Source organism: Myripristis murdjan, chromosome 23 (genome assembly GCF_902150065.1).
Source record: "Myripristis murdjan chromosome 23, fMyrMur1.1, whole genome shotgun sequence".
Taxonomy (NCBI): Eukaryota; Metazoa; Chordata; class Actinopteri; order Holocentriformes; family Holocentridae; genus Myripristis; species Myripristis murdjan.
Genome location: NC_044002.1, coordinates 641310 through 713398, shown reverse-complemented (window position 1 = coordinate 713398; position 72089 = coordinate 641310). Strand labels below are relative to the sequence as shown.

The 72089-nt window shown below is 40.0% G+C and overlaps 4 protein-coding genes across 4 annotated transcripts in view; 2 read left to right on the top strand and 2 right to left on the bottom strand.

Annotated features, from left to right (window-relative positions):
• Positions 1 to 10649, bottom strand: part of lemd3 (LEM domain containing 3) — a 36518-nt gene extending 25869 nt beyond the window's left edge. The window contains exons 1-4 of the mRNA XM_030045774.1: positions 9228 to 10649; positions 2236 to 2276; positions 1595 to 1664; positions 223 to 296 (exon numbers count right to left, since the gene is read on the bottom strand). Coding sequence (XP_029901634.1) covers positions 223 to 296; positions 1595 to 1664; positions 2236 to 2276; positions 9228 to 10563 — 1521 coding nt within the window. The 5' untranslated portion in view covers positions 10564 to 10649. The remainder of the gene's footprint in view (positions 1 to 222; positions 297 to 1594; positions 1665 to 2235; positions 2277 to 9227) is intronic.
• A 7673-nt stretch (positions 10650 to 18322) lies between these two features.
• LOC115355544 (THAP domain-containing protein 11-like) lies at positions 18323 to 19026 on the top strand. Its single transcript, XM_030046401.1, has 2 exons — positions 18323 to 18574; positions 18707 to 19026. The coding sequence occupies exons 1-2, from the start codon at positions 18358 to 18360 to the stop codon at positions 19024 to 19026; spliced, it is 537 nt and encodes a 178-aa protein (XP_029902261.1). The 5' UTR covers positions 18323 to 18357.
• A 16864-nt stretch (positions 19027 to 35890) lies between these two features.
• wif1 (wnt inhibitory factor 1) lies at positions 35891 to 60204 on the top strand. The gene is made up of 10 exons (XM_030045391.1): positions 35891 to 36143; positions 36250 to 36389; positions 41761 to 41869; positions 41953 to 42093; positions 53294 to 53389; positions 54469 to 54564; positions 55307 to 55402; positions 57446 to 57541; positions 57927 to 58022; positions 58285 to 60204. The coding sequence occupies exons 1-10, from the start codon at positions 36002 to 36004 to the stop codon at positions 58413 to 58415; spliced, it is 1143 nt and encodes a 380-aa protein (XP_029901251.1). The 5' UTR covers positions 35891 to 36001; the 3' UTR covers positions 58416 to 60204.
• Positions 60205 to 65660: 5456 nt separating this feature from the next.
• tmbim4 (transmembrane BAX inhibitor motif containing 4) overlaps positions 65661 to 72089 on the bottom strand; it is a 10294-nt gene continuing 3865 nt past the window's right edge. Inside the window, exons 4-7 of the mRNA XM_030046275.1 lie at positions 70748 to 70781; positions 70533 to 70650; positions 69805 to 69850; positions 65661 to 66905 (exon numbers count right to left, since the gene is read on the bottom strand). Coding sequence (XP_029902135.1) covers positions 66699 to 66905; positions 69805 to 69850; positions 70533 to 70650; positions 70748 to 70781 — 405 coding nt within the window. The 3' untranslated portion in view covers positions 65661 to 66698. The remainder of the gene's footprint in view (positions 66906 to 69804; positions 69851 to 70532; positions 70651 to 70747; positions 70782 to 72089) is intronic.

Sequence of the window (72089 nt, the reverse complement as noted above, 5' to 3'; positions counted from 1 at the left end):
TTGATTGAAAAGGCTATTTTTGAGTTTTAATTTTAATAAAAATATTTTTTATGCCATTTTGGTCATTTTTTTATCCCGCGGTATCGAAAATGGTATCGAGTATCGAATATTTTCCTGGGTATCGATATTGAGTTTGAAATTTTAGTATCGTGACAACCCTACTCAGCAGTACTCAACCTTGACACTTTTTAATTATTTAAACAGGAAAATGTGTGTACATACCTCCAAATACTCTAAAGCCTCTTTCATGGACAGACTCCTGTTTGGATACTGCTGGTTCCCACAGTCATGCTGGCCTGAAATTACAGCATCAAACCATGTTTTGGCAAGTTGGGACGTTTCTGTAATATGGCCATAGATGTCAAGTGCACTCAACAGCTTTGGGAACATTTGAAACAGCTGGTACATCACAAAATACTGGGATGGTCCTTTCCAGCAAGGGTAGTTGATTAATTGAACTTCCAAATTGAACTGCCAAATCAGCCCATCAGAACACAAAAAACATCTTCCACTCTCAGAAACTCTCTGCTTTGAGTGGTTATAGTTTCAATAACAGCATCTATAACTTTATCATCTATTTTTCATGTTAGCCAGTGTTAGCTACCATGCTATGATCTCTCTTGCACAGCTAGATAACATCAATGTTTGTCCTGCACTACAACAGTGCTGACTGGCCCAGTCAGTTTTTTGTTGTAAATCTGGAACCAGGCTGGTGCTGGAATAATGCCAATTCTCAAATTCTGCAAAACCTTGTAGAATCAATGCCAGCGGGGACACTATGATTAAGAAATGGTAAATATACAAAGTACTGAGAAATTTTGGCTTGCAGCAAATAGTAAACTTTTTTAATTGATATTAGTGACCAAGTGTGTTATATAAAACCCAGGTGCCCCACTGGTCCTGCTTGTAGCCATAGGGGGATGTCCAGGAGGTCACCAAACATGACGGGTTTCATCCTCTAGCCAACATTAATGTTATCATCAAATGTTTATTTGATCCACCAAATAAATTTGAAGATATGCCACTCTGGACCTAACTGCTGACAGCGCCACCAACACAGTGAAATATAGTCCCCCTGCTTCCCAGCTGGACAAAAATTATTCAATAGTGTGTAAAAATATAATTTGGCTAAAAAAATGTGTGTATTAGGTTTTGAATAATGAAACAAAATTTTTTTGGTTGTGGACTTGTGAATCTCACTGAATACTGAGTCTTTAAATTGCATCTACGTGTGTTATTGCATAAAACACATGTTTTATGCAATAACACACGTGTTTTATGCAAATATTTCACACTCTAAATGTTCTGTAATCATTAGTTACTCATTACTTTACTGTATACGCCTTATTTCTGATACACACTTTCCCCATTCATTCTACTTAGAATGTGTCAATATAGCACATAATAATACATAATAAAGCTAATAACTTATTTATGTACTATTTAGGTTTCTTTTTTTGTTTCTTGCAATTTCTTTGCCATTATGCTATTCACTACTAAAACAATACAATATTACCACAGGGATCAAAATTGTTCCTAAAATTCATTACGATTCAAGAAGAAAACTACCAGAGCTAACAGAAGAGATACCCACCAGCAATGTGGGCAAGGTGGTCATGTAGGTTCAGCAAGAGCTTGAGAATGAGATCCTTGGTCGTCTTGTTCTGAAGGAATAGAGAAATATTAGACTGCAAGTCTCAAGTAAATAAAAGATGAAGGAGAGAGCAGTACAAGGTGGTTTTGACGTAAACATATTGGGAAATGAAAAATAATCTGTCAGAATACCAGAAATTAGGTCTTTTGATTTTGAGACCACTATTACTAAATTAAACTGCATTCAGGATCATTCAGTGTGTGATGCGCACAATGTGCCAGACCCTCATGGGTTTACAAAACACCAAAAATATAGTTCTATGATGAAAACGTATAATGAAATTTTAGATTATTATACAGCTCTGTCTTAAAAAAAAAACATTCTGCCTTCTTGTCTAAGCTTGGCAAATAAAATCTATAAGGATTCCAACCTGAATCACAACTCAAGTTTTTCATAATCATCCAGCCAAAAGAAAACATAAATGGGGGACATTTTACTAAAAAGTACATCACTTATGCCTTCATGAAAAGTACAATAACACAAAAAATGAACTCTACAAAAAACTCTACATATTGCACCAGTGCTGCACAACTTTGTTGTAGACAAGGCTAAAGAGAGGTCATAGGAAAATATCTACTTACATAAGAACTGTCAAACTCACTGCCAAAAGGGTGGTTCTTAACTGTAAGAGAAATAGATACAGAAGTTAACAGACAGAAACAGCATAATGTTCAGCAGAGATGCAGACAGCAGGCCACACAAAACATGGATTTAGAAAATGTTGGGGCAACAAAAGGGAAAAAAACACGGCTTTTCACAATATGATGTGGTATGTGAAGAGCAGAGGAGGTGTGGGATGTGACCATAGAGCAGACACCTAGCACATGACTCAGTGTCTGAACATGGAACTCAGTCAGCTCTGTTGATCATCACCAGCACCACCCAGCCACTTGGAGCTCTGCCACTGGACTATTTTGGCTGTAATTACAGTGGTCAAGAAAATCAACAGTGACAAAATCAATTTAGAATCAAATTAGGCTATGTCATATGGAGTATATTAACCCATCTGCCCATTACACCTCAACCTAACTATACACTGTAATTAAAGGAATTGTTGACCCAAGAAGGAATATTTAGTTTGCCAGTGCTGCTTAAAGGAAAACTCCACCCTCTTCCTCTCTTAAGACATCACTCTGTGATGTTCAGTGCATTCCACAAGTTATTTTGTGATGAGGTGTTGTATTTTCTTTTTGTTTGTTAGGTGCCTGGTTTGCAAAGCAAAGAAGGCATATATTATAATCCGCCATACTTATTACCAGTCCATTCCATTATTCCATTCTTCTGTACAAAATTTTAGTTTGCTACTCATCCTGCAGTTTTGGTGTCACCCTCACACACAAATACAACAAACATGTGGCCTCATTAACAAGAAGTGTGCTATGACTTTTCTAAGCAATCCGATGAACTGATTTTTCGCAATTCCGGTTAAACCAGTTTTTTTCCCATTAGAAATGAATGGGCAAATTTTTGCGATACTCTACACTGCACAGGTTTCGTGCTATGTCCATGCACAAATAACGAAAAACATGCATCTTGTCGAGGAGAAGAGGGTTATCAATATTCAAAGCAATCCAAGTTACCGATTTTTCACAACTGCAGTTTAAACGTGGCTTTTCGACACAATACACAGTTTACACAATAATGGCGGAATGTTTGGAGGGGGCCGCCAGAATCAACGTCCCCTCTCATTGACACAGAGATACACATGCAGCCCTGTATCTCTCCTTATCTGTCTCAATGGCCACGAGCACTGCTGCCAATACATGCCAGTCATAATCCCCACCAGTGGGGGTGCAAAAGATCAAAAAACTCACGGATCGGATTGTATCACGGTTTTACAGTCACGGATCGGATCATTTTTTTGGATCAGCAAAAAAAAAAAAAAAAAAAAAAAAAAAAAAAAAAAAGAAGACAAGACAAGACAAATATAACTTTGTCCATTTATTTTGTAAGACACTTTTGCCCATTAAATAAAAACATTCAACTAAAAATGTCCATCCAAATGTTTATTTAAAATTTTAAATTATATAAAAACAACTTAAAGTGCAATTTAAGGCATGATACCTTCTAATTTCGCGTTCCACAGTGCCTACACACCGTAACGGTTTTGTCCACCAGGGACGGTTTTTGCTATGGGCAATGTGGGCAACCGCCCAGGGCGCAGTCTACTACAAAAAAAAAAAAGAAAGGAAAAAAAAAATCGCCAGTTTTCTAGACTAGCATACTGACCTGCGTAAAAGACGACCCTGATTTTAAGACCCCCCTCTTTTTCAAGACCCTTTTTTGGAAAAATAGGCTACTTTTTATATGGACAAAATCTTGTTTGAATAAAAAAAGCCACCGGTCGGCATCAGGCAGGCCGGTGCCACGGCCGACTGGCGCCGCGGTAGGAGTAGTAACATGGAAGGGCGCACGCCCGTAATTTCGCCTAGAGCGGCAACATAGGCAGAACCACCACTGTTGTCCACCATTCTTTTTCCATCATCATTGTATGATACAGGGAAGCCAAAATGCTCCCATACATGCGACTTAAATGATGCAGGAGCTTTTTCAAGTTCCTCTGCTCCTCTGCTAGCCATGATTACTGCAGCACTTGACCAGTGTGGATTGCACATGCGCCCTTCACGTGAACGCGCACAACGTTTTTTTTTTTTCATCAACCAATTCGGACCACGCGCGTGCCGAACCGTGGAGGGGGATCCGTACGGATCACGGATCAACGATGATCTGTTGCACCACTACCCACCAGCCTAGCAAGTCCCTAGCAACCACCCCAAACACCGTAGCAACCTCCTAGCTACAACTTAGTAACCACACACAACACCATAGAAACTGCCTAGCAACAACCTAGCAACCACCCAGAACACAATAGCAATCATCTAACAACACCCTAGCAATTATCACAAACACCACAGCAACCACCTAAAAACTCCCTAGCAACCCCAAGGAACACCATAGTAACAATCCAGATTACCATAGAAACTGCATGTCAACAACTCCAGATATCTCAGCAACCGCTTAGGAACGTCTTAGCAACCACCCATAACACCTTAGTGTTATGACCCGTCTAAGGGTGTCCGAGACAGAACATGAAAAAGCCTGATCTTCCCCAGGTCCCAAGCAGCAACAAATACAAATACGCTCAAGTCAACAACAATGGGTTTATTTACATAAAATAAATAAATAGAGTTGGGCTGTAGCGTCAGGGTGGACCAAGGCCAGCATAATAAACAAAACACATCTAACTGGGAAGTAATCAGTATAACCTAACAAACCAAAGAAACCGAAGAACAACAGCTTACCTCCATAACTAATAAAGCATGAGAAAATATGGTCAAACAAAACTGGCAGTCTACCCGTACTAGGGCTGGGCGCTTATGGCAGAAATCAAAATCACGATTAATTGAACATTTTACCTCGATTGCGATTAATGAACGATTATTATCGATTATTATAGCTTGTATCTTTTGCAAACAAAACAGTAATGTCAAACTACAAAAAGCTGCATCTCTTCTAAACAAATTATTTCAAGTAATATTATTGCTATATTATTAGGAGTAGTATATATATGCACTAATAATAATAATATAGCGTGCCTGCATAGTAAGCAGGCTATATTAATTTCTCAGAATTTTGCTCCCTAATGATTAGTAGTAGTAGTAGTAGTAGTAGTAGTAGTAGTAGTAGTAGTAGTAGTAGTACAATAATTAATCATCAGTATCTAGGCTGTATATTATTATCATATCTATATTACTCTTATTCTTATTCACTACCCAGAATCACGGAGCGATGGACGTATGACATCATGACATTAGTTAGCTTCTGTTGTTCTTAGCAGCCAAGCTGTGTGCTGGCTGTGGGCTAAACGATGTGGTGAGGCTGTTTTGGCGGCTCTCTTTTTAATCCGCGCTGCTTAAACTGCTGGAAGTTTGCAGTGTACAGTGCCTGAGCGAGGAGGAATGGACCGTGTTTACCATGACAACAGGAGCATTTTGTGATGTGACATGTTGTGGTGTGGTAACCAGAATAACCGACATGGGCAGGATTATGTCGGTTAAGGGCCCTAAATGTCGGTTTCGATTACTTTTCGATTAATTGCCCAGCCCTAACCCCTACCAACTCCAAATCAAAAGAAAACAAAAATTCGCAATGAGTGGCCAGTTGGGAGAGAGGGAAGATCAGAATGCCCAATGTGATGACGTCATCCAGGCCATTTTTATAGCAGCCTAGCCTCCGGAGGCAGCCAATCACAATCGAGGAGTCGGAGCCGCTCTAATCATCTCCTCGTCCCCACACACACCTATTTACATAAGAAGTGAAAGACACACATACCAGGCATACAAAATACATAAGAAACAAACACAACACAAAAATTACGACCACAGTCGTAAAAATAGCAACCATCCCCAACACCCTGGCAACGCCCTAACAAACACCTACATCTCCACAACAGGAATGAAAGTCCATATCATATCACCATACCCACTGTTAACCAAAACACTGGCAACCACACAAAACAACATGCGCATAGAGCAGCAGGCACATTCAAAACTTCTTCCGAAATTTTCTAGCTTTATCTATTGTTCCTCATATATTTTATTTCAGTGCCTGATGACTGATATCCTGTGTTTCCCAAAGTGCCTTTCTACAACCAATGCCATAAATCAATGGCGGGTTTTAGGTGTATTAATAGAGGTAGATAGCCACATAGTGCTGGGATTTTCAAAACGTTTTCATGTTCTGGACTCCCAAGTTGATTTTCAGTAAGCAACGGACCCCCCTCTGAAATAATTTTGCCTTGGCACCCTGATAAGAAAAGATATTTTTGTTTGTATTAATTAAGTATTTATTTATGTAGATGCCAACCTTGAACACTGGCAAAGATTCAAAAAGGTGAGATTAAAATATTATGTGAAAATAATCACTCATTTTTTTCTGTGCCATGACTACTTCTAGCTATTTGATTTTATACTCAAATTAACCCTTCGAAACCTGAGCAAAATTAACTTGATTCCTCTCAAAACATGGGAAAAAGATGAATAGTAAAGTAAAAACAGTTAGTAAAAATAATAATTGTTGTTACTGTTATTATTAATAATATTATTAATACTGGCAGTAGTAGTAATAGTAGTAGTATAATTATTATTATTATTATCATTATCATCATCATCATTATCATTATCGTTTGTTGTACAATTTTTTGTTGTGTTTACACCCCTGTGCCTATTTTGAAAGGGAAGAGTTTGTGAAAATGAGGGTGTGTCTGATAGCTGCCACATCCCTTATTAAAACATGTCCTGTGGCTGCACTTGCTCTTTGTCCCTGAGGGGCCTCAGCCTGATAAAAGTCAAGTATTGTCTGACTTGTCTTCCTCCAAAATCACAATCATCTCTATCAACAGAGATTTTCCTCCGTCACTTCTATTGCTATTGTCACAGAAGCTGCTTCATAGCAGTTTTTTACATCACTGAGTCAGCGGTCCTAGTTGTCTTTGAACGCACCACTACTACAAGTGAGCTCAAATAACAAACAGAGCAGCATGACACAGAACAAAACTCCCCACAACAGTCCAATATAGAACAGGACACAGCCCAAACAGGATAAGATGATGAACTTAAAAAAGTGTCATTTGGATAGGAAATCAGTAATTCGCAAAGTACATTGCAGACAGGTTGCTGCATCAGACTCCAACATGACAAACATCTTCTACCACTTACAGAAGAACCATGAGAGGCCAGAGCAAGTTGGGAGCCAACAGGAGGCAAGTGTTGAAAACAAAAGCAAACCTCAGTTCTGTTCAATGTCACTTCCAAATAAAGGGAGAAAACAGAAAGTGCCTTTCATTTGTATTCAGTTCACAGAATTTTCAAAAAAGTAATCATGATGCATGTGATTATTTGGTAATTACAATTTTTTCATCAAATTTACAGAAAACATGCTACATCATGATATATATATCATTATCAAGATATGAAACTATCTATATCGCGATAGAAGATTTTGTCCACATCACACAGCCCTACTCTAGGGGGCAGCTTCCAGGGGGGTTAAAGACAAGGATTATGGAAAATGCCCTTGTGAATTGAAATAACTACTTCACTTTCTGGTTCGTGAACTGAAATAGTTCTAGATTTGTCTTTATCCAGATTTAAATTATCTGATTTCCCAGGCAAATATTAGTGTTAGTCCTAAAGAAAATGGATGGCTAAACTAAACGTCCAAGGCAGTGGGTTAAACTTCATATAACTGCTGTTTGTCACAGACAAAACAGCGTTCATCCTATGTTTCTCCTCCAGTCCAACCCAATTCTTAGTTTTTCTGGATTAAGTGGAGGATTTACCAGCATCACTGGGTTTTCAAAGTAACCCTTTGCAGAAATTTGCTTACTTTCATCTAAAACATGGGGGTGGACGCGCAAATTAGCAAAAAATGACAGGAAAATTAGTGAGAAATAAGTAAAGAATTACAAATAAAGAAAATTACAAAACGGTAAAAATCACCCAACAAAATATTCCAAAGGTGTCGCCCAAACACGTGGATGTGGTGGAATATCACTTTGAATTTAATCAAGGACTCCAGGAGGAGTGAAGAAATAACTAATCTGAAGTTAAGATGTGTTTTGGAAAGCTGCTTTTTATGCTATGATTAACTATTTTGGAATAAGACACAGTCTTGTTTTAATTAAATCTGTCTGTGTCTGCAACTATGTATCAGCTCAATGTAAAAGTGCAAAATTATGTATGTCGCATTCTATTTGTATTTAGAAGGTGGAATGCAAACAAATGGTGATCATTGACCCCATGCCATCTATCAGCAGACTACAACTGAATACTTGATAGGCATCAAGAAAGTGAAGCCACCCTGCAGTGTAGTCAAGGTTTAACAGACAGCGGGGGAAAACTGTATCTTTTAATTTAGTCTCCATTAAGACTTTGAGTGTGTGTGTGAGAGAGACAGACCATGGCATCCTATCCCCTTTCATGCATACCACTGAGTAGAACTCACATTTCCTTCTTCATTTCATCTCTAAACATTTTAGACTAGATCATAAACCCGTGGAGCTGGCAAACAGTAGTGGCGGGCTGGTGTGCATACAAGCATCACTTGGAGATATGACAGAAAAAAACAGATTACATTTATTCTTATACCAGGAGTTTTAAAACTTTTTCACGTTCTGGACACCTGAGTTGACTCATTAAGCCCTGGACCCTTGCTTGAAGCAACTTTCCTGCCTAGAGTCTGATTTGAAAATATGTTTTGGTTGGTGTCTATTTTGAAATTGTCTAGGTGTCAAATAAATTTGTACATATCTCTCTGTCATAGCCATATCTAGTGGGAGGGAAAAACAAAAGAAAATGGGGGAAACTTGTTAAACAAATACAAAAAAAAACTGAAAAAGTACCTGAAAATTAGAAGATGAAAACCAATGTGTTATATGCAGACTGTATCAGTGTTCAGATCTTTAAAGGAAGTCAACGGTAAGAATACCTTCAAGTTTGGGGTATTTTTAGATAGTTTACATTGAGTATGATTATAAAACTGACAAATGACCCATCTTCTGCCGTGTACTCACTGACAACATCCACCTCCGGGGATCCAGAGCCGCTCATTCTTAGGTACATGAGACCCAGCAGCAGGAAGAAGAGGCATGCGGCCGTCAGCAGGAACATGGACAAGTAGTGGGCGCTGAAGCCACCGGAGGAGGATACTTCTTCCCTTTTGAACTGCTGGAGCAGCTCTTCCTCCGGGACGGACAGCTTCTGTTTCAGCACTGCCTGGCTGTAAGAATGGTTAGGGCCAGTGTGGTTGGAGTGGTTGGCCCGGTAGGTTTGGGACAGGCTGCTGTAGTTAGAAAAGCGGGGTCTCAGGCCAATACTGAACCTACTAACGTTGCTGGAGGAGGTTCCCTCCTCGCCGTCGATGTGTTTCTTGTTGCTGGCTTCACCGCCGTGGTCCCCAGTGAGGGACACGTAGATGGACCTCCTGGGGAAACCGCGGCTCAGCAGGCCGCAAGACGAGGCCGATTCTCCCCTTTTCCTTTTGCCCTCCCCCTCCTCCCGGTCTCCCACCATGTCCAGACTCCCTGGCGGGTCATCTGTTCTGTTTGCTCCTCCCGTCTCAGAACCCCGGCCGACGCTGCAGGGAGGGGACGAGGTTTTCGAGTGGCTCCGTCTGGACGCCAGCCGATCCCGCTGTCTCTCTAAGGCACCCAGGCCTCCGTCCTCCTCCTCGTCAGAATCTGAGTAATCTCCGGCTAGCTTACTCGTATTCAAATAAGACGCCCTGTTTCCATTTACAGAGCGAGAATCTTGCTCTGCTTCCCCCACATCACCGTCTTCCTCTCCCGGCTCCTCGTAAGCCCACCTCCCCACACCGGGGCTGGATTTAGCCCGATCCTCCCAGCCCAGAGAGCCGCTTCTTTTTCCGTCCGGAGTCGGGGAGGACTTGTTACTGTTCGCGGTACTCCCAGCTCCTCCGTGACTCTTTCTAGCCGCGCTGGGTGTTCCTGTAGGCCTAGTCTGTGGTGTTTGTTGAAACCTGGAGCCTTGGTCTCTCGTGCCACTGTGGTTGAGGCCTCTTCTTTTCAGTGGAGTTTCAGCGTCAGATTCGTCAGAGCTGAAGCCGAGGACAGAGGACTTCCGGCCCGGTCTCCTGCTGGAGCTCAGGTGCGTGACGTCATGGCTGGCTGGCCTGGCTCCCGCCGTGTTACTGCCGCCTGCGGTACTGTTGATGCCGCCGCTACTGCGTGTTTTCCCCGACCTGGATCCCCGCTGCTGCTGCTCTTCGCGAAGTTTCTTCAGTTTCTTCAAATACACAGGACGAGTGTTTTCGGTGACCGGACCTGGAGTGAAACCAAAGCGCTTTAACTCGGAGAAAAGCTCCTCATCAGTCAACTGAGCAGCCGCCATCTTGGACAAAACTCCCAGAGAAGGCTCTATGAGGGAAATGACGTAGTGGTGAAGTAGGTTAGCCCCCGCTGGGCTGCGTTCACAACCAGCAGCAAGTCGGTCACAGCGAGCGCTGCAGCAGTTTCCCCAGTTCCACAGAAGCATGCCAGATTATCAACTCCACTAAACCTTCGACATATCCCCGTTTATGTCTCTCCGAACTAATACTTTTACTTCCTTGGCAGCTTGGTGATAATTGCTTAGTGATGTGAGAAGATGTGTTCCAGCAATTCCGCTGTTCACAGCCTCTCCAGCATTAGGAGGGCTTCCCTGTGGCAGGCCCATGTAGGCTATTTAAAAAGCGATCTGTGAAAACGCATGATCATAAAAAATCTACCTATGTCTCCAAGGTTAAGGCTTTCTGTTGACTAAGGTTGGAGCAGGGCCATTTTTAAGCTTATAATAAACGTTGTAAAAATATACTAAAATAGCAGATCACGGTTTACAACTAATGGGCAATTGACAATCACGAGTTAACGATGTGGCAATGTGAAGAAAAATCGTACTACATAAAGTAAGCTACTCGGCCCATTTTCTTATATTGCTCACATTTTATATCTTTAAGTGTTGCCAAAAAATTAGCACATTCCCTGCTAACGGGTCCCAAGTTATATATTATATGTTTATGCAATTTAATTCTATTTGAAGAGTTATGGCAGTGGTTTTTAAAACCTTTTTCTTGATCGGGACCACCTAAGTGACTCTTATTAGTCCCTCCAGGGAGTCCACTCCCCAGGGGGTTAGCTGTTCTATCAAGTGACTGAGCAGAAATTACAGGGTGAAATGCTCCAGGCTACAGTAAGTATATATATATATGTGTGTGTGTGTGTGTGTGTGTATGTGTATACACACACACACACACACACACACACACACACACACACATATATATATATATATATATATATATATATATACACTACTCACAAAAAGTTAGGGATATTTGGCCTTTGGGTGAAATCTATGGAAAATGTAAAATGTTCACGCTACAGTGATATTATATCATGAAAGTAGGGCATTTAAGTAGAAGCATACACCGGTGATTTCCTCATCTCAAACAATTTCCTGAAACAAAAGCCAACATCAGTGGTGGGTATACCACAACAAAAAATGTCAGTGTCAATAACTTGTCATGTGCCCTTGAGCATCAATTACAGCTTGACAACGACGTCTCATGCTGTTCACAAGTCGACTTATTGTCTGCTGAGGCATGGCATCCCACTCTTCTTGAAGGGCGGCCCTCAGGACATTGAGGTTCTGGGGTACAGAGCTCCAGCCTCTACATGGCGACTCAGCTGATCCCATAGGTTTTCTATGGGATTCAGGTCGGAGAAAGTGCAGGCCACTCCATTTGAGGTACCCCAGTCTCCAGCAGCCGTTCCCTAATGATACGACCTCGATGAGCTGGAGCATCAAACACCTGATGTGAATTTTGCCGTCAAACTCCTTGTTAGAGAACAGCAACTTGTGCAAAAAGTACTGAAACACTGAACAGTTGGACATGTGCATTCAAAAGTTTACAGAAGGTCACATTAAGTTCACCTGTAAAGGTTAGAATGCATTTTAGGTTCATCCTGAAATTTCACCCGAAAGCCAAATATCCCTAACTTTTTGTGAGTAGTGTACATATATATATATATATATATATATATATATATATATACACACATACATATATATATATACATATATATACATATATACACACACACACACACACACACACACACACACACACACACACATATATATATATATATATATATATATTTCCAGGAGGCTAGTGTGAATGTTGCTCCAAGTGGCATCCACTGTCATTTTTGTAAACTTCCCTTGCCATCCAATCCCAAATGTTCTCAGTTGGATTTAGATCAAGGGAACACACAGGATGGTTCAAAAGAGTGATGTTATTTCTCTGGAAGAAGTCCTTTGTCAGGCGGGCATTGTGAACTGCAGCGTTGTCCTGTTGAAAAACCCAGTCATTATCACACAGACGATGGCCTTCAGTCATGAGGGATGCCCCCTGCAACATCTCCACATAGCCAGCTGCCGTTTGACGCCTCTGCACAACCTGAAGCTCCATTGTTCCATTGAAGGAAAAAGCCCCCCAGATCATGATGGCGCCCCCTCTACTGTGCCGTGTAGAAAACATCTCAGGTGGGATCTCCTTGTCATGCCAGTAACGTTGGAAGCCATCAGGACCGTCAAGGTTAAAATTTTTCTCATCAGAGAATAAAACTTTCTTCCATCTTTCAATGTCCCATGTTTGGTGCTCTTGTGCAAACTCCAAACGGGCAGTTTTGTGCCGTTGAAGGAGACGAGGCCTTTGAAGATGTTTTTTGTTCTTAAAACCCTTCTCTCGCAGATGCTGTCTGATGGTTATGGGGCTGCAGTTGGCACCAGTGACAAGCTTAATTTGGGCCGAGGATCGTCCCATGTCTTGACGGACAGCCAATTGGATCCTCCGGCTCAGGGACGGTGAAATTTTTTTGGATCTACCACTTGACTTTTTTGTTCCATAACCCTCAGGATCTTTTAAGAAGTTTAAAATGACTGTCTTACTGCGTCCAACCTCAGCAGCAATTGCACGCTGCGAGAGGCCTTGTTTATGCAGCTCAACAATCCGACCGCGTTCAAGGAGAGAAAGCTTTTTTGCCTTTGCCATCAGGAGGTCATGACAGTGTGGATACCTGACAGAAAATGACACTGAATCCACATTTTTGTGAAGATTTGGGCTTTTAAAGGCTGTGGTCTTAAACTTTTGATCAGCTGATGAACAGCCCGTTTCAGTTTAATGGTTGTTTGCAATAAATTGCTTACTCAATTTTTTTTGTCTCACTCCCATTTCTTCTTTTTGCATTTTGAAGCACTAATTAGAACCTTCTTAAGATCCAACAGTGCAAAATGTAAATTCTTGCAATTTCTCAACTGGTCTTAAAATTTTGATCAGGAGTGTATATATATATATTCTCTCAGATAATGCACCCCAGAAAATTTGTTAGCATTGGAATAACATAAAAAACAGGGGAAAAAGCCAAATCTGTTGTCATTCCACATAGAACTCCAAAAATGGAGTGGACAAAATTATCAGCACCCTCAACTTAATATCTGGTAGCACACCCTTTGGAAAAAAATAACTGAAATCAGTCACTTTGTGTAACCATGAATGAGCTGTTTTGAGATCTCTCTGTAGGTGTTTCATAGGATTTACACCTGGACTAATTGCTGGCCATTTCAGAACCCTCCAGTGCTTTATCTTAAAACATTTCTGGGTGATTTCTGAAGAATAATTTGGGTCATTGTCCTGCCGGAACACCCATGACCTCTGATGGAGATCGAGCTTTCTGACACTGGCCCTACATTGTGCTCCAATGATAGTCTTGATAGTCTTCAGATTTCATAATGCCATGCACACAATCAAGGCATCCAGTGCCAGAACCAGCAAAGAAACCCCAAAATATCTGTGAACCTCCACCATGTTTGACCATAGGGGCCATGTTCTTTTCTTTTAAGGCCTTGTTTCATTTTCTGTAAACACAATGATGATGTGCTTTACCAAAAAGCTCTGTTTTGGTCTCATCTTTTCTTTTTTCTTTTTTTTTATTTTTTATTTGAATTCCTAGTGAACAAGTTGTGGTTGAATGAGCATAAGACATATGTTGTGCAAACAAATTATTTTTAATTGGCCAAATTATGTGGCAAAGATTTTTATACTCAGTGAACTATTTGAACTAGAAAATTGTTCTAACAAAGAAAAGCAATTGCAACTAGCTATGCAAAAATAATTACTCCATTCTTTTTATTACAAACAAAAACACTCATTTAAGTCAGAAGAAAACAACCAGCAGCTTCTCTCTGCATGGAAAAGACTTCAGATCCTCACATGAGTTGGTCTCTACATCCAGTGATGACAATAAAAATATTTGAATGAAGAATTTCATATTTTATTATCCCTTTAAATGGGGAACAGATTGACTGACTAACAGACACCGGCTGTGTGCAAACTGGCTCACTCATTCACTATTCACTGTATGTTGTTTGTCATATAGCAAGTAACTGTATATGGACAAGGACTGAGCAAAGTTTCAGATGCTACATGAAAACTCATTGCTTCAAAAAATATTCATGTTACATTCATATGACGCACTGAGATGTCCTAGCATCTCATACACAAACCAAGCACTCAAGACAGCAAGTTGAAATGTTTTCAGGTTGTGTTGTTTTTTGTGAAGTAAATTACCAATAAATTATTGAAATTCTGTCTGTGCACAAGTGTGGTTTTCAAACGAGAGACAGGAGGAAAATCCGCACACTGAATTGGAGCTTCCAATAAACTTTATTGACTAGACGACGTTTTGACCAAACGGTCTTCCTCAGGCAACTATAGAGGAGTGACATGGCAAATGGCAGGTGTATGTGTAGGCTGAGAGCCTGGTGACATCACAATTCTGGCATCTGTCAATCAAGCCAGCAGGCTTCAAGTGAGCCATATATGGCTCACTTGACACACATACACCTGCCATTTGCCATGTCACTCCTCTATAGTTGCCTGAGGAAGACTGTTTGGTCAAAACATCGTCTTTTTAGTCAATAAAGTTTATTGGGAGCTCCAATTCAGTGTGCGGATTTTCCTCCTGTCTCTCATTTGGATCCTCTGATCATCCGGCACCTGGCCTAAAACAGGATTGGATGTGCGCACAACCACTCTGTCTTCCACAAGTGTGGTTTTGTCATCTAAGCAAGTAGTGGCCAAGCATGCTTATTTCAGGAAAAAATTACTCTTGCATTAATGTAGTTGAGTGTTTTCAAGTGTTCCCGGAGTCACCTTTCACCAAAACACACATTGGAGGACTCCGTGGATTAAATTGTGAATCAAGCTGTTTGTTTACTCTGCTTAGGTGGAGCAATGCAAAGTGTGAACTGATAAGTCTGCTAGTAGAATTTAGTCCAGTATTTTTAGGCCAAATTTGGGGTCAACCTAGGACAAATTGCAAGAGAAGCAAACTTAACTTATTTTGGATCCTCATTATGCCCTGAGTGAGGGAAAAAAAGTTCCAAGGAATCCCATTGGTGGAAAGTCACCTATATATGACCATATAATGCCAAAAAACACCCTTTTTTTATTTATTTATTTATTTTTTTTTTACAGTTTTTCTCCATTGGTTGGCTCATTTCTTGAAACAGAAATTACATTCTCAAAATAACATAGACAAACCTTCAAACCACTTGGCAATTGTTCACAACAAACTGGAACTTCTCATTCATTTCATGAAATTGCAAATGTCTTAGTACATGTCTCAATGTCTCAGTACATCTTTGCAAAGTACAGTTAGCCTACAGTTAGTACAATTTCCAAATGAATAGATCTTGCTGATCTAAACTGACTGTTGGGTTCTCAGTCTAATGGCTGTTCTCTCCAAAACATGTCAGCATCATTTCATTGTATAAGTCATCACATGCACAATAGTCTGTTCAATTGTCAAAATTAGTCAAGAACATGATACCATGAATAATACCATATATGAATCTCTTGGAACGTTTGAGAAATTGTTTACAGTTTTTTTCAATTTTTTTTTTTTTTTTTTTCCAGGATAACGAAACTGGGATCCACTTTGTTGTCATCTTCACCTCCAAACCACAGAAGTTTTCTTTTGCAAATGTGTTCATACCTTTTCATTGGATTGACACATTTTTCACTTCTCACATGTGTCATTTACTGACTCCACTGACTTCACTGTGGTAGTCAAAAGCAAAACATCTGCTCACAGCTGATAGAAATTACCTGCATCACTGTGAAATCACTAGTGCACCTGCATCACTACACTTTCCACAAATCACCATTCACCAATCAATCAGGATGCACCTACAAAAAAGGGGCCTATAAATTGCATTCTGTATTTTTTTCAACTCCTGAGTTTTTCTGTGTAATACTGTATGTGAATTACAGTATTTCAGTTTTTCCATCAACACAGTAAAATTTCACTTCAAAGTCTTTCTGAGTTTGGATGCAGTTCTTTACTGTAAGTTCACATTTGAATGTGTAGCTCACAGGAGAACCTTGTTCAAACTGACAGCTGTATTTTGTATTCTGCTGTCAGCTGTGTTACAGTACAGTAGAGCTGACTGAAGGAATCTACTCATTTGGGCATACAGTAAGTTGAGTTGTTTGAGGGAAATATTGGCTTTTGCTACTTGCTTTACAATATGTAACGATGTAAATTGTCAAAAAAAAATGACTGCAATACACACAGGAAAAAGTAAAGTGGAACCTGCTCAGACTGAAAAGGGTGTGTTGCATTTTGGTGTTGAGTATGAAGTGAGTGAGTGGCTGGATTTACTCACCTGACTGCAAGTTGTATTGGGCGGTGACAAAATGTGCTTTTGCTGCATGTTTGAAATGTTTTGTCATGGTAAGAGCCTTTTGCAAACAAAATGTGTTATTTTGGGCAGAGCACCTCTCATTAGGCCTATGTATTAGCTGTTTTGATACCAGGGTTTCTGATTTGACAAAGGAGGTAAAGCAACTGAAAAAAACTGTAATGGTTACAATTTCCTTGGCAGTATGAGTGCAACGTGTGATGTCAAACCTTGGAGGTTACTCTTACTGTAAAATCCTATTTTTTTTTTTTTTTTTTTCAGTTTTATACATAATTGTATTCTGTTAGCTACACACACACACACACACACACACACACACACACAAAATAGTACAGTAACCATTGTCATTGAAGGACTGGGCTAAGACTGAGAGGTGGACATGAGGGATATTTCAATATCCATAGTGACAAAACATCTAAACATTTTGACTTGCAGTGACAATGCCAAAGGGACGATGCATTTTGGGGGCACTGACTATTGATATGAGAAAGAAATTTCATTTTGACACATGAGTGAACTGTTTTGGGAGAGATATGAGCTTTTGCAGGTGAACCATGGTGTTGTGCTGAACCATCCAGGTTATTTTGGCAAAAGCACCAAGAGTGTTGAGAATGTCTGGTATGTTTCAAGAAATTAGCCAAAGCAATTGAGAAGGATCTTTCTCATTTTGGGGGCACTGACTTTATATATGGGAAAGGAATTTAGTTCTGAAGCATGAGTGAACAGTTTTGGGAGAGATATGAGCTTTTGCAAGTGATCTATGGTGTTGTGCTGAACTGTAACTGACTGTTTTGCCAAATGATCTTGAAGTTTTGAGAATGTAATTTCTGTTTCAAGAAATGAGCCAAACCAATGGAGAAAAACTGTAACACACAGGGGAATGAGGTTCAAATTTTTACTTTCAGATATTTCTATAAAAATTCACAAGTTGATTACACACACAAAGACAAGAAAAAAAGTCAATTACAAGTTGTTGTTTTTTTAATGAATCTGTTTACACATGCATATCACACATTATCTGATTTGATATGCGCTAATTGGAATAAATGCCAGAACTGATATTTAAACAGTGAATTAAAAGGTTACTATATATATAGTAACCTTGAATTAAAAGGTTACTATATAACAGTGAAGTAAAAGGTTACTATATATATAGTAACCTTTTAATTTATTTAATTTAATAACCATTTATTCCAAATAGCGCATGGAATGGAATGGAATTATTCCAATTCCATTTATTCCAATTAGTGCATATCAAATAGGTTGTTTTCACGTGACGTCACATTGCTGCATCGCAAGAGCGCGAAATTCAGATGGAGGGCAGGAAGTGAAGTAGGTTACGTTAGCTTATGTTGCTGAGGATCTGCTGTTTGAAAAATGCCTATGTTTTGTGTAGTATATGGCTGCTCCAACCGCTCTAACAGAGAAAAAGAAAAAGGATTTTATAGCGTGCCAAAAATTGTAGTTCACAAGGGCGAGAAATGTAAGAAGCTCACAGAAAAACGCCGAAAACAGTGGATTTTAAATCTACGTCTGCGGTCGGGAGGAGCACAGTCTGCTAATGCCCGTGTCTGCAGCGACCACTTCGTCAGAGGTATGTTAGCTAGCTAACCTGGTTTTTGTGGCTGTGTTTATATAGCACTATGTTGTCGTTAAATGCTCATTTACTTAGTAATGATTATTAAGTTACCGGTAGTCTAATATGGACTTCATTGGGTTATTTTAGGGTGCCCCAGCGCTTTGAGTGACGTTGAGTCGGTAGACTGGGCTCCGACGGTCAACCTAGGTTACGAAAAAACAAAGCCCAAATCGGAGGCATCTCTTCAAAGAGAGCAGAGGATGAAGCTCAAAGAAGACCAACAAAGACGGTCGGAATGTGCAGAGGCTATGTTGGATCTCCAACAGACAGCTGAGAGCCCGGGTATGAGCCCGGATCTGAGGCAGACAGCCGAGTGCTCCGAACTGATGCAGCCAGCTGACAACCCTCAATCAGAGGGCATCAGTGGGAACGGGACATTAAATGATCAAGGTAAATTATTGTATTAAGATACTTATTGTACTAAGATGTGTAACCAGCATCATTATTAAATATTACAAATGTGATTGTCCGAAAATCTATGCAAACCTCGATTTAGGTTTTCAAAATAGACCCTAATAGTCTTCCTCCCCCATAGGTCCATCCCTGATAGACAGGCCACGTTAACCCCTAAGGGTTAGTATGTGGCCTGTCTGTCAGGGATGGACCTATGGGTTAGGAAGGTTAGATAGTGTATAAAAATAAGAACCTCTAACACAGGGTGTCCATAAAGGCTCTTTAACAAATATTTAACAAATGTATTACAAAAGCAAATGAATAGACACATCTGGGGAAATTATTACAAAATGAGGAGTAGATACTGAAGTCTCATTTAATACACCTCTATCATTTGGCTCGAGTGCCTGTCAGAGTTGCACTTTGTAAGTGTGCAATCGCAGCAGTATGGATGGATGAGAGAGAACGATCAAAGGCTTGTCTACATGATGGACGTTTTCCTCAGATGTTCATCCAACACTGTCCCTGTCTCCATAAATGTCCTGTTGCCATGCACGAACTGACAGACGTTACGGCGGATCCTGTAGTTTCGCCAAGTCTGCGTATCCGATTTTGTTTCAGTAAACCTCAATACTTATTGAAATACACAAGTGCAATGTGATTTAAAAACTTTGATAACCACTGAATACATAGAACAAATCTGATAAACATATCTCAACTACTTTTGTAATACATTTTTTAAATTGTAAAGAGACTTTGTGAACATCCTGTATAATTGGACCAGAGAACTTGCATGTTTGTAAAAAGGTTGTCAAAAAGATAACGTGTTACCCTACCTTTTTTACATGTGATGGCATCAGCCACTTGCACTGCTCTGTTGTGCAGGAAGCTGTATCTCGCATCTTTACCCCAGCTTCAATAGAAAAAAGAACTGCCCCAACATGCGAACATGATTCTGATAGTCTGTGAATAGAATACAATATGACATTTTTTTTAAACCTCAAATGCAATCTACACCAGGGGCAACGTGCAATCTATATCAGCACTTTTGATGATGTGCAATATAGCCTACTAATACTAATATGGAATAGAACTTTACATTAACATGTTTTTCCCTTAAAGCTCTCTCCCCACTGGTTCTAAAGTACACTGGCAGTATGCTAGCAGTACGTGTGTGTGTGTGTGTGTGTGTGTGTGTGTGTGTGTGTGTGTGTGAGAGATCTCGTGGTAAACATCCTAGCCTACTTAAATTACCTACCCTGCCATGCAATTGCAATGCAATTGCAATAAGCAATTGCATGATGCAATGATGACTTCTCCATCCTCCTTTGCAATAATCCAGGTCTTCAGAGGTGTTTCGCTTGATCTCTGAGAGTGGTTTACCTTGAGACATAAACTACTGTCAGGCTAACGTCGTCGTTAAGATGTGTTGCATGTTTGTTGACATTATAGCCGCCGCTGCTAGCTGCTAGCATCTTAACACATAAAACAATATAAGAACAAACACTCACCCTGGCGAAGACCAAACGATGATCATCGTGGAGCCGTTTGGTGCCCAGGTTGTGGACCCACCCGCTGACAAAAAAGTTGTAGGCCTCCAGACTTTTATAGGCTTTCATCTGCTCTTTTGTGCAGTGTGATGTCTGAAGGACGAGATAGTTTGTAATATCGACAGCCTCGACTGTCGGCAAATCTTTGAGTTTTGTGGAAAATTCACTTATCTTCATGAGGTACGGGTCACGTCCAACATATTTGGTAATTAATTGCGTGTATCTTTGTTTGGAAACTGGATCTAAATCCCTACAATACTGACTCTCTGCAACGGTTTCCTCCATAGACGTTTTCTCCATTTTTACTTCCTGCCCTCCATTTGAAATCGCGCCCCCTTCGCGTGTCATCATAATCACATGACTGAAACTCTCCTATTAGTGCATATCAAATCTCAAAAGTGAATTGTTGGTTGAAACACCCACCTTATAATGTTTTGTTTCTGCAGCTAACAATGGTGTCACTGTTCATAAACCACTGAACTACGATGGCATATAAGGGCCATTGTAGGAAGAAAAAAAACTACAAGAAACTACAAGATTAAAACTACAAGAAAAAAGGTACAAAAAATTGAAATCGAAAATCCTGAAATTATCCACAAATTTGTGAGAAAGCACTCAGAAATTCTGAGATTAAAGTTAAAAAATGTATAAAAAAAAAAATAAACTCACAAAAAACTAGAAAATTTCGAGATTATAAAGTCACAAATTTACAAGAAAAAAAGCAGAAAAATATTTTTTCTACTAAATACTAAATTATGTTAATATTAAATTACATTAAATCGTTGTGTTCTGAAAGTTAGTCCTATTTCAGACCAATAGGTGTCACTGTGTAACTGCTGTTATACAGATATAGAAGAATAAAACAGGAAATGTTGCTGTGTGCAGAGTTGGGAATGATGTCATGACATTCTTCTTTGTCCAGAGCTTCTTTTCCAAATGCTTTAAGTAAAATACATAACAGAAGTTGGCTTAAGTAAGAAGGAAATCCTGGTGATTTTAACCTAAAATCACAATATTATCATCAGCATCCGGACACTGGAGAGACATTGCTGTGACTTGGGCCTATTCAGAAGAAAACAATATTGTGATTCTGGGCTAAAATCAGCAGGATCTCCTTGTTACTAAATCCCATTGCAAAGTAGAATTGGATGAGGTCATCAGCTACACTACAGGCCTGATATATGGCAAGCGCCAGCATATGCAGTGCATCACTGATCCAGCCTTGCATAGTAAAGCCATGTGGTTCCATGGCCCAAAAAGAAATGTGAGGAAAATTATCTTTCCATGTTTTTTTTTTTGTTTGTTTTTTTTATAATCTCTGAATTTTCAAGTTTTTTTGCCATAAATTTGTGAGTTTTTTTCTTTTAAATTTACAACTTTAATCTTGGAAATTTTGAGTTATTTTCTCCAGAATATTACCCACCCACCCCCCACTCCCCACTCCCATGGCTCCATAATTTCCCTACAATTGCCCTAATACGCTGTTGTACAGAACTGATAATTGGCTGTGTAAAGCAAACATTTCCCCAGGACTACTTTCCGGTGTAGAGCGCGTCACTCCACCCAATTTCAAATAATCAAAACACAACAGTACTGCTGCTTTTTTGAATGTGTAGGACTTTATTACAGTGATGGAATACTTGTGAAGAAAATTTGAAGACTCTTAAAAGTTAATTTTCAAATCAGTGAAATGAATGGGAACCAATGGTTGGATAAAAGGGAGGAAAATGATTCTGGAGTTCTAAAATATGACTTCTTGCTTTGGGAAAAGATTAGCAGAAACATGAAATACCTACATTATATAGATATTATGCTAAACCTGCAAAATCACTGGGATGTTTCAGGAAAAATAGCATGACGTGCAAGATTTATTTATTTATTTTTGAAGAGCAGGTGTTTTTCAACCTGCAGATACATTCTCTAGACCCTTGGAATAGCCATGTCAAGGATTAACTCTGGTAAAAAAAAAAAAAAAAAAAAAAAAAAAAAAAAATCATAGTAAGTATCATGTTTCTGTGTCTGGACTCTTGTTTCTGGACTCTTTTTGAACTCTTTGCCTCTTGTGTTCCCAGGACTCTGTTTATAGCCTTTATTTACGCTGTTTCTGCTACGCTGTGTCCCTGATGTTTACCTGTTGCTTTGCCATGCTGTGTCACTCATTAGTGTTTTCACCTATGTCTGTGTTTTTCCTGAACAAGAGATGGCCAAATAACTGCAGATATTCGTCACAACCACTCCATCAAACACATTCAAAGGCTGTGTAATGAAATTTTTATAAAAACATAGATAAGAACAATTGTGTCAAACAGGTTCAACTGTCTCTAGATAACCATCATACTGTACCCTGGCTTCAGTATATGTCTGTAATGGACTATGACAAAGAACAAACCTGGAGCTGCACAATTTAGACAACTGGGCTGAACATCGCTGAACTGAATAGAACACAGTGCTGAGACTTGTTACCTTACAACTGCAACATCTGGTTGCAGTGTGGGCTACTCAATTGTTAAAGTGACATCATGTGTTGTGGGCCTACAAAAGGCCCCACTCGAAGTCTGTGAGGTTTTTCATAAGGGTGGCCACATAGGGATTCACTGTTGCTGCCGTTTTATGGACTAGCTTCCCTGTGTTATTGAACAGAGAAAGCATATGAGATATTAGGTGTGGTAAATAAAGATTACTTGCACTTGATATGGAACCCCATGGAACACCAGATCGATAATTTATAATAGTAATGACCTCTTTGTCTCCTAATTATGAGAGAATGATCTCATTGAAAAACTATTTTATTATTATGAGAAGCGAAACACAATTTACAATGGACTAGCTGTTGCCATTATGACTGAATGTGAATTGTTTTTATTTCAACCTCAGTTTAAAGAAGGAGACATTGGTATCTTTGAGTCATGTAGATGACATTAGATTACTTTGTCAGCAATGTTAAAGCATACTGATTTTTAGAACTTTGGCCTGCTACCTTCTAAATACCCATGATAGATAGGCAGATAGATAGGCAGATAGATAGATAGATGACAGCAGCCTGTCACTGAAGCTGCTCCTCTGCCTGGTGGTGGCGCTGTGCAGTGGATGCAGTGGATTGTCCATTATTGACAGGAGCCTGCTCAGCGCCCGTTGCTCTGCCACAGATGTCAGGCTCTCCAGTTGTGTGCCCACAACAGAGCCCACTTAACCAGTTTGTCCAGTCGTGAGGCGTCCCTCTTCTTGATGCTGCCTCCCCAGCACACCACTGCGTAGAAGAGGGCACTCGCCACAACAGACTGGTAGAACATCAGCAGCAGTTTTTTGCAGATGTTGAAGGATGCCAGCCTCCTGAGGAAGTACAGTCGGCTCTGTCCTCTCCTGCACAGAGCCTCCGCATTGGCCGGCCAATCCAGTTTTTCATCCAACTGCCATCCCAGGTATTTACAGGTCTGCATCAATTCCACACAGGCACCGTTGATGCTTACGGGCTCCGGGTGAGACCTGGTCCTCCTGAAGCCCACCACCAATTACTTTGTCTTGGAGGTGTTAAGGTCCTATAAGTCCTATATATCCTATTGATGACATGATTAAAGGCCAATTTTGGTATTTTTGGAGTTAAGACTGTATTTCGGACTTTTCTACTGTGTGTCTATTGTCAAATACAACAATTTTGCTGATGGCAATATTACAGAAAAAATACAAGTAGCGCCTATGTGCAATCTATTGCAGTTCGAAATCACTGCTGTGGTTAATGTAGCCTAAATAAGGCTGCCCAACAGAATGGAGTTCAAAACCGGAAAGTGGGGAGCCATTGTTGTCTTTATACAAAAATAAAGACGAAAAAAAGTTGAAACATTGCCCTCTGCCTTGACTAAATGACTGAGAGTGGCTCCCTGCAATCTATCATTTGGAAATTAAGGACTTTTTTGATTTTGTTGACCAATCTTACTTCATGACCTGAAACATTTGAACCTGCTGCAGAAGGAGGCACACAGCAAGGAGAGAAAAGCAGAGGACACAACCTGTAGCAGCAAGGCTGATGGACTAATGTGAAAATGTTGTATTTACCAAAATACACCATGGGAGAGAAGTCACAAATAAAGCCTAACATCTTTAGAGAGTTACGTTTTGTGAGCCTACATTATTACTATAGGTGTACATGAGAGAATGCATTCAAACACGAGGTAAAGAAAACTTTAGAGGAGAAGGAAATGGCTAAAGCTAATGGAAAGACCCCAAAAGAAGGGAAAAAGACAGAGGTCCACCCAGTGACATGGCCAGTCTTAACAGTCCCATCCCTTAACATGTGTGCCTAAAGAGGCAGGCTGTACTGTGAGGCATTTCCATGTTTGAGAGAAATAAACACAGAGAGGTGGTGTGGGTTGGGAGGTAAAGAGAGAGGATTATTCTCTCTATTCAAAAACATGTAGTGTGGTAATACATTTGGTCTGGACCCAGTATCACACTTGAATTCACATGCAGGCTTCAACTTAACTTGCTATTAAAAGGAGAAACTGTAATAGTAAACAAATAGGAACAAAAGAGAAAACCAGTAATTTAAGGCACAGCAAATGACAATTAAGCATTCCAGAACAGAACAAGGAAGAGGATTAAAATAGCTGAACAAATGGCCCTTTTCCACTAGTACCTACTCTGCTCGACTTGGCTCGACTCTACTCGGTTTGAGAGATATTCCATTAGGTAGTAATACCTGGTAGCAGGTCCCATTTTAGGACCTACTCAGCCGGGGTTCCAAGCGAGCTGAGTCGAGCCGAAAATGTGACGTAAACGCCGTGCAGGCAACTGATTGGACAGGGAGTGACGAGAGCGACTCCTGCACGAAAACAAAACCCGACATTTAAAAAAAAAAAAAAAAAAACGACAACAGCAACCATGCGCATTGATCATCACTTAAGTTGGCAAAGTCAGAACCACCTAAACCGTGTTGAAGCGAGTAGAGTCGAGCCGAGTCGAGTTGAGTAGATACTAGTGGAAAAGGGCCAAATGTATAATACAAATAGAGGATTTACCTTTGTACAAACTCTAATGTCTTTGCAGTTTCCTCTTGATATTGTAAGTAGCCCTGTGATGAAAGTGTGTTGTAAGCCTTGATATATGACATGTCTTTCAACACTGATCATCCATTGTCATGCTGTGACGTCATCACCAGCAACTGATGGAGATAATAATTATAGATAATGTCTCGAAACAGTATCAAATATGGGCCTCAGGGCCCTGTCCAGGCATCTGAAGGTATTGGGATTGGTTCTAACCCACTTAATGAAATTCTGAGAAATATATTTTTAACTCTTTAACTCTATTTACATTGGCTATCATAAGTTATACTGCTGCAAATAATTACTTTCCATGACTTGGGATAGCAAAACCAACATTGATGAGAGAAGTACATATATGGGAGAGCACAACAAAACATATGTTCATGAAACTGATACAGAAAGAAAGAAATTAGAGACACAGACAGACTTTTATACCTCATACCTTGCTTACCTCATACCTTTTGACACTTACCCAGCAGGATCAGCTGTGGACTGTCTGGGAGGGTCAGGGTGCGCTCATCATTGGCTACAATGACAGACATCTGTAGAACATGGCATCCAAATTAAGAATGAATGAAAAGAGCACACTCAAATCTATGCAAGAATCTTTTTTTTATTAGTTAACTTTTGGTCAGATACCAAATTCAAGGCATGAACAGCTGCAAGTGAATGCAACAGTGTAAAGGGCTGAGAGAACATCAGTTGTTTGGCCTTGTGTCAGTCAGTTGAACTTGTGTGGCTAAGCACCAAGGGAATTGTAGTCCTAGATATAGCGGACTAGTCTTTAACTTGTAGAGCACTATATTTAGGACTATAATCCCTTTGGTGCTTAGGTAAAGGTCCATTTTGTTAAATTTTTCACTTAAGAGTTAAATGATTGTTAAACATCTGCATTATTTAATTAAAGAATTGTTATTTTTATCAATGTTTGCCTGTAATCTCCTGTGGTACCACATCAATACAATAAATGCCGAATAAATAATGGACCTTGATATAAAAAGGTTAAACCACTGCTGTAAAGGAATTTCTTCACTGCTCCTCTCAGTGAGGGGGAGATAGAAAATGCCTTGCCTGATGTATGTGCGGGGGTGTTTAATAAAATGTGAAAATGACAATTACTGTCCTCTTATGATCTCATTCATTTTATTTGTTTTTATAGGTGTTTCTGCAGGCTTTGTATAACATTGTGGCTCTACACACAAGCACATTAGAGCAGGTGGTTTCAAAGAGTTAATTCTCTGAAACAAGAGTTACAAGGTCCGATAAACTGAAAAAAATTACAGTAATTCATTGATGTGAAAAATAAGAAATTTACTCTTACTCTTACTTTTACTTTAAGTAAATTTAAAAGCATGTACTCTTGGAGGTCATCACCATCTTTGTCAACTGGTGTGAACTGAACCATCTACAAATCAACACCAGTAAGACTAAAGAGATGGTGATCGAAGGTGCAACACATCACACCGGTGAACATCCAGGGTTGGGACATGGAGATCGTGGAGGAGTACAGATACCTGGGTGTACACCTCAACCAGTGGCGGCTCTGCCTATGTTGCCACCCTAGGCGAAATTACTGGCTTGCGCCCTTCCATGTTACTACTCCTACTACTACTCCTTTATTCCCACTGCAGTCAGACTGTTTAACTCCAGTACTGTATAAAGCTGCACTGTAATGTTACACACTTGCTGCTGTGTTTTTGCACACTGATTTTTTCACAATACTACTGTTTTCTTTTTTGCACTGGCTCATATTGTGTATAGTGTATTATGTTTTGTATATTGTATATTGTGTCCCTGGTTCTGAATCGTCTCTCCTAATGTTGCTGCCTGTAACACCTGAATTTCCCCTATTGGGATAAATAAAGTCTTATCTTATCTTATCTTATCTTATCTTACTCAGTCCTGTTTGCCCCTCCCCATTCCCACACCTGTACTGTGTTGTGTTTCAGCCCTGATTGTTCTGTTCCTTTGCTTGTGTTTCCCTCAGCCTATCCTCTGTGTTGTCCTGTCTTGTGTTCCAGCCCCTTGAATCTTGTTTCCCTAATTAGTTCCAAGTGTATTTAAGTCCTGTTTATGTTCTGTTCCTAGTCTGGTTATTGTGTTAGCTACCATGTATGTATTCCTAGTGCTCCCCGAGCTCCTTGTGTGTCTTATTTTCAAGTTTCATTTAATAAATTATTATTTTTCTTCACTGCAACCTGCTACTGCATTTGGGTCCTCCCTACCTCCACACACGTGACAGTATTTATTATGATAAATTATTTGTTTCACAGAGGCCAAAGTTGAATGGAAAATCTGATTACTTTTTTTTTTTTTTGGCCAAGAACAGGAACAGTCTATATTAATACATTTTTCAGACAGACACATGTGACTTCCAGAGACATTTACCTTTGAGAGCCCATGAACCTTTAAAACAAAGCAAGACAGCAGACCACACAAGATGATTTGTCTTCCACCTAAACATATACCGCCCTGCTCTGCCTGTGTCCAACCTGGCTCAGTTTTAAATGCACGCACACACACGTTTCTGTATAGTTTGACGCCAGTTTGTTGTTTATATTGTTGGGTTGGGTTTGATCAAGGTTGCTGTACTTGTACAGTGGTGGAAAAAAGTTTTCGGACACCCTTAAAATTTTACACAATCTCAAATATTATGAAATATTTGTGGAAAAATCTTTTTTGTGTTTCAAAAGGTGTGGGTGCATTAGACAGATACAAACAAATACAAATTATATTTTTTTGTTTATTGTTTACAAGAAAAACTAACAAAACTAAATTCTTGACAAATTCTTCTGACCACAGAATCTTCTTCCAATTCCTGGCTGTCCAGTTCTTGTGTGCCTGGGCTCAACGACGCCGGGCTAACCTCTGTCTCTCATTGATCAGGGGCTTCTTGATAGCCTTGTAGGACCTTAAGCCATGATCTAAAAATCGGCCACGTACAGTGCGGGTGGAACACTGGACACCAGTTTGGTTTGACCACTGCTGCTGAAGCTCCTGTGATCTCATGCGGCGGTTTTGCCTGCACATGCGGATCAGGATGCGGTCATTTCTTGCTCAAGAAACTCTTGGACGCCCAGATCTTGGTTTGTCTTCCAAGCTGTTGGTTCGTCTGTATTTCTGCAGAGTGTATCCAACTGCTGAAGGACTGCATCTGCACTTCCTGGCTATCTGGCGGCAGCTGTACCCTTCCTGGCTGAGAATCTTTATCTTCAGGCGTGTTTCCTGCATTAGGTTCCTTGTTTTAGCCATTTTTGTGTCTGAAGAACTTTCAGATGTGCTGGCTTTATATAGACACAAAGCTTGGCAATAAAAATTGTGTCTTTTAATAAAAAGAACGACCTTCATCACTGGTACCAAAATGACCCAATACTCAAAATTTCTTATGTATTTTTATAGAACCAATCAATTTTAAGTTTTTAATGGCTTTTTTAGGATTTGTTTAGTGTTTTGGCTGTGACTGTACTAAAAGAAATTGCACTTGAAGACCTAAGAGTGATTCTTAATGCAATATTTCACAAATGCATGGGGTGTCTGAAAACTTTTTTCCACCACTGTATGTTACTCTGAAGTATCCCCCAGAAATTAATAACCATTTAAAGGCCCCATGGCCTGAAAAATGAAATTTTCGTTGTTTTTGCGTGATAGGGAAGGTCTTGGGACCACTTATACTGTCCCATGCATTTCACCTATGATAAATGGAGAAGTGCACAGATCCCGTTTTTTGAAACTGTCCCTGTAAAACAAGCGGATTTCACTTCCTGAAGTTATCTGACGTCAGTCTGTAATCTGACGTCAGTGACGTCAGTCAACTCCCCGACCAACAAGCTACCAAGTTAGCACACTTAGCCAGTTAGCTTCAACTCCCCGACAAACAAGCTACCAAGCTAGCACACTTAGCCAGTTAGCTTCAACTCCCCGACAAACAAGCTACCAAGCTAGCACACTTAGCCAGTTAGCTTCAACTCCCCGACCAAAATTAGCCAGTACCCCTCCGCTCCCCGGGCAGCAAGTTCACAACATATTTAACAAAAATAACCTACCATTCTGAAACATCTTGTAATAAACAGATTTGAGGTCAGGGTTTTCCCTGGCCAATTTTAGGTCTTAGGCGGGGGAGTTTCTCTGCCCTTTGGCTCATGCGGTGCCGGTGCAGTTGTTATTATGTCAAATTCCGCGTTAAAAATAGATTCCGTTTTATTTGGCTAATCTGCACGCTTCACACAAGTCACCCAAATGGCCAATGGATCACTGGTATTTGCAAGCGCTTGTGTTCTTCGCGCTAGGCGATTCATACATTCAACCACACCTAGCCTACAGCGGATGTGTTGCGGCTGAAAGCCATCCTCTCAGCGTTCAAGCAGAAACTATAGGGCTTGGCAACCGACGTCACTGCGCAATGCATTCTGGGACGTAAACAATGGCGCGCTGCCATTTTGTGTGGCCATATTGAGCGAGAGAAAAACAGCGCAAACAAGACACAATAACTTCTTGAAAACTTGTCGAAAGTGATTTTAAAAAGTCGATTAAACGACTTTTGACGTTTCCCGATTTTTTTGTGTACTTAGTCTGTGGCGTCAGTGCATATACCAGGGGTCGGCAACCCGCGGCTCCGGAGCCGTATGCGGCTCTGTCATCCCTCTGATGCGGCTCCCTGTGGCTTTTGAAAATAATTGAAGAGTATTTAATTAAAATGTATTTTATTTTAGTTCGTTCGTTTTAAAAATGTAATTCTAAATTTGAAGATTATGGTGATCTTGTAACATCTAAATAAAACGTGTTAAATTTTTTTGTCGCTCTTAAAAGCAAACATCGCGCACGCCTGACAGATGACAGCTTACGATCCTGTGTAAAGATGAAGGTGACGGCATACAGCCCTGGGGTCCGTTTCACAAAGCAGGTTTAGTGAAAACTCTGATTCTGTTAACCCTGAAATGAGGGAAACTCTGAGTTTTCCGTTTCACAAAGGGAGGTAGGCTGACTTAAGCTCTCGGTCAGTTACCGCAGTAACAGACTCCATGAAACGAACCTGGTCTGGACCAGGTTTTTCTCATGAAACCTCGACTTTCTCTCTGTGTCCGCCCTCTTTCAGCCACACACGGTATTAAACTTCCTCATTCATTCAGTCAGCAGGTGAGTTTTGGTATGGCATATTAGTTCTGCCGTCTGTTATTTAAAAAGAAAAAAAAAAAACAGTCAGTAGGTTTTTATAAGTCCATTAGTAGCCTAGTTAGGTGGCGACTTTTTTCACGAACATGGCATGTCCTTGACAACGATCCCGTGGATGAAGGTGCAGAAAATTAAATATTCGTCGGGAGATGGTTATAAGACCGCGCATAGATGTTTGAACAATGTTAGGCCTGTTATATTTCATCTTAAGCTGCTGCCAAGTGCGCTTCTCCCCCGTGCGGGAGAATTGCACCTAAATGAAATAAATTAATAGGCTACTATTCAAGCAGCTTTCCCCTGTAATATTACTGTGATTGCAACGGACTACATTTAAACTTACGCATTGACCCGAACAGCAATGTTCTCCCACGCCGTCTCCCTCTCCTTTGCCGCTGCAGCTGTGTTGCACTGTTGATAAAACCAACTCAAATCAGCTGTTCCGGAACCGAAAACTCAGAGTTTCCTATCTCAGAGTAGATCCACTCAGAGTTCGGGGTAAGACTCGTTGAACCTGCTTCGTGAAACAGACCCCAGATGTGCAGACGCTGCACGCTGAGGTTCAGGAGCAGAAATCACATGAACCAAGTATGATAAATATTTTAATTGCCTATTATTTTGCATATATTCATATTTCCTCATTGTTCAGTGAAATAGTCCTTTTATTATTCAGGTTGACAGCTGACTGCACGCGCCAGTAAAAGGATGACGGCACACAGAGAGAGGACGGCATTTTTGGTTTGCTGCCGGTGGATAGGCCTAATTTAAGTTCGGCGTCTTTTTCATAAATACAAGTAGTGCATGCAGAAATGTAATTTCGTTTTCTCTGCAATCGTTCATTGATTTCATAAAGGATTCAGTGTCTCAAAAGGGTTTAATGGCTCCCAGTGTTTTCTTTACTGTGGGAAACGGGTTTAAATGTAGTCCGTTGCAATCACAGTAATATTACAGGGGAAAGCTGCTTGAATAGTAGCCTATTAATTTATTTCATTTAGGTGCAATTCTCCCGCACGGGGGAGAAGCGCACTTGGCAGCAGCTTAAGATGAAATATAACAGGCCTAACATTGTTCAAACATCTATGCGCGGTCTTATAACCATCTCCCGACGAATATTTAATTTTCTGCACCTTCATCCACGGGATCGTTGTCAAGGACATGCCATGTTCGTGAAAAAAGTCGCCACCTAACTAGGCTACTAATGGACTTATAAAAACCTACTGACTGTTTTTTTTTTTTCTTTTTAAATAACAGACGGCAGAACTAATATGCCATACCAAAACTCACCTGCTGACTGAATGAATGAGGAAGTTTAATACCGTGTGTGGCTGAAAGAGGGCGGACACAGAGAGAAAGTCGAGGTTTCATGAGAAAAACCTGGTCCAGACCAGGTTCGTTTCATGGAGTCTGTTACTGCGGTAACTGACCGAGAGCTTAAGTCAGCCTACCTCCCTTTGTGAAACGGAAAACTCAGAGTTTCCCTCATTTCAGGGTTAACAGAATCAGAGTTTTCACTAAACCTGCTTTGTGAAACGGACCCCAGGGCTGTGTGCCGTCACCTTCATCTTTACACAGGATCGTAAGCTGTCATCTGTCAGGCGTGCGCGATGTTTGCTTTTAAGAGCGACAAAAAAATTTAACACGTTTTATTTAGATGTTACAAGATCACCATAATCTTCAAATTTAGAATTACATTTTTAAAACGAACGAACTAAAATAAAATACATTTTAATTAAATACTCTTCAATTATTTTCAAAAGCCACAGGGAGCCGCATCAGAGGGATGACAGAGCCGCATACGCCTCCGGAGCCGCAGGTTGCCGACCCCTGGCCTAGCCTACTTTTCAATAAAAAGATTACGCTATGAATTGACATGCCCTGATGTCATTCTTATATGGCCTGAATATAATTTTAAGCTCAATAAAATACATTACATCCGACCACACAACAGGTTCTTCCATGACGGTAACTCGGCGTGCAGCAACGAACAACAAGTGGCCTCACAATATGGCGATTTCTCCCATCAGCCCCTGCGGCGCTCCGGCCGTGACGTCACGCCCCCATCCCCTATAGAGTGGTGAAGTCCCGCCCCTTCCGGTGGGCCCCCATGGGACCTTTCGGAGCAAAAAAAATGAATGGTGTTCAATGGACAGAAAATAATTATTTTCTGGTCCCCCCGTCGTTATGCCATGGATTACACAAATGTTATTTATAGGCTTAAATAACAAATTTTCATGTCAAGAGTTTGACTGTTTATTGTGCCATTGTTCAGTTAAATGCTGTTGAGAAAACACAATTAGAAAGACTACATGCTGTGTCGCGTATGTGACGTCACGTCATCGCCGTTTCCCTCCATCCAGATTCAAGTCAAGATGCCGGTGTGTTTTGTTCCTGATTGTCCGTGTCTCCGAAGGCCGACGGAGCACCGGGCCGGGCGGGAGGGCGAGCGGACCCCGCCGCCGGGCGGAAAAACTCAGAACCTCAAAAACTCAGCGCGTAGCAGAGAAATGGCCATGTCTGTTGTAGGCTTCCAGTGCGGGTGGTGACGTATATCATTCGCACCGAGAGCAGTGAAGAGTTGTAGTTCACAAAGCGGGCTCACACAAAACCTAACATTATTAATATTCTTCGCACTAAATTGTAGTCTTCTTTGCGTGAAAAATTATCTTTAAATATCACAAACAACATATGTGAAATCCATGGCACAATTCAAACGGGACCAGAAAATAATTTTTATCTACCCATTGGATCGCATTCATAATTTTTTGCTTTTGAGGACCCATGTACCAGAAGTGGGTGGGCGGGACTTCACCGCTCTATTCGCTGCAGTGATTGGTTAATTCCGTTGTCAGTATTTCATGACGTATGGCCCAGTCCCCGCCTAACTCCCCCCGGACAATCCAAGCTAGCATCAACAACAGATTCCTAAAGAAGCCGCAGATTGAATATATCGATGTGGGTTTTTTCACCCTTTCCTCGTTCATTTGATCTAGGTGGTCGGTGAAAACGTCTAGGCGGTGCACCTAAGAAATTATAAGGCAGGGAAAACCCTGGAGGTGGTTCGGTTTCTCCTGCTGTCTGTGGTTCAGGATCGTACGGTCGTAAACCATCACGCTCAGGGTCCCGGTTTCACGGGTCCCACAGGGTTTTAGTCCAAATTTGCTCGTCTGTTGGGCTCATTTCAGCACTGACTGTTTTATCAGCCCGACACAATCAAATCAAATCAAGCTTTATTGTCATTTAGCTGCACATACAGCAGTAGTGCACACAAAATGAGATAGCGTTTCTCACTTGGGATTTCTGAGTGATGGGTTAAGTCAGCCTCGCGTGGATCCCGGCTCTCTTCCCCTCCTTTGTTTACGTTCGTCAGGCTCAAGTACGTATGGTTGTATAACATCACGCTCGGCGGTAGCCATGACAATCCTACATAAGATGATAACTCGCTTTCAACAAGTTTTCAGATAGATAGATAGATAGATATGTTATTCATCCCGAAGGAAATTCACAGTTATTGTGATAGTTATCTCGTTGGCTCCATTTTTCTCTCACTCTATTGTTTACGTCCCAGAATGCATTGCGCAGTGACGTCAGTTGATTGGCCCGACCATATGTCACTCAGAAAACAGTCAGCCAATCAGTGGAGAGGGGCTGATTCTCTCTTCTGATTGGCTAAATGAACCGTGCTACCAGAGCTCAGGGATAAAGGCAAGAAAGAGGAGCTGTGAAACTATATTTATTAGACCACAGGTACTCAAAACCACAAATACATCATGCTAGGGATATCAGCAGTTAAAATAAAGCCCTGGAAAAGTGTACACCATGGGGCCTTTAAAGGCATGTGTTTCACTTGTTGCCCTCAGCCACTGGGCACTACAAATCTACCAAATGAGTTATAGAGATGAGTCCAGCCAAGTCATGACATGATTATACATTTATAAAGATTCAGTGCTTTTACATAATTATGCATTAGCTAATGATTTGTAAACATGTGATATTTTACTTACTTTTCTACTTATACCATACCATATTATGATGTGGTAAAGAATGAGGAATGCCACTTTACTCCATCATAACCAAAATATAAGAATTTTGCTCTATATTCTTTATGTTTTTATGTATTTGACATCACAGCTTAGATTCAAGATAGGCATGTAAAAGTATTCCATTAATTCTGTGGGTTATTAGTGTGGACATGAACCTGTTTTTTTGTTTGTTTGTTTTTTATCTTCAGCTTCATCCTTAACTTTACTGAATGAAATGGTGCACCCTCTCATTTGAAACTGCATGTTCTGCCATTGTGAAAATTAACCATGGTTTTTCTATGGTGAGCAAACTATGGCCAAAACAATGTTTTTTTGTTGTTGTTTGTTTGTTTGTTTGTTTAGCAATGGTTATGCTATGGTTTGACCATTTTACTATCAATTAATCATGGCTGCTATAAAATACCTAAAAAAACAAAACATGGTTGTAGTTTAATGAGGACAGTCACCATGACTTAGTTTGTTGTTCACTAAATATTTGTTAATTTTAATTTTTAATATTTAATCTAGTTTTAATTAAATTTTGCCATTTTGCTTTATTTTGGTAAAATATTAGATAAAATGATTACTGTGCATTAATTCTTAAAATATTCAGAAACATTTTAATAATATTTAATTAATCTTATTAAATTATATGTTTGCCTTGCTTAAATGTTATATTAATGCAATTTTAATTTTAATGTATTTATTATGCAATTTTTTGCTTTATTTGTTAGCTAATAAGAGATGACTAGTGGGAGGTAATTCTTCATATTAAAAAATAATAATAATAATATGAATTACTAAGCAAATTTAAGTTTTTAGTAAAACTATGCTTGCGACATAAAATTATTTGAGAATAAATAAATAAATAAATAGAAAACACAGGGACCCTTAGTGAATTTTTGTAAGGGTGCCTTTAACCAGGATTGTAATGGGGGATTTTCACTTTTACTTGAGTAGATTCAAAAAAGAATCTACTCCTTTTTTCACCACTGATTTCAGCCACCAAACGGACTAGTCAGAAGGTTTGTGGACATCAGTCCACCTCTGCCACCTAGTGGTGGGATATCCTCCCTGCAGGCCTGCTGTGCTATAAGACGCAGCTCTGAGCTTCACTCCAGCAGCAGTAACCCGCGGACAGTCAGCAGACAAACTTAAGCGCAAAGCCAGTGGAAGTCCATCAAGTGTAACGTTTGCAGCTGCCACTCAGTCAGGATGGGAAGCGCCACACCTGTCCTCCGGCTTGCCATGCACACCTGCTTTCTGCTGCTGCTGGGGGGTTTGCTGGGCAAAGCTGCGCACGAGCCAGGAAGTTTGTTCATGTGGATTGATGCCAACCAAGCAAGGATCCTAATTGGTAAACAGCACTATACTTGTTACGAGTAGATTGTGCTAGTTAAACGGCTGTTCTCAAAGTTGCAACATGTGATCTGTTATGATCATGTGTCTTTTTTTGCCGGCAGGATTTGAGGAGGATATTATGATTGTGTCCGAAGGGAAAATGGCTCCATTCACTGATGACTTCAGAAAGGCGCAGCAGCGGATGCCTGCGATCCCCGTGAATATCCAACATGTCAACTTCACTTGGCAGGCCACCCACCAGGTAGGACACATGGCTTCAAATCACCGGGAGCTATCGCACCTCTTCTGAATGTCTGCACTGTGGATCAGTGTGGAAATGATGGTAGTAGCCTGTAATACACAGAGTTCCCAAAGATCACAAGGGCACTTTAATCGAAATCTGTAACAGCCAGTTTTTACATGGAGGGTGCAATAGAGAAAATACTCAAATTCAACCTCGACAAACTTTAAAAAAAAAAAAAAAAAAACACTTTAGGATGCGAGAAATTGACAATTAATTTATCATTTAATTATCTTTCAAAGTAGGGTCAAGCCGTTACGCGTACACACGTGTGTGTGTGTATCTCTCTCTCTCTCTCTCTCTCTATATATATATGTATATATATATATATATATGTATGTGTATATATATATATATGTATGTGTATATATATGTATATATATATGTATGTGTGTGTGTGTGTGTGTGTATATATATATATATATATATATATATATATATATATACATGAAGTGGAGTTAATGATCACTATAAGATGTATAGTGAAATTTGAGTAAATGGACACACACACACACACACACATATTTGTGCGGGTGTATACACACAAGGATATAGGGACACTTCAATGAGAAACGCATAAATGTTCACTTTTGTTTTTGTTGTTGTTTGTCTTATAGTGATCATTAACTCCACCTCATATTTACCCTCTTGATGATGATCTGGGCAGATGCTAGAGTGCTGTTTATATTAATTCCGTTTCCCACTGAAGCATATGTGTTGAAGACTGGATCAGATGAAGGTGCTATGAGAAAGAGGCAAGCAGAGGAAGACTCTCACCTGTCTTTTTTTTTTTTTAATAATCTAATTGCCATCTCTTGCGGTATTTTACATGTCTGTGTGGTGGAGCTCTCATCGCGGATCAAAGCCTCTCCAGCCATGTGTCAAACATCTGGCCTGGTGTGTTTGGAGCTGCTGACTTGCTGTGGATAGGTGACAAAACTACAGCTTACAACACAGACTTTGGTCTGTTTTTTGAAGGACCATACCAGTGATTTTGAATGTCCATTTACTCAAATTTTTCCACACTGTAGGATATATTGCAAAAAATATTTTTCAAATCATGCAGGGCTGCTAAAGATTTAACAACATATAATCAAAATCCCTTGATTTTTAAAAATGAATTTTTGGTTAAAACACCCACCTTACAATGTTCTGCTTCTGTGGCTAACAAAGTCATCAATATTCATAAACCACAGAACTGATAATTCTCTATGTAAAGCAAATGTTTCCCCCGGGAACTATTTTCTAGCAGAGACCGTATCACTCTGCCCAATTTCAAGTCATCAAAACACAACACTTCTGCTGCTTTTAGAAAAAAAAAATAATGTGGAGCAGTGTGGCTGAAGTTTGAAGTTTCTGAAAGTTAATTTTCATATGTAAAAATGTCAGTGGAATGAATGGAAACCAGTTTCCTGATAAAAGGTAGGAAAATGATCTGGGGGAAGTACGCCTTAGCATTTGGAGCATTCAGCCAGTATCCAGCACTCAGGAACAATTATCTTTTGTTTAGAAAATGAAATGCCAGTTAATTCCTGAAATATTATGGGCAAAGAAACAGAAGAAAACCTGTTTCAGGTGTGTTTCTCTGAAGACCTCACTGTGTAACCACCAGAGGCAAAAGACAAAAAAGTTATGTCACATTATAGCTAACAATTCTTGTTGTTTTATTAAGTAATAATGGCTAAAAGTAAAGATATGCAATTAAAAACTAAACTTTTAATGTGGTCTGTGTCCAATAATGTAAGTTGAGTGGTGACTTTTGTGAAATAAACACTGTCTAATGGATAAAAATGTCACCCACTCTTCCTCTCTCTCTCTCTCAAGTTATTTACATCATTTGTGGATATGAGACAAGGCCGCTGAACTTCACACACTTCTAAAATATAGGGTCCCTTGTAGACTATAAAGGAGCCTATTGCAAATTTCTGATTATTTCAAACAATGCATGTCAAGATGTGTATAAATGTGTTATTTCTTATCTTTAATTTATTCACTGTATCAGTGGAATATTCTAATATAACATTTTTAAGTTCAAAATTTGTAAAATGAAAATGCCTACTAAAAATGTATTTTTTAAAAAATACAGAAAAACATTTACTATTCAAATTTACTAATTTAGTACTAAAATAGTTTTTAAAAAGTAAAAGATGGAAAGAAAAAATGGTATAAACAATGTAAAATCCAGTTATTAAAGTACATTTAAAATTGCAGGAAATGGCTTATTTTTTCTCATTTTTTTTCTCATTGAAGACTCCCATACTCCTCTGCCCTATTTGTATTTCGACCCCAATTACCATGATTTTCAGTGCTGAGTGTATGGATCCATGTATCCACCCCCAATCCAACAATCAAACTACTGTCTGTTTCTTGCTGTGTAAGCACTAAGCATGTTTGCATAATGAGACATTGTGATTCATTCAGTTTCACGATACGAGGTTGCTTCAGCTGTATAACTCAACTCTATATTTATCCTTCATCTCTCAAATGAAATAGAACTCGTGAGAATTTAAACCCTAATGGATTATTGACAAATGGAAACTAGATATTGTAAGGAGGAGGCACTTCTGTGAACTATGCACTTCTGTGAACTATTCACGAGAGCTGGAATACTTAAAGGACCATCCCAGGGATTTACAAGAAACCACTTTGCAACATTTTAGAATGTTTTGTGTTTACTGTGTAAAGCAAAATTTTCTGGGTGTTTTTTTGTCAGCGGAGATGCTGTTTCACTCCGCCCAGTTTCAAGTCATCAAAACACAACAGTGCTACTGCTTTTAGGGAAAACTAATGTGGACAACATTATTACAGTGAATTCTAAAATATGACTGCATAGCAGAAATGTGAAGTATACACATTTTGTAGATATTATACTCAACATGCTAAATCGCTCATAATTTCTCTCAAAGTAATGAATGATCCTTGTCCCATGACGTCATCGGCAAAGTCACTGCAACAAATCCCAGCTGAAGGCAACTAAGTGGAGTTTGCACAGGAGCATCTTCTTTTTTGATGAATTGGTGCTGGGTTTAACTGATGGCGTGCCCACACACCCTGAGATAATAGTCAACAAATGGCATGTTGAGTCATGTCAATGGGAGGGAGAGTGAAAGAGAGGGAGCGGCCCCTTCTCTTTTCTGGCCGGTTACCCCCAGACTTCAAAGGCCTCTGCCAAGGCTTAGGAACAAAGGCCCCCAGCATAAAAGGCTGGCCGCCAGAGTTATCTGTGTCGGTTATTACCATTCAGCTGCAGGATTAGTCTGCTTCACACACGGCTTGTGTACTTTTCCCCTCATCAAACGAAGCAAGCTTTATACACTGGGAATTTTTGCAGAGAGAAAAAAGGTTTGCATCTCCTGTTTGTGCGTCCTTTCATCTCCTTTCTGGCTTTTTTGTGTTTTGCTGTGCTGCCACAATCATCTGACAAGTGTGTAATTTTCAAAAGGAGAGGACATTATTTAGGATGAGGAGCATCTATTTTTTTTTCAGAGGAAAGATACAGTTCACACAAATAAGGACACTCACGCATGATACACAATATAATATCCATTCATTGGAACTGAATTGTTGGTTTAATTTATTATCATGGAGAAATTTACAGCCCTACCTCCACAGTGTGTGTTTTTGCTCATGATAAATCTCCAAGGTGAAAGCTAATGACTTTTTCTGCCAGACCATTAGAAAGATTACCTTTTTTGAAAATTTACCATGGTTTTACTATGGTAAACAAACGATTCTCAACTATGGTGACTATTTTTTATAAAGTACAACCTGAACCAGTTATACTGTGGTTTAACCACTTTATCTACACAACTGACTACCACTTAATCATAGTCACCATTAAATACCTCCAAAAAACAAACAAACAAACAAAAAAAAAACATGCTTGTACTATGGTTAGGACGGTTACCATGAAGTACCTTGTTTAATGTTGCTTATTGTTGACTTGACCCTCTGTATTTATTTTCTCGCAAACATCTCTTGACTGTAGATTTGGACAGTGATACACCTACCTCCTCCAGAGTGTTTTTGACTTCCCTTGATGTTGGGAATGGGTTTTTCTTCACCAGGGAAAGAATTCTTTGGTCTTCCCCTTTAGATGTCTTCTGTGCTCTTCCAGGTCTTTTGGTGCTGGATATACCAGGATGTACCAAACTGTTGATTTGGCTGCTCCTTAAGTTGTTGCTATCTGTCTGATAGATTTTTCTTTTTTCTTTTCTTTTTTCTTTTCTTTTCTTTGGTTTTTTTTTTGTTTGTTTTTTTGTTTTTTTTGCTTTTTAAGCCTAATGATGGCCTCCTTCACCTGCATAGACACCTCTTTTTCGATTGCATGTTGAGGGTTCTAATAAACAGCTACCAAATGCAAATGCCAACACTTGAAATGAACTCCAGACCTTTTATTTTCTTAATGTGCCATGAAATAATGAGGGAAATTGCCACACCTGGATGTGAAATTTGTTTTTAGTCAAGTGTCCAATTACTTTGGAGCCTCTGAAAATGGGGTGACAATGTATAAAACTGGCTGTAATTCCCAAAAGGTTATTGCCATATTTTTGTTCAGCCCCTTAAATTAAAGCTGAAAGTCTGCACTTCAGTCACATCTTGATTACTCCATTTCAAATCAACTTTGGTGGTGTGAAAAGGCAAAATTATGAATATTGTGTCACTGTCCAAATACTTATGGACCTAAGTGTACATGACTATTTGTTCAGTGGATTTGAACTTTGATTGAAGTTGGTGTAACTCCCTTATCAGTTTTAAATACACATTTTCAAAGCAATGTGCGGTGTATTGTTTTTAGTGTAAGCTCTGAGGTGTTTTTTAAATCTTCTAAGGGTTGGAGTGAGATGAATTTTTTCAGATGTGCCTTGGTCAAAAAATCCTTTGAAAGACAGTGTGTCAGTCGGGTGCCATTGGCAGGCTGTGGCAATGTTAACAGCGCTTCTGGGGGCCCTTGTTGCCATGGGGCCCCTTCGCTTATACACCAGGCCTGTGTGCTGCCAGCCCTGTGTGTTGTTGTGCATCCTTCAAAACAAATTTTAAGCTTTGTGTCACTGTTCAAAATCCAGTTTGTATCTACTCCATTCATTTTGGTGCAGTGCACTCCCAGTGAAGCTCTCTTTATTGCGACAGGAAAGAAGTTGATGGACCAAATTTGTTGGCTGTATTTCACCCACATAGAGTGAGTGAAACCACTATACATACCACTATACATGTAATAATCGCGAGTCCTGCCTCTGTGTATTGAAAGATAGCAAGTGGGCAGTTTTCATTAGATTTGAGGATTGAGGTGCGCCCTTCTGTTCACTTCTGTGTTTCTTAATGTGTTTTGCAGGCAGAGTATTTTTATGAGTTCCAGACCTTGCGCTCCCTGGACAAAGACATCATGGACAACCCAACAGTCAACATTCCCCTGCTGGGCAGTGTACCACACAAACCCTCAGGTGAGCACTGAGTCTCTGAACCCACTGCTAAACCTCACTGTCACTGGTTTCAGCCCACACAGTGTGTTTTCTGTCTGTGTTAGTGGTGCAGGTTGGTTTCCCCTGTCTGGGAGACCAGGATGGTGTGGCAGCCTTTGAGGTGACTATCCTGGTGATGGACACTGGTGGTAACATCATCCTCAGGACACCACACAATGCCATTTTCTTTAAAACCTGCCAGAGAGGTGAGCATGAGTATATCACTTTTTTACATACGGAGGAAAATATCATATGTTCAGCTGAGCATTAAGAGAAGGGCTGTCTTAAATGCTCACATTGCACTTTTAGTTTCTGTGCATTTCAACTTTAAGTTCTAAGTTATTTAAGTGACAATTTCCCCTCATTTCTCATTTTACCAATCATACAGAGATACTAGAGATACTAGATTTCACAACACATAATCAAAATCCCTTGATATTTTCATACTAGAATTTTTGGTCAAAACACCCACCTCATAATGCTCTGCTACTGTGGCTGACTATGTCTTCACCATCTATAAACCATGGAACTGATAATTGACTGTGTAAGCAAATGTTTTCCTTGGGACTTTTCTCTGGTAGAGGACCTTTCACTGCCCAATTTCAAGTCATCAAAGCACAACAGTGCTGTGTTTATAGAAAAAATAATGTGGACTTTACTATGGTGATGGAATAATGGTCTGAAGTCTCTGAAAGTTCATTTTCATATTGCAGTAGAATGAATGGACACCAACGGCTGGATAAAACCACTTGGATGATCCTTTAAATAAAAATAATAAAAATATGAATTTAATTTATATATCATATTTCATATAGAGCAATACATTGTGCTTAATAGTAGGTTAAATAAGAAAACTGGAAAAAGTAGAAAGAAAAGTAAGAATTAAAATGATTCCAGGGTTTCCCCCAGGATTTTTTGAAACTGTGGTGCTGAGGTGGACGACACCCCCCCCCCCCCCATTTGGTTACTATTAACCAAATGGCTAAAAAACGGCCCTGCCTCGAGGTAGGGACTCGGAGCGGCCCTGAAAACTCCCGGGTGGGGCTTGGGGTTTACTTGGTGCTGATTGGATTTACTCACGGCGCGATGTGGTGTCAACAGAAAGCAAACAGCCGGGCGCTAGGGTTAGCTTTAGCTAACGTTAGGCGTCCCTAGCAACATGGCCAACACTACCAAGCTAATGCTAACGTGCTAGCTAACGTTAGCTAACACTAACAACACACTTTTTAGCCGGCACTTTTTAGGGACGCTAACGTTTGCTTTAGGGAACGTTAGCTAACGCTAACAACAGGCTTTTTTAACAACATGCACTTTGATGCCCCGGTCATGGTCGCGCAACCGCCCGGTAACTTTACAGGAACGTCCTCTCACTCGGCCCTCTCAGTGGAGTCATGGCAGGTGAGAGGGCCGAGCCAGAGGACGTTCCTGTAGTAGCTCCTGGCCCCCAGATACTACCAGGAACACTGCAGAAGCCCCAGCCGCAAGCCATCCACAATCCGAAAAAGCTCCAGCCCCGTCATGTCATATTTGGCTTTGACTATGACTGAACATTTGCTCTCACTTTAAGGAAAAAAAATTCGGGATATATATCGTATATCTATATTCAGCCAAAATATATCGGGATATGACTTTTGGTCCATATCGCCCAGCCCTACTGTCGGTCGCAATGCAATGTTAACATTAATAACATTAGGGTCGTTTTCACAGGCTTGAACAAAAAATGGATTAAACTTAATCTTGCTTAGGTACCTTGCTCTCGCCCTTTTCTCTCCCTCTGCTTTTTACCGCCTCCACTCTTGAGCGCGCAGCAGTAGCACAAAGCAGGCGGGTGATAACTCAGGTGCGTTTTCAAAATAAAATTAATTGCGGCGTAGTGTAACATGTTGTGATATTTAATTTATCATTTAAAACTCTGATCATAGTAAGTATATGTGCGCAAATATATGCTATGTATGTATGTAGGGTCGTTTTCACAGGTCATTCATACAATATATTTTAAATTGTGTTAACGCCCGAAAAAAAAAAAAAAAAAAAAAAATCATCATTCCCAAGCCGTGGCGGCTTTTATTTAGCCGTGGCGGTGCGCCACGATCAGTTACATGTAGCGGAAACCCTGGATTCAAAGTTTAGTTGTGGAATATGAGAACCTTAACAAGATGGAATCTATACATTTGAGAAGTCTACAAGGAACAAATTCTTATAGTCTATCAGCAAGTCCATGAATGGAAACACTCATGAAAACTTTAAATTCTTTTCTAAATGGACTGGCAGTCAGTGTAACTATTTTAGTAATTAGACAGTAATTCGCATTCTTCTTGGTTATGCCTACCTGGATATGGATATTTTTGAAAACTTTATTTTTAACTTTATTCCTCCATTTTTAGGAAATTTTAAGGAAATCTGTCTACACTGGGCAGTTTCCAAAAAAGTCTCAAACACAAACACATGTCTCTATGTCTCTAAAAGAAAATGAAGAAAATTACAAAATTAGCCAAAAGGCAAGTTTTCATTTTCATTTCACATATATTTTCATTCCATATGTATATATATATACACACTAGGGTGCATCAAATTAACATGGTGAAATTTTAATTCCAAAATATCAATTTGGCTGGTATTGCATTTTGTTCCTATTCATGTACAAATAACTTTTGCAAAGTTTTGTGGAAATCCATTGAGGTTTAGGGGTACCAGCTAACACGTGAACTTCTGTGAAATGTCAAAAAATGTGCATTTTTTAGTCTATTTGCCAAATGGTTGACCCAGAAAGGTTAAATAAGGTGAACTTTTATACAGAAACATGTTCTATAGGGTAACTCAAGCAAAATTAGTTTGTTTGCCCTTTGGATAACTTTGGGAATTTCTTAGAATTCACCTTTCAAGATTCTTCATTTACGACAGCTTATAGACAAATGAATGGAGGGCAATAGGACAACTTCGCGTGGCCTGTGGACCTGCCTTGTGGGTTGGATCCACACCAACATTTTAGGGTTTCTAGGTTGGCCAATGCTTCACACCTGCATCAAGTTTGTTCAAAATCTGTTTTATAGGTTGTGTAATTCTGGTCCAAACAATGACTGGAGATCAAGGACCGACATGTCAGATCCACGCCAAATTTTTATGGGTGCTAAGTTGGATGATGCTTCACCTTTTTCTTTATGTTTGTGCAGCAGAGATGGATGTCAGACACAAATATAAAGTTTAACTGACTTTACTGTTACACACAAGGGGCAATAGTGAGACACTTAAAAGAACAAACCCTAGTGGAAACTCACACAACCTAATGATAAGAACTGACAAAATGTAAATGCTCAGTCTGTGCCAGAGTCCGCCCCACTGAGCAACATCACCAGGGAGAGAGAGGGAATGGAAATGGAACCTTGAACCTAGCTGGTGCATCCCACCCGAAATGTCTCCAGCTAGTCTGGCTGGGACCAGTTGGTTAGGGTTGCCAACCGTCCCTTGAAATACGGAATCGTCCCATATTTGGCAACCAAAACACACGTCCCGTATTGAACCAATAAGTGACGTACTTTGTCCCTTATTTTTGAGAGTCTGCCCCCTCTCCCGCTGTTTGACCAATGAGCGGAGCTCATTCACACACGTCAGTGAGTGTGCACTCCGTTCATTGGTGAAAGCGCTGTCACTCAGTGTTGCTAAGCTACAAAGTGCCTGCCCATAGCAACAGCAGCAGGTACCCGGGAGCCAGGAGACAAAGGCGCACCAGTCTGCGCCGGGCTGAGCGCAGTGCGAGGCTGGTGCCAGCGCCCAAATTGAAAATATTTTAACTTGGGCGCAGCACCCAGTGACAACACCTCGGTGCATCCAATAGGAGGGAATAATAATTAATAGCGTGCGGCCCAAACCGCGTGCTGTGTGAAAGCCCCTTAAACAAATAATGAATAATTGCAGTGTTACAATCAGTGCATTATCACTGTTAACATTTTGTGATTGAAGCCTGTTTATTTTGTAATTTTCCAAAGAAGTGTGATATTGCCTCATTTCAGTATTAACCTCTGAGCAAACTAGGACTAACTTTTTTTTTTCTTTTCTGCGTGAAAGTTGGCAACCCTACAGTTGGTGAGGACAGCATCTTAGCTGATCCTGGGGTTTGTTGTGTTGTACAGTGCCTGAGAATGAAAAGGATACAAGGACAAGGATAGGGTTTAAAATCATATCTTAGCATACCTAATATCACTCAATTATGATGTACCATGCATGCATAAGCCTCAAATCTAAGCTCTACATCGTCTAACTTCATCATTACAATGAGAACTTACAGTAACATCACTACCAGAGTGAGTAGCTGCACCTTCTTTAAAATGTTAATTGAACAGCTACAATGCTACACTCAATAAAGGTGAGACATCAATACTCTGAATAGGACATTGCCTACTCTAAAATACTGTTGATGATAAGCTTAATAGCTTAGCTAACATAGCTAGCTAACTGTGGCTAGAAAGTTAACCTTAGATGTAATGAGCACCAAATACCTCTAAATATGACTACATTTCACTCAAAGTATTTCAATATACAAAGAAACACCTGCAGATATGGTAATTACATGTAATAAGTGTATACATACCCAACACAAAAATATAAATATCTCCTCAGTTTTCTTGAGGTGCAGTCTTTTTTTTACATCAGAGCTCTATGGTGACCGGTTAGCACTGTTGCCCCTTTATCCACAGAAACACATGTGAGCTGGCACCCCTAAACCTTCATGTATTGGAAAAATATTTTGCATGTGTTGTTAAAACATATATTGGAACACTTTTAGCACCCAGCCATATCAAAATTCAAAAATTTTATTTTTTGATGCACCCTAATACACACACACACACACACACACACACACACACACACACACACACACACACACACACACACATATATATATATGCTCTGATTACTGCTTTGCACACTCTTGGCATTCTCTCCATGAGCTTCAAGAGGTAGTCACCTGAAATGGTTTTCCAACAGTCTTGAAGGAGTTCCCAGAGGTGTTTAGCACTTGTTGGCCCCTTTGCCTTCACTCTGCGGTCCAGCTCACCCCAAACCATCTGGATTGGGTTCAGGTCCGGTGACTGTGGAGGCCAGGTCATCTGCCGCAGCACTCCATCACTCTCCTTCTTGGTCAAATAGCCCTTACACAGCCTGGAGGTGTGTTTGGGGTCATTGTCCTGTTGAAAAATAAATGATCGTCCAACTAAACGCAAACCGGATGGGATGGCATGTCGCTGCAGGATGCTGTGGTAGCCATGCTGGTTCAGTGTGCCTTCAATTTGGAATAAATCCCCAACAGTGTCACCAGCAAAACACCCCCACACCATCACACCTCCTCCTCCATGCTTCACAGTGGGAACCAGGCATGTGGAATCCATCCGTTCACCTTTTCTGTGTCTCACAAAGACACGGCGGTTGGAACCAAAGATCTCAAATTTGGACTCATCAGACCAAAGCACAGATTTCCACTGGTCTAATGTCCATTCCTTGTGTTTCTTGGCCCAAACAAATCTCTTCTGCTTGTTGCCTCTCCTTAGCAGTGGTTTCCTAGCAGCTATTTGACCATGAAGGCCTGATTGGCACAGTCTCCTCTTAACAGTTGTTCTAGAGATGGGTCTGCTGCTAGAACTCTGTGTGGCATTTATCTGGTCTCTGATCTGAGCTGCTGTTAACTTGCGATTTCTGAGGCTGGTGACTCGGATGAACTTGTCCTCAGAAGCAGAGGTGACTCTTGGTCTTCCTTTCCTGGGTCGGTCCTCATGTGTGCCAGTTTCGTCATAGCGCTTGATGGTTTTTGTGACTCCACTTGGGGACACATTTAAAGTTTTTGCAATTTTCCGGCCTGACTGACCTTCATTTCTTAAAGTAATGATGGCCACTTGTTTTTCTTTAGTTAGCTGATTGGTTCTTGCCATAATATGAATTTTAACAGTTGTCCAATAGGGCTGTCGGCTGTGTAGTAACCTGACTTCTGCACAACATAACTGATGGTCCCAACCCCATTGATAAATCAAGAAATTCCACTTATTAACCCTGATAAGGCACACCTGTGAAGTGAAAACCATTTCAGGTGACTACCTCTTGAAGCTCATGGAGAGAATGCCAAGAGTGTGCAAAGCAGTAATCAGAGCAAAGGGTGGCTATTTTGAAGAAACTAGAATATAAAACATGTTTTCAGTTATTTCACCTTTTTTTGTTAAGTACATAAGTCCACGTGTTCATTCATAGTTTTGATGCCTTCAGTGAGAATCTACAATGTAAATAGTCATCCAAACTGTGTCCAAACTTTTGGCCTGTACTGTATATGTGTGTGTGTGTGTGTGTGTGTGTGTGTGTGTGTTTATATATATAGTGCAAATTAATAAATAACTGTTGCTATGAAGTGCAGGTATTCATGCTTCATACAAGCTGGCTTGTCACGCATAATCAGCCTTTAAACTAAGGTTCTACTGACATTGTGATTTTCAAGAAATGCTTGTCCTAAAGAACCAGTTACATAATTCATTGCATCAACATTCAGCATAGATATTCTGGCATATTTTACATTTTTTGCATTATTATTTGCAAAGAAATACTTTATAAGAAACTCATTATAGGCCTTTTTCTTCTGCCACTCATTTGAGTCTGCATCTGGAAATGGTCCATTTGGAAGGCCATCTGGACAGCTAGATGACCATTACCCCTTGATCCCAAAAAGAAACAGGACACCCTACCCTATGTGGAAGCACACACAACAGAGAGAGAGAGAGCGAGAGAGAGAGAGAGAGAGAGAGAGAGAGAGAGAGAGAGAGAGATTTCCTGAGCAGACTACAATGATGACCTTCATTGGCTTATTAAGAAATACTCTCTCCCTACCTTGTCTATGGCACAGGCTGAGATCACAAAGCTGACCCTGACTTAAAATACTATTGAATTCAAACTGTACTTTGACCGTCTATTGTTGTGAGTGGAGTTAGTATAGTAGCTTGGGGGAGCAGGATGTATGTCAGCCATAGATCTCCATGGATAAAGTCAAGCCCACATCACCACTGGGAAGAGTAATTGGATCCGATTGGGGCTCCATGTGTCTGGCTATGCTGTGGAATGTAGAGTGGAAGCAGCTTGCTGCCTAAACCAAACATAATCTCTGCTGCTAATCAGCGTCCGGCCCAAACACCATTTCTGGGTTATGATGTCATGTGAATGCCCCCTACCCCCATCTCTCTCTCTCTCTCTCTCTCTCTCTCACACACACACACACACAAACACACACGGAGAAGTGGTGTATGTGTGTGCTTCAGCTCCATACAGACAGGGATATTGCGAATGGACTGACATACACAGATGTATAATTGAATGTCCACTCACACATGCATGTAGACATACATGCCACACAAGCAGGATCAGTAAAACATTTGCGCATACAACAGAACGTATAGCCAAGAGCTGCTTCTTTCAGCATAATATTTCAGGAGCAGCTGCCTAACCTGTGAATTCTAGCAGCTGATGTATACTACAGGAAGCCATGCAGCAAACCACACTTCAAACCAACAAACCAGCCTTCAGTGAGTTACATGCTCCAGCAGTCAAACTCACATAGACTAACGGCGGCATTTCACACCACGGGGCATTCAAACTATAGTGTATGCCTTGCATCAGAATGTTGCACCACTCCTAATTATTAATGTAATGGCACCATAAAATGACATAGACCCTGAGAACCAGTGATCTCAGCATGGGAGTATGCTGCTTAGTGATGAATTTTTTGTTAAACAAAACTGTCCGATGATAGCATGCAGCCGAGCCCTCTGAATATTCATACTCAAACAATGTAATGTCACAATGGTTCCCATGGCAACCAGTTAGTGTGAGAGTGGGCACCTGGCATACATCACAACACTACTGCCTGTGGCATTACTGCCAGATTTAAAGGGACACTGTAATTTCATGATGTTTTAGCACCATCTAGTGGCTATTATTATTTACATCTGTATACAGAGTAAATAGTATTTCATTTATCATAGTTAGAGACGGTATTTTTTATAGCCTACCATAACACATATTATCTTAGCACAAAGTTAGAAATGTTTGAAAGAGCTAAGAAGAATTTAAGTGATAATTCAGATTCTTACCCATATTGTGATATTTGCTCCATTACTGCTCCATGCTGCTCCAAGATCAGCCATTCATCAGTGTGTGTGTGTGTGTGTGTGTGTGTTTTAGCCTGTTAACACCAGACACTACAGCCTAGCACTGTCCCATGCACTTGTCATCAGCCTGACTATGTGTGTGTGTGTGTGTGTGTGTGTGTGTGTGTGTGTGTGTTGGGGGGATGAGAGCCAGGGAGGATTTTTCTCAAAACAAAACAAAGGAGCCGGACCAGATTGGCTGTTTTCAGAGCTAGAACTGTCAGCAGCCATCACCAACCAAAATTTGAGCACCTTGAGATAGCATCTGTTATGTTTTGACGCTGTACAAATAAAAATTGAAAAACTGAACTGAATTTATGAACACACTCTACGTGATAAGCACATTTTTATTAATTTTTTCTTAAAGTGTTAATATTGTTGCCAGCTTTAGCCAAAGTCAATTACACATCTACAAATCCTGGTTTATTATCCTGTATGAAAAATGTGCCTCTTGTGGAGAAGAGGTGGCGTGTCAATTTTAAAACCATTTTTTCTTATCAACATGAATGAGGAATGAGCCCAAACTGCTCACATGGCTCACAAGCCCCGACGGCAGAGAGTTAGTGTCTCCGCTTGCCATTCAGGAGACTGGGGGTTCGATTCCCTGCCCAGATAAGAGGGTGTCCCTGCTTTATTACCTAATTTTGTTGTTAACCATGACAATAAAGTGATTCTTATTATTCTGCTTGTCATTGGCTAGATGAAACACACAATGGCATTTAGGGTTTCTGTAATTTTCATTTCTGTGCTCTTGTGAATTTGTATTGTAGCCGAGGTGCAAACTGCAGCCTGTTGCCTCTCAGTAATTATGTCATGCTGTCATGTGACTGCATGCCGCCAATCAGTGCCACATATAGGGCTATCAGGAAGTAGCTTTGTGGCTGCTGAGCCACTGTTGTGAGAGACCCTGGCTGTGTCCGAAATCACTCACTCACTCACTACTCCCTACTCACTATACAGGGAATTCAATGTAGTGGACTATATAGTGAACTCAATAGCGGACCGTTTCGGACACTACTTTGCCCGTTGTTTGGCGCTGTTCCGCAATGCATGACGGGATATATTGCCTGGTTAGTGACCATCGGATGTCCACTACATTTTGCGGTGGATTGTGGGATACATCTAGTGGACTATATAGTGAACATAAATAATCACTAGACATTCGGACACCCCTACAAAATGGCGTAATCACTATATAGTGCACTATATAGTGGTTAGGGAGTGATTTCGGCCCCTGTGTTCCAAATCGCATACTTCTACTTTTTACTTTTAGTGTGTACTGCAGCTGCCCTTATAAAGTATGTAGTTTAGTGTGCAGTATGCATGCGTATGCATACTATTGGGACACACTACATACGTCCTCCCTGAAGTCCGGCCCTCTCGCTCACTTCCGCCGCCGTCTGTAGCGGCAAATTTGAATGTTGTTGTCAAAATGCTGGTGCTGTTTCATACTGCACTGTTGTCTGTCATATTTCTGATCTTCTGTCTTTCTGTCGCTTCTGCTGTTACTGACCAAGATGAGTGTGATATGTGTGCCGTGTTGTCTTCCGTATGTGGGCGTGGCTTGTACATTCAGCTCAGTCAGTGCCACATAACTTCCGCTGCGCAAAGGATTGTGGGTAGGAATGGCCAGAAAAGCATGCTGACAGGCATACTGTTAAATCTAACCAGATGTAATAGAACATCCTGGTACTCTTGGCATACTGCATCTGACATACTAGCTGTGTCCCAACTCGAAGTTCACATTTGAAGGCCAGTTCCGTCACAGCACTGCGCGAAGGCCTGTCCCAATTCATCCAAAGTCAAAGGATCCTTCAAATTCACACTTCAAATGCGGCCTCCTTTTCAGCCGTTGGTAGCCGATTCGGAGGATGCACCGCGACTATCCTTCCCGGCCTCCCGTATCCCAAGATGTTTTGCGTGCTGCTGCTTGGTCTAAAAAAGTTAACTGAAATGGCGACGGCGGCATCTAAATTCAGATTTCACTATTATAAAATATTCGGTTTTTACTCATTTGAACATCCAATGCCATATACAGTATGTTAAACCAAAACCCCTTTCTTTACTGTTCTGTCTTGTCTGACGGAAAGAAACGTTATCTTTCTGTCTCCGGAGTTTGTTGTCATGGGAATGGCGGTTACCAGACCAGGAAATATTCCGAAGGCTAGACCGTCCCATTTGGTTGACGGGGAGGACACTTTGAAGGATGCAGACCCTGAATTGGAACACAGCCACTGTGTATTGAGACATACTAATTCTTTTTTTTGCCTACTAAATAGTATGGTAGTATGAGTATTGGAACACAGGGAGAGTTTGCTGCCGCTCCATTTAAAGGAGGAGGGGAGTCTGACGCGCTGCTGGCACACATGACAGGAGCAGGGCGCGGGATGGGGAAGGAGATGATGATAATGAAGGGTTCACATACAATATTAGAACACAACATTAGCCATTGATCATTAATTTACGGTGTATTTTACTTACAATGCAGGCTGGGAACAGTTTTATATCAGATGTACTGTCAGTGAGTAGGATAATGTGAAAAATAAGGCATTTTTAAACCTTGTTCTAACTTTATGGGGAGATATATATACCAATTGATTCAGATTCAGATTTAAACAAGGATTTGTGTGGTATACTTTGTTTGTCGCCATGACCTTCCTATGTGCAGTTTGGGCTCATTCTCCATTCATGTTGACAGGCACCTGCACTTACTAATCTGAACTAGATGCCCAAAAGGCATTACCAATATGGCTGCCAAGTGAACAGTGACCTAAAAGGACATTGATAGAACTACTACTTGAGTGCTTTCAATTCCAGTGAGCCGCCTACTAGGCCTATTGACCCTAATTAGGCGTACACTCTTAATTGATTATACAGTAACTTGAATGCATTGTGTTTTAAGTCTAAATTTGCCATTATAAGTCTCTTAAAAGTCCTCTGACGCCACTATTTTAGGGGGTTGTTTTTCAAAATGTTCTCCCACGGGAGCAACCCCCGGACACCCCAGTCAGCCCGGGCTTAAGCCCCGGATGTCTACAATGTCTGGCACCGCCCCTGTTCTACACCCACCTCCAGGCTTCCCTAAACATTGCTGGATGAAGCCCCAGTATTTGCTGCTCTGCTGTGGAAGTCAAAGGCATGCCAGTGGAAATACCTGGCTGTCTTGAAGTCAGGGCTTTGGACCAGCTCCACCACACATATATGACTTGCTGTTTTCTGTCTGTAACTTTAGCAAAGTGTCCTGGCGGTTGCCGAAATGGAGGCTTCTGCAATGAAAGACAGGTTTGTGAGTGTCAGGATGGTTTCTATGGACAACACTGTGAGAAAGGTACACTTCCCGCCATCTTATTCTCAATGTACTGTCTTTCTCTCTATCTATTATATATACACTATAAATACTGAGAGAGAAAAGGTGGGTATCATTTTTTATCCAGCTGACACAGACTAATCTGATGTTTTTCCTAATAAGAAGAATTTTTGTTGGCCAGGGGACCCTATATCACACCACTATGATTGATTTGAAAGCGAATTTAAAACCAAACTATTAATTATAAAAGATTTTCCAGTTGCATAAATTGTCCTTCTTGGCCTTTTCCTTCAAATCACTCACAATCATGGTAAAATTCCCTGTGGCACATTTTTAAACCCAGGATTTTGTGGTTGTGTGTGTTCTGTGTCAGTGAAAACTTCAAACTGTTTTGGTGATATCTGAACCTTTTGGTTTTGTTTATGTTAACTATCAGAGCCTGGGTCCAATTAAAGTGCTGCAGATGATCCAGTAGCTGCTGTAGTCCCTCCCTTGAGTCTTATAAAGTTTTAGCTAAATTGCTGATGTACATATATTCATATGTAGCAGTTAATATATTTTTATTTTTCTGCAAGTCCAACTGTGCCACACTCTGTGTGAATCAAAACTTTCTTTGATCTGATATTGTCTTTGATCCGGTATTGTTCTAGGGTTGACAATACTGATGTCTTATCTCTTGATTATATGATTTTCTGTATTATTTATTTATTTATGATAAGTTCCTTGGGGCTGTCCTGGCACATTTGCACTCATAATCAAACCATTATTCATTATTTGCATTTCTTTGATTTTTCTTTTTGCATTTCTTTGATTTCTTTTCTTTAATATTTTGCTCATTTCATAAGATTGGACAGGTTAATGTCTTGTGTATGAGAGAGTTTTCTTGTCATGAATGAATTTTGTGATTACTAATTGCATACTGAAATTTTGCTACATAGATTTATATAGATTTATTACTGTGGTCTGAGGAAATCTGGTTTTCACTCTACAAAATGATAATATGTAGTCTGTTCACTGCCTTCTGCTGGCCCACTAGAAACTGCTGAGTAAATGAAGAAGTCATAGTAGATATAATGATGTAGTTTCTGTTATCCTTCCAGCTCTTTGCTCACCCAGATGTCTCAACGGTGGTTTGTGTATGAGTCCAGGGGTGTGTATTTGCCCTCCGGGTTACTATGGTGACAGCTGTGATAAAGGTATACTACACCCTCCTCAGGTCAGAGGCTTTAAACAGTCATACCAGTGATTATGAATGTTTACCACAATTTCTCCACATTTAACATTGCAACAAAACACTTTGCAAGTCTACTAAAGATTTCACAACACTTCGGCGGCACGGTGGTGCAGTGGTTAGCACTGTCGCCTCACAGTGAGAAGGTCCTGGGTTCGATTCCCACCCAAGGTCCTTTCTGTGTGGAGTTTGCATGTTCTCCCCGTGTCTGCGTGGGTTTCCTCCCACCATCCAAAGACATGCAGGTCAGGTGAATTGGAGAAGCTAAATTGCCCCTAGGTATGACTGTGTGTGTGAATGTCAGTGTTTGTCTGTCTGCCCTGCGATGGACTGGCGACCTGTCCAGGGTGTTTCCTTGCCTTCGCCCTGTGAGCGCTGGGATTGGCTCCAGCAACCCCCCGCAACCCTAGTGAGGATAAGCGGTTTAGAAGATGAATGAATGAATTTTTGGTTGAAACATCCATCTTATAATGTTCTGCTTCTGCAGCTAACAAAGTCGTCACCATTCATAAACAATGGAACTGATATTTGGCTGTGTAAAGCAAACATTTCCCAGTGGGTGGGGAGTTTTTGTTCCAAGATGCAGTACAGGCCGGAAAGTTGTTTTTGAAATCCAAAAATCTTGATTTTTATGGTATGGAGCAGTGAAAATCTTACTCACAGCACATTTTATTGGAGTTGATGTCTTCTGTTTCTTCTCTCTGCAGCAAATTGCAGTGCCACATGTATGAATGGAGGAACATGTTTCCACACAGGGAAGTGCATATGTCCTAGCGGCTATGAAGGAAACCACTGTGAACTCAGTGAGTAATGCTTTACCCTGTTTTTTCATCATGCTTAAAGGGCCACCAAAGTCCACCATAAACAGATCCAGTGTTTTTTTTTCTTTTTCTTTTTTTTTTTAAACCTCATTTAATGCTTGTGGAAGGTGTCACTCAAGCATTTAAACACAAGAAACCTGACAATGATCCAGCATCTTTCATGTGAAATTTAAAGATATTATTAACATAAGTCTGCGATGGACTGGCGACCTGTCCAGGGTGTTTCACTGCCTTCGCCCTATGAGCACTGGGATTGGCTCCAGCAACCCCCTGCAACCCTAGTGAGGATAAGCAGTTTAGAAGATGAATGAATGAATGAATTAACATAAGTATAGTTTGTGTGTAATTATAAAAAAATATTTTTTAATAATCTTTTTTTTTTTTTTTAATTTTTTTTTTTATATACAAATATTGTCATTTAATATATGTCGTTTTTTGGTAATTTGCTCATTGCCAACAATCAAAAATCAGCAAAAGATCAGTAAGAAATAACAAGAAGATGATTATAAAATTAACCCAAAAACTGGGGAGTCGAGGGGAGACCTGGTTTCTTTACACACTCAGTCAAACCAGTCTCACATCAAAATGTGTAGCCTAATAGGTATGTTGGTCCACAGCACAAAATTTTACAATAACAGCTAAAAAACTGCGACATGCTTATGTGTTTTAGGCCTATTGTTTTCTATGGGCCTGCATCAACCTCAAGTTATGTTACCTAATGTTTGCGTATGCACAAACACATTAGCTAACAAGCTAGCTTTAGCCAACAAAACTACTAATTTGGTGAAGCAGCTGAAAAGCAGCTCAATTGGGTTGAGGTCTGGGGACTGACTTGGCCATAGAAGAATATTCCATTTCTTTGCTCTCAGTAACTCTTGGGCTGCTTTCACAGTGTGTTTTGGGTCATTGTCCATCTGCACTGTGAGGCGCCATTCTATTGGTTTTGTGGCATTTGGCTGAATCTGAACAGACAGTATAGCCCTATAAACATCAGAGTTCATCCTGCTACTTCCATCAGCAGTCACATCATCAGTAAACACTAGTGACCCAGTCCCACTGTCAGCCATACATGCCCATGCCATAACACTGCCTCCACCACGCTGGACAGATGATGTGCTCTGCTTTGGCTCATGAGCTGCTCCTTTCATTCTCCACACTTTTCTCTTCCTGTCATTCTGGTATAAGTTCATCTTCATTTCATCTTTCCAAAGACTCTTGTTCCAGAATTGGACAAGCTTTTTTTTTTTTTTTTTAGATGTTTTTTTTGCAAAGTCTAATCTGGCCCTGCTGTTCTTGAGTGACACCAGTGGTTTGCACCTTGCTGTATACCTTTTTATTTATTTTCTCACAAATGTCTCTTGGCTGTAGATTTGGACAACAATCTGCCTACCTCTCTGAGAGTGTTTTTAACTTCCCTAGACATTGTGAATGAGTTTTTCTTCACCAGGGAAAGAATTCTTTGGTGGGGTTTAAGATTTATACACCTGAAAAGCTCTGTTTTTGTAGGCAGGAAACACGGGCTCACTGTAAATAGGAGGCTACAGCAGAGAAAAAAAGATGTGTTTTCAAATTTACCCATCTTAGTGTCATCATGGTGTGAGATGTGGTTACACAGCAAGTGTCAAAAACCCACTTTTAACACATTAAACCTCAAAGTAAGCAATAATGCATCACACTTAAAATTTTTGTTAAGTTGCACTGTTGCCTTGTTCCTCTTCTTTGTCAAGAGTTCCAAATTCAGTAGGTGTTAATCAAAATGATTGTGGTTTTGAAAGGTGTTGAATTTACTTTTCACACGTCCAATGTTGCGTTCTGATTGTCTACCTTCTCAGTAAAGAAATCACCCAGAGACATCCCTCTAGAAAAATAATATAAAACCACTTGACAATGTGAGTTTGGATTGGGGTCTTAAGCACTTTTTGCCATCTCGCTCAGTAGATGCTGGGAAAAGTTAAAGTAATTTAATTTCAATAATTTAAAGGTAATTTTAGAGAAATCATTGTCTTCATGTGGCCCTCTCTGCAGGTAAATGTCGCCAGCCCTGCAGAAATGGAGGGAAGTGCACTGGGAGGAACAAGTGCAAATGCAGCAAGGGATTTCATGGTGACCTCTGCTCTAAAGGTCAGTATGTTCAATTTACATTTGCTGCAAGTTCAAATGTCTGCTTTCCTTATATCCCCATTCTTATTGTTTATTTTGGATAGTAATAATATATCACAATATGTTTTTTTGTTCTAAGTACATTTCTAACATAGCATCTATATCTGATATGCATTACGTCAATTCACTCAGATATGGGGTATATGGGTCAGCCAGTTTCTTGTGATCTGCTTCATTGCTGGTTGATGGCAGGTTTGCTGTTTGATGCTGCAGTTTTTGCAGTTTCCCAAAATGATCAATCAAGTCTCATCTAATTTTACTAAATGTTAAAGATATGAAATATTACCAATAAGTGTATCATTGACAGTCTAGGTGCTGTAAATCCTTGTGTGTGTATGTGCTGCAGCTGTGTGTGAACCCAGCTGTGGGGTGCATGGAACATGTGTGGAGCCCAACAAATGCCAGTGCAAAGAAGGCTGGCACGGACGCCACTGCAGCAAGAGTGAGTGGGCATATAAAACCGCTTAATGTTACATATGGATTATATACGATATTAGTATTTCTTTGTGTTATACTGTAAATTACATAGAAATGGTATTTTGCATATATTAGCACTTATATCCATATTTTTTGGTGTTTTTTTTTCACATTCTCCATACATTTCTATTTAATATGTCTGAGTGTTGGAATTGTTGTCCAAGTATGCAGTTCATTTGCTCTGTTCCTCTTCATATCTTGTATCCATGGGCACTCTTCTCTAACAGGGTACAGAGAGAGTATCTCCGGTGGTCATCGGCTCTCAGCTCCAAAATACAAGCAGCATTCACCCTTCACTAAGACTACAGTGGAAGAAGGGAACGTCAGTCGGCTGGCGGAGACTAACTATGCAGTTTGAACCCCTACATGTCAACCACACATTGCCCTTTCTTCAGCAGCAGCCAACAAGTTAGGAATTTCTACCCACTACAGCTAACCAGCCAACCTGCCACCAACACCTCCAGCTCCTATGGGCTGTGTTAATAGGCCAGCTGCACATGTTTTGCCTGGATTTGAAACCAACCAGTGTTCCCAAAGCTCCTTTTCTGATATTAATAATTTGTCGAGAAGTCAGCACATTTCTACAACTAGTAATTTGTATTATTTAGTTATTATTGTTATTGTGTGTGGTGCAAGAGGAGCCAGTTGCATTTATCTAGTAGTCTGCAACAGGCAAATAATATATTTTTCAATGTTTGGGTATTGCTGGCTGTTAGGGTGTCGGTGGATTGTTCACGCAGACCTGGGCTTTCTTCACCTGAGATTTGCGTGGGATGTGGAAGTGACTCACAGGGCATTGAATTACTATTTTGGCTACATCAACATATCACTACTAGCATGAAAGGCATCCCCGATCAAAAGCTGATTCATTCCATGGCAGAGAGGAATGGCAGCTGTGAAAGCCAAAGAAGTTCCCATATACCCATTTACTGCACACATAACCAAACAGAAGATTCAGTTCAGTCACACTTTCTTTTGATAGTCTCCTATAGTTCGACAGAATGTCAGCTGATATATAAATTAAATATCAACAAGAGTTCAGGAGAATGTTGAACTATGATTTACCTTTCAACATCATATTAATATCTATTCACATGCTGATGTGTTTGCTGAATTTTAACAAACCCAGTTGGCCCAGTTTACATTATCACTGGATGCCTGCTGTGTTATTATGAAACTCACCAGAGTTCTGGGCAAGACACACCCACAGGGCTAAGGTCGGTTTATGATTGGGAATTTTTATGACCAATCACAGTGTTGGTGGGCATGTCTTCCTCAGAACTCTAGTGGGATCCATAATAACGTGTTACTGACATGTTGAAAAATAATGTATGGCAGGGGTGTCACATTGATGCCATGAAGGGCCAAGAGGCTGCAGGTTTTCATTCCCACCAAAAACTCCAACAGATATTTGTGCCTCTGCAGCTGTAGAGTCTGCATCCGTGATGGCAAAGCACCTGCTGCCCCCCATGATCCTGATCAACACCCATTTCTGCAATATGTATTTTAGTTGTCATTAGTCATATTATTACTACTCCAATTATTAGTACTACTCAGTCCCGCAACCACCACACCGATGATTATCATTCTTAATATTCTCACTATCATTGTTCCGACTACTACTATTACTGATATCAATAAGAAAGTGCCTTGAGATAACTTTTGTTATGATTTGACGCTATACAAATAAAATTGAATTGAAAATTGAATTGAATTGATTTCACTGATGAGTCCCCCCTCTCTGCTTCAGTGAAATCACCTGGTAGAGTTTTTGGTTCTCTTGGCCCACCATGACAAATGGCTTGACATATGTGATTTATGCCTTACTGATATTCTACCCAAGTCTTGTTTATATTTAACCTATACAATATTTGTGAACCACTTTTTGTTGTGTATTTATCTTATAGTTTGTGGTAGCTACCATGATAAAGTAGGCAAAGATTACATCCAGCTACATTGAACTAGTCTTCTGATATTCTAAGCATAACATTTACAGCAGAGCACATGAACTGTCTAACATGTCATGTTCTGAAAAGTAATCATAAATTCATTGTTTGCAATTTATGTAATGAATTGAAATGACTGTAAATGCTATACTTGTTCCATGTTGAATGGTCAGTATTAATAAACATTTTATGAATTCAAAATGCTTGTGCCTACATGAAGTAAGTCCCATTATTTTAAGGGTAAGAATACATTTTCAGTTTTTTCATTTCCATCCATTTTAATGAAGGCAAGTTTTTGGCTTCTAGTCCTGTTGGTTAGACAGCACTTAAGATTCTCAGTTTGATGATGTTGTCTACACCCAGTGATGACAATAAAAACCTTTTAATAAAAAAAATACATATTTTAGTTTAACATCAGTTTAATGCTAATTTATGCTTAGCAAGAGTTAGGTAATGTTCTGTTGTCATCAAAGATAAGTGCACTTACACAAAGACTTTAACAGTACATAAACCCCAAATCAAATCTTTCAGTCAGTCCTCACAGCAAAGGGCTGTGATAAACTTTCCATTTTTTTTGTTTTGTTTTGTTTTGATCACAAATATTGTGCAGCTCCAAAGCATCTCATAGTGCAAATGTGTCTAGATCGAGCTATTAGTATGATGAACATGACCAGGCTGCATTCAGTACTGCCATGCGCCTGCCTGCCTCCTGCAACCCCAGAGCCAGAGCAGACTGTGTCGGGGTAAGAGCCTAGAATTAGAAAAGCAGGCTGACTGGCAGGTCACTGAATTGAGTCCATGTGCTGACTGGAAAATGTGGATCAGTAAGTGAATCCATAACCTTCTCCTCCCCCTCAGTGACTGTTGAGGTGCCCTTGAACAAGTGACTGGCCGCTGGGAAGCTCCCAGTATGACCATCCTTGTGTATATGATGCAAAGTGTTGCTCAGGGTGGGAAATGAACACCTCCCAAATGCAGGTGATTTTGAGTATCTGTTTGAATCATCAGTCTCTATGGCAAGTGAACAAAGTTTGATTAAAATGAGGGAAAAATCTCCATTTTGCCAACCCTTAATGAAAAGTTGAGCATCGGTTTGGTTAACTCTTATCGGCCAACAAGCTAGTTGGCGGCTGGAACTTTAGCCAAGTTTAGCAAATTGATCAGCTCAGTAGAGAAAGAGTAGTTGATTGGGACAGCAGTTGCACTATTTGAGGCAGTAAGAAACTAGGGCATGGTAGCTTATACATTTTCAAATCCACTTAATATTGGTTCCTTGAAGTGCTATCAATACCTGAACCAGTGCTGGTGCTGAATGATGCTTTTTCCAATACCTTAACATTAAGTGTTTTTTTGATGTGAAAATTAAAAATGTAAATTGTAAAAAATACAAATTCTGTACAAACTGTACAGAAAGAGGCTAGTAGAAAGTTGAACATGCACATAGCCCTGTGGCTGAAGGCTATGCCTGTTGCAAATATGACATGTAACCACATTTTCAACTGTCTTGGGGCCTTTTCACTGCAAGCCAAGCAGAGCAGGAACCTAAATGTAGCACCTTATTCTTACACAGACTTTGGAGCTCTGACCTAATTTGGTCAATTTTACTACATTAACAAGTTACAGTACTCAGCCCTAGGTGACACAAATAATACAAGGCAGTGCAGTGCAGCAAATAAAGGAGGAAACAATTGAGTCAATATGATGAACAAAGCAAGAATGCACAACTGGATGATTTTTGAAAAGTCTTGGCCTGTGGTTTTCAAATTGAAATCATCACAAAATGACCAAAAATAATTAATTTCACTTGAATGCTCTAGAAATCGTTGAATAATGTAAGGAGGACTGGTTCTTCTCTCTGGTTTAATCTCACTCCAATTTGTCAGTGTTCAAGTATGACATGGAAACAGTTTAACCCTTTTAAATCTGAGCAAATTCACTCAATTTCTTTCAAAACATGTGGAAACGGTGACAGCAAGCATTTAATGCTCAACACAAACCAAAACACCTCTTGAGGTAAGGCTTCTTATAGAGCAAAATTACCTCAAATGGGGGTCCATGGCTTATTGCAAGTCAATCCGGGGGTCCAGAACATGAAAAAGTTTGAAAACCCGTAGACTAGCCAAACCATGTACCACATGTAGCCTTTAACACTGATTGAAAAAGTGGCTATTTAAAATTATGGGTGGCCTCTAGAATTTAGGAATTTATCAGACACAGGACTGAGGTTCAGCTGTGTTTCCATGGGACACACATATTCACACACACACACACACACACACACACACACAACACATGTGGCGATCAGAGAAGACAGGTGAAAATAAACAGCTAGGCAGGTGCTTATTTTTCCTGCAGCAGGCACGTAGACAAACGCAGGCCTGTCCTCTTCCTCGGTCTCTTCACAGAGGAATAAAACACTAACAAAACAGCTTCAGGAATCCCAACTATGTGCTGCAAAAAGGAAGTGCTTGCGGATACCTTGGCAACACTCAGACAGCTTGTCTGTTAGTTTTCGATAATATGTTCTCTGCCTCCCATGTGCTCTGCATGTCCAATGTATCGACTCAACACCTGGACCAATGACGAGGATTTTGGGATACCATAAGCACTAAACATGCTAACAACATGAAACCATGCTGGATGTCCTTTCATTATAATTGGTACACAACTATTTTCTTTTACTTCACTTCAGAACAGTGGACAGAGTGGGTGAAGTCCTCACTCTGCAGAGCAGATACAGGAAACACACAAGTCTATAAACAGGGAAAATAAATAAAGAAATAAATTGCTGAATCCATTTTCACATGGTATATAATATATAATATCAGGGCTCTCAAGTCTCACACATTGGGCGTGAGACACACACATTTCAAGCCGTTCACACGCTCACACACCACACCTTGTATTTCTCATGCAGAGAAATTACCAGGATAACGCCCACCAAGTTGCGCCACTATTTTTTATAACAGTCCCCCCACCCTCCCGTCCCCACTGCCGCCAAAATCTCACTCTGAACTCAGTTCATAACTTGAGAGCCCTGTAATATGTATATTATTAAGTAATATAATTATTATAAATGATAAAATGTAATGCTACACTGACATGTAATGAGTAGAGAGCTGCCTTTGTCATGGCCACTCTGCATCCTGAAAGCCTGTTCCTGCACTGTGTGACCACGTCACCAGAAGCTACTGTGTCCAGCTAGACCACCAGCTGTTCCCAGCACAGAAATCATGGCAGAGACCAAAAAACCCAAAGAAAAGAGGAAAGACTGGATTAAATACTGGACTGGCTTTTAATCATTTGCAAGAGCTTCACCAAGTCAAACGCTGCACACAGACTCTAAGCTGGTATCCCTGCTGTTGGACTGGTAGGTAACATCAGCTGGCTCGCTATGTCTTATGTTGTTGCAGTTGCTTTATGTTTGGCCGTTTGAGCAAAGTTGTCAACTTGTACGTTTTTGATCATAAAGGAAAACTAGCGAGTTGACAAGTTTGGCAGCTCAGCCAAACGTTGAGAAGCACACCATGCTAAACCTAAGATGATACTGTTCTGAGCTGCTTGATGTTTGGCAGTGTTGGGAAACTTGTTGACTTGCCGGTTTTTGTTCATAAACCAAGTCTGCCCATTTTGACAGAGGAATTTAGTTGACTAACTATTCTTTGTGTGTTAGCAGCATGTTGTCTGTGGTTCAGGTTACTTAAGCTAAGCATGCTAACGTTTCTGTTCTGAGTGGGGTGTGTGATGCTAATTCGCCTCTGCTCTGCAATTTTTTTTTTTTCACAGGAATTTCTACAACAACAACCCTTTTTAGGTGTCAGAGTCATAGTGCAAGTACGTAAGTCATAAATTACATACAAACAAAAGTTGGAAATTGTTTAATGCCCCTTTAACAAGATCCTTTAATAAGCTGTTACTATTTACATGTTGTCTTGTGTAAACTGGAATTTATTTTCTAAAAGAACTAGTCAAGACACATCAGGGCTGACATGACAGGACATGGGACCAGGACCCAAAAAACAAAAACAAAAAAAATCTTGTAAGGGCACAAGGACTTCGCCACAAAATTATCCCATAAGAACTGTATCTAAATAATTAAATGTATAAATAAATTTACCTTAAAATGTCAAGAAATTGAGATTAAATAAATATATAAACAAACTGGTCAGTTAACCAGTATATCAAACATTGGGTGAATACAATCAGAAACCATTACCATTTATGATCTGAATGATCTCTCTGAAACACAGGTGTGTTCACAGACAGGCTCAGAGATAGCACTGACCTCAGTAACCAGGTGGAGGCAAACTGCAGGACAACAGCTCCACATCTGGCTCCCAGAAGAATGCCTGCTTCTGAATTAAGAGATTATATTTTTAACCCTTGTTATGAGTGCTCAAATACATTTTAGCTATGGCTGGATGTGGATATGGTGGGTAGGAGAGGGGTACTGTTTTATTATGTGAAGCACTTTGTGTTACATGTATTTGTATGAAAAGTGTCATATAAATAAAGTCTGATTGATTGACTGACTGATTAATTAGGATTGCTTGCGTGGCTAAGTGTGTATTTTACTGTTTCCTAGTCCAGTACCATCATTACAGTATTTATTGCCTAGATTTCTGCACAACCAAACATTTCCACACACAATTCATTTAGAGATGATTATATGTTATTTTTATGGTATTAAATGGTTAAAATGTCATTAGACTTTTGACCAGACAGTCTGGTCAAAAGTCTAGGGTGTACACAGTCTATATGAAATATGAAAAACAGAATGTTAGTAAAATATGTGGGTATCATTTACTTGGCCATGGTTATAGAATATCTACTAGGCCTATATAAAATTAAAATTAAATCATCCTGTTTTTTCAATATTCTCCATCATGCAATTTCAAACCTTTATAATTAAACAAGATGTGTAAAAATTGGTAAAAGACCAAGACACCTACTGCCAAGTTCATTAGGGAAGGTGTGTGTCAGTAATAGACAGGCATTTGTCCCCAGCTGATTCTTGACTGTTTTCCTATGTGAGGCAGATCACAGCAAATACAAACAGTGCCAGTGAGACATGTGGCTCTGTTAGAGGCAGAATATTTAGCATCAGGCTTTGGATGGACACAAACACACACAGATAGATGCAACCCATACTGGGTCCCTAATCTGCCAACTCAGCTGACTCCACCTCTGGGGATGGAATAGATTTTTATTATAAATAGGGCGTTATCATTTTGATATATATTAATATACCTGCTGAAAGAAAAAATGTATTTGTCATTTACTTCTCATTCGATCAAATTACTGAGCAATTAGTTTGCTGTAGACAGTTTTAACTGTTACTGACACTGCAGCTGAGCGGTTAAGGAGAGGATGAGGATGAGGAGCGGCATGGTGCTGGACAGATAGATGCTGGTGGGCCATATTTTTTTTCAAGGATGACAACAGTCTGATGAGGGAATTTTCATGACATTTCCTTTTTTTGATAAATTTCCACTTTGCTATACTTTTTCCAAGACTGGAAATATTCCATAAGAAGCATGTAAATAATGTTCATTATTAATGTTCATTACAAAGGAGTCAGTACTCAGAAATTCTGCTAAAATCATTCCAAAGAATGACAGACAAAACTCAATAATTGACACTGACAGAACATAAAGTGCTATAATACACAGCCGATCTGATTTTATTTTGGTGGAGAACCAAATACACATACATCAATTTCTCCTCATGCAAGACAACTCTATGCTAGTTTTTAAATTAAAAGAGTGAAGCACATGTTTTTGTTGATACATTATTCAGTAGTTTATTTAGAATCAAATCCCTTCAATCCCTTTCTCAACAGACAAGGTTATGATCCGTCATTAAATACTGTACAATCTCCATTTGTCACCATAGATAGTCAACACTTACTGTCAAATATTACATTTTTCACTTGGGGTTCTCTGGTCCTGTTAACTATGATTGTTAGTGCAATTTACTCCATGAAAATATATACAATCAGAGTTTTAAAGAAACTCAAACATGCACTTACTCACTTAAATGTATGTACAATTCTGTTGTAAAACTAAAATTCTTATAGGATAAACCCACTGGCGTATTGTATCAATGTAATGAAATCCACCTGTATACACACCATCAAATAAATGTGTTTAAACTTTGAACAACATTAAAGGAGCACTCAAAGAAAAAAAAACTGAATTCAGGTGCAATGCCATATGTCATAACACCATAAGCATTCAACAATTTCAACTTAGGATTTGATGACTTTGTTTTGAAAGTGTTGTGTTCCCACAGAGGGGTGCTGCTGGTAAATTATGCTTTAAGTTACTTGTTTTATAATATGTTTAGTGAACTGCAGGTTGAAGACTTGAAAAGGTTCTGATGAACTGAAGACAAAGAAATCTTTCCAGCAGAATCACAGTCATAGGCGTAATTGTACTTTAAAAATAATAAGTTATATTTGCACCACCACTCGAAACAGCAACAAAAAAAATCAGTACAACTACATATAAAGATGTCATTCATCACCATACAAATGTTTTTTTCCCCCAAATTCTTTTGCAAACTTGAATATTGTAAAAAGTTCAGGACAACAAAACAGTCCCAGGAAATAAAAACATGAAGCACAGCATAGCGTCCACTGGGACTGTTCTGACTGATAACCAGCTATACAGCAGTTGGAAAGTTTTAAGCCTTCAGTTCTTCTTCATGGAGTCAAGAAGGCGCAGGAGGTGCAGGAAGAGGTTGACGATGTCAAGGTAGAGGTTAATGGAGGCCAGGACATGCTCCTCAGGGGAGAGCTGGTGCATCAACAGGTGGGTGTCGTAAATGATGAAGCCGCAGAACACCAGAGCACCGGCTCCAGCGAAAACCAACTCCGTGGTGTCGCTCTTTAAAAAGAGCTGCAAAAACAAGCACCACTTATAAAGGACATGTGGCTGAGTGACAACAATACTTAGTGAGTTCAAAAATTATCTACTGTTATCAGTTATCATGCCCCAGTAAGTTGTCCCACCTAATTTACTACTGATTTTATTGAATTTTTTTAAATCTCTGAATCTGGGAGGCTGGGAACATGCTGTCCAAATGACCACTGATCATTGGCAAAATTGCAGCTCTGAGCTGTGATCAGGCGGTCATTGGTGTCTGTCATGGCAGCAACCCAGGAGCCTGATGGTGGACACCATAACTTAATAAAACACTCAAATGTCTCTTTACTACATAAAATCATTCACAGTGCTACTGCTCCCCCTCTGAAAAAGTTTGTAATACTCTGCTCCAATAAAACAGCATGAGCAACTCGATGCGTTATGAGGGATGAGAGTAGCTTCCCACAACGTAGAACTCAATTTGGGAGCTCTTCCTTCTCATGTGTAGCCATGAGGCAGTGGAATGCCCTTCCCACAGAATATATCTTATGTACAAATCCACACACATTCTCATGCCTATCAAAGAGCTGGTTATTGAGTAAGTAAGTTTGCACACATCTGTGAAATATGTGTGTGTGTGTGTGTGTGTGTGTGTATGAATGTGACTTCTAGAGGGTTGGATTGTACTCTATTTGTGCTTGTGTTTGAGTGTGTGTGCTGTGGGGGTGGGAGGGGGTTGTTTGTTTTGTTTTGCTTAATTTAACTCCTATGGCCACTATTTCACCTCGAGTCCTGTTAAATCTCTTTTTAGAACTCTTAATTTTTATATTGTCATACCTGCCCAGAGACTACAGGTGGAAATTAGCATGTTTATTTGTGCATTGTCCCTGTTTCAAATAATTAAATTCCAATCCTATCCTATGAGGGAGACCATCAGCCTGACTGATGCCTTCAAGGTCTGGTTAGCCCGGGAAACTCTGGACTCGGCAGAGAGGTAGCAGCAGTCATTGCACCAGGCGTTGTGGTGAAGAGGGAGCTGAGTTTGAACGCAGAGCTCTCAACGTCTTGGTCAGTCTATGCTATACCATCTGCGTCGCCAAATTCCCCTTGTCTCCAAGATGTGCGTAGGCTTACGGATGGTTCAGAATTTACGTGGAGGACCGCACATTTTTCCGTCAAGTTTTTTTTTTATAAATCACAACCTTTGAGTGGAAAATGGCGTACGCCAATTTCAGGCCCTGTTTTGTGTGTACGCAATGTTTATAAATGAGGCCCCAGACCTGCAAACTCCTCAGAGTAAAAAAAGTGACAGTGTCACATGGGGTTTCCGTGGGGGGGCTCATCACTGAAATTATTACTCCGCCTATATCTTATTGCCCGGGTCTGTGTGGTTTCCATGGCAACATGAAACATTTCACCGAAACCCGCATCAAAAGCCGCTGCCAACTTTGTTCGCCTGCATAATGGACCGTTTTGTTGTCAATTTTGATTTATTTGGCGACCTAAGTTTGGATAAACAGCTGAACGAGGAAGACAAGACAGAGGAGAAAAAGGAGAGATATGCGGGAGTGACGAGTGAAGAGCTGGATCAGCTGGAGAGGTCAGGAAATGAAGCCGGTACGGCCCGGTCAACGTCTTGGGCCGTCAAATGTCTACAAGACTACCTGACAAACACCGGGCAAACAGCTGATTTCTCACCTGTAAGGAAAGAAGAGCTAAACAAGATCCTCCGTGAATTTTATGGAGCTTTAATTTCTATAATAAAGAGAATGAAATGCCTCAGCAGATTCAGCACCACGGACAGTACCTGTAAGATTTTCCACGGAGATGTGCGGTTATAACTTTGTTCTTGTTATTAAAGTGTTAATGTTATCAGTTATTAATTAGTTATTAATCAGCCTATTAATTGTTATTCATTTGTTTATTCTTTATGACTTGCCTAGGCCATTGATTTAATTAATTTGTCAATCTGTTTGCATCTGAACATTGAAATGAACTTTTAATAAATCAACACATCTGTGAAAACTGTTGTCTTTATTTCAGAGGTAAATTGATAATAGTGTGAAAAGGTGATTAGCAAAAGCCCCCGAAAGGTGGGGTTGAAATGATAAAACAGCCTTAATCGGAGCTGACGCTAAATTGGAGTGACACACCCCCAGCTGAAATAAAACATCTGCCAGTGAGTTTATTAAAAGATAGATGTTTTTCTGGTGCTGACACTGGAAAGCAGTAGCCTGTATTTAAATATAACTGTTAATATAAGTTGGTTGTAGATAAAGATCAGTTGTGTTGGTGAGTCATTGTCACAGCACCTGTTAGATTAAAAATGACTGAGAAGTCGGCAGAAGTGTAACTCAGTCCATGAAAAAAATATAGTTTCCAGCGGATATTCTAGTTCCAACATGATTGAGCTAGCAAAGCAGTTTTGTGTTGCTATATGTGGTATTTATTCAGTTTTGGGAAATCACGATGTCTAGAAAACTTGATAAGCCCAAGTTGTCTGGCTGACAAGGACTAGTTAACGTCAGATCTCTTGTATTTCCGCTGAAACGGAGAGAATACTAGCAAAAAACTTTGATATTTTGAGAGCAAAATGCCCACAGTATGAATATATTTTGATTATACATTTTATTTTTTGGTAATAAAAAGTCCTCAGGATTCCTTGTGAATCGAGCATGCGCAGACGTAACGGAATATTCCGGTACGGGGCATTTTCTGATTAAGGTGTTTACATGGCACAATATTGTGGTTAGAACAGGCATATGCCAGGGGTCTTATTCGGAATTTTCTCCAACCAGAATATGACCTATGGGTTCGTTACGTGTTTACATGACTTGTGTGCAACCGGAATATTAAGGATATTCCGAATAATACAGGAATATGGTGTGCATGTAAACGTGCTCAATGAAATCTGGAAGTTTGCTTTACTCACGCTCATGAAACTTGCAATGATCAGGATCCACAAGCAGGCAAACAATCTGTAAGTCACAAAAGCTTAAATTAGCGTCACTGGCATCGAGAAAGAAAAAAATTAAAAATTGGTTTAAGAAAGGCAAGTCTCCATCTCAAGTTTTCTACACTTGCTCCATCTAGAGATGCCTAAAGCCCAACACACACCGGCGGCGTACGATGCGCGTCAAACAGCCGCCCCCATTATTTTCTATGTGTGTCCACACACCAGCAGCGGCTGGACGCGCATCGACGAGCCGCTACCTTTCACGCCACTGTCCTATTTTCAGCTTTGCTGTAAATCAGTTTTTAAATGAGTCATGGCAGTTTTACATATAACTAAAACGTTGTGTTTAATTATTTTCATGTATAATAAATAAATGAAATGTAATGAATTATGTTGGTCATATAATGTTTTAAAGATAAAACGTGTTGAACTCAAGGTGATACAATGAAAACTGGGCGTTGGATCCTTATCATATATCCTTAATTATAGATGTCCACAACTGGCACAGTAGGTCAGCAGGGGAGTTATCGCATGAGGAAGGTTATTGACGTTCTATAGCACAACGCTTCCAGTTTGTGTTGGGTGTGCACCGCACCGCTGTGCCGCCGGTGTATGTTGGGCTTAATACGGGACCATTAAAGCAGCTTTACTGAAAACACGGGAGACTTTCGGGAGTGACCAGCGAGCCCCTCTATAAGACTCACCCTGCTCCCAGTTTGCTGAAATCTCTCTTGGACTGGAAGGTGTAGGCTGTTAGTCCAACAAACACAGTGCATGTGAGGAAGAAAGCCTGAAGAACTGTGGAATATTCATAGAAGGTCACTGTGGAGAGAAGAACAGTAGAATCAGTGTGGCCTGCTAATAGAGAGAAAGACTATAATCAGGGCTTTCAGACTTACTCCTCAAGAAAACAACTTACAAGCTGTTGCCACAGAAATCGCCTCCAGCAATGTCTGGGAAACAGAAAACAAATAGTAGTGTTCATACACAAGTCAAGAGGGTCGATCATCTCAATTCATCAAATGTGCCTCTCTTCCTAGATTTGCCTATTTTTTAAAGTAAATATATTATTAAACAACAGAAATTTATATTTAAATTACAATTTTACAAATAGCATGCAAGAAAAAAAACTGAAAGGGATGGGTGGGTGATGGTATCGTTTTTTATTGCCCGTGTTCAGCATCCAGCATTTGGGCCATCATATTTCAAAAACTGTTTGCGATACAGCCTTGACATTTAATATGTAAATTACCATCAAGATTCTGTCATTGAATCCCAATTATTGACTGTGGGTTCATTTTGGGGCCTCCCAAATTTTTTGCCCCCAATTTACAACTGCTCAAAGGATGTAAATTTGTTCCAAATTCACACAGATTCTAAGCTACTATAGTAGTATTTTTTTTTTACATGTATCAATCAATGTAGATATTGCAATACTGTCCACTGAAAATTACTTTTTGTTCATTTCTATTTTCTTGTGTCAATAGAACAAATAGGATCAGAGAAGCTAAGCAAAAAACACCATTATATGTTTTCCATGTCATAAGTAGGAATAGTTCTTTTCTTGATTGCTATTTGTAAAATTTAAATATTAAATTCCATTTTCTTAATAATATATCTACTTAAAAAAATTATTAGGGAAATATACAAAGCTCAGGTGGGATTTTGTTGTTAAATTTGATAAACTATGAGTTGAACCATGTAATCTAAATATTATACTCACTAGCTAGCTAATTTTGTTGCTCTAAGCAGCTACTCTAAATGTTACAGCCTCCAGCCAGGTAATCTAATTCTGCTACATGCTACTAACATAGTCCTTTAAATAAGCTCTCTGATATCTCTATGATATTGCAATTAATTCCACAGATATTGTGATTACAATATGATTAACAATTTCATCATCATTTTCATTTTCACTGAAAAAGCTATTGAAATGATGATGGTATGATTTTTGATGGTGTCTCTGCCAAACAAACATGTTTTCTGACATCTGCAAAATATCATTTGTAGGTCAGGCATCTCTGTTGCACCATGATAGTTAATTTTCAGCAGGCTTTACACAATCAGGATTTTTGGGGCTGATCACCGATCACCGATCAGTGAGTTTAAATAAACCGATCACCGATCACCGATCCGATCACATTAGGGAGCAATATGTCTATTTAAATAACTTGTTTATTTACTGTATATACTTATGTACCGTTTACTGAGCTTGAGTTTTATCTGTCTCAGACACTTTGAAGAAGTCCCACACCACTGAC

Excerpts from the sequence above, each read along its gene's own strand:
- wif1 (XM_030045391.1), top strand. The coding sequence starts at position 36,002 with ATGGGAAGCGCCACACCTGTCCTCCGGCTTGCCATGCACACCTGCTTT. Across the intron at positions 41,870-41,952 it reads TGTACCACACAAACCCTCAG|TGGTGCAGGTTGGTTTCCCC; the intron begins GTGAGCACTGAG and ends TGTCTGTGTTAG. Across the intron at positions 57,542-57,926 it reads TGGTGACCTCTGCTCTAAAG|CTGTGTGTGAACCCAGCTGT; the intron begins GTCAGTATGTTC and ends TATGTGCTGCAG.
- LOC115355544 (XM_030046401.1), top strand. The coding sequence starts at position 18,358 with ATGCCTATGTTTTGTGTAGTATATGGCTGCTCCAACCGCTCTAACAGA. Across the intron at positions 18,575-18,706 it reads CAGCGACCACTTCGTCAGAG|GGTGCCCCAGCGCTTTGAGT; the intron begins GTATGTTAGCTA and ends GGGTTATTTTAG.